The following is a 72,089-nucleotide window of genomic DNA, read 5'->3' as shown; positions in this document are numbered from 1 at the left end:
AAGACCTGCCCCAGAAGGTTCTGAATGGCGGCTGCAGGTTGTCGTCTCTTGCTAGGCACCAGCCCGCTGAGCTGCAGCAGGTTGTTGGACCACGAGGTGCTCGCTGCCTTGTACACCGGGCAGAACGTCAGCGAGTTCCTCCTGCAAGTCGCAACTGTCTTTATTCCGCATAGTTTAATATCAGACTAGAGCTGTAAATGTAGTAAAGAATAGCTTGACTCACTAAGGAGACTAAACTGCAATTTCGATTATTGCTAACAATGTTCTTAAGCATAGATTGTAATCGATTAAAGATCCGGTCAAATGACACGATTTTAGATCTTCTGTTAACAAGGCACGAAAAGTAAAAGAATCGGCGACAGGCCACATCAGGCCTACACTTCAGTGCCGACATCACTATGTTATGTTAAAGTATATGTATATGTTAATGCAACATCGTACATGCCGACTGCGTAGATCTTCAACAGAACAAGACATAGGAAACCTGTCGCGACGTCTGTTATATGGTGCGCCAAAAATTCATGCGTTCGGATGTGTTCCGTTGTCATACGCATTAATAATTATGAACGTTCACTCCCAGTGCTGAACTTCGTGCAGGTATAGCCCATATGGATTGTGAAATATGCGAGGCACTTCAAATATAGGTACTTTTGATCATAATATATTGAGAGCACAACGAAGCGTTTGATTAAATACGTATTTTCAGTCCAGCTAATGACAATTTTATTCATTTAATTGCAACTGGAATCTCTAAAATAACTGCAAAGCTCCAGACATCAAGCTAATTGAAACTAACTAGCAAGTAGCAACATTGGACCGGGAGCTTATTCGTCTCACTAGAGCATCATGACGTTGCTCAATTCACGCATTGGTATAAAATCCTCCTTAATATCTCACCTGTCAAAAATCAAGTGTGCGTAGGCATTTATTGCCATGACGGAAGCCTCATACCCAAGAATTTCATGTGGCATTTCTTTACGAGACATTGCGCACTGCCTGCCGATGTGTTCAACTCGTCGGCTCTGCTCTGCCATGAAGCGACCAATCGCCTGCAAACACACACGTCTTCACTGAACAAGGCAAAGCCATTGCTCAAATCGATTGACTTTATTCAACACTAAAACATGATAATAATTGTCAGAAAAATATCTAGATGTATACGTGTTGAAAAAAGTTTAATCATTGTATGTCAAAAGTTTGGTCCAACCCTTGCTAAAAAATAGGTTTGTTGAGTCATGTTGAGATACATAGTTTATCTTTTATGCATTGCCGAACTTCAGATGATGTATATAGTTTGGTGAGCGAACTTTTGGATCATGCATTATTTAAGCCAAAGCGCACGCCGGAACTGCAAGAGGTCGATGCTGTCAGCGAAACTAGTCATTTGCAATGGCGGATTAGGATGGTATTTTGCACTGTTCTTGGGAAACAATATAATGACCTACCTACAAGTAATAACAGCTTTACTCGCTGAAACTTTTTCACAATTTCACAAGTTCACCTCACAAATCTAAATTCTGTACGATTTAACATACATAATAACTTTTACAATGACTTATTTCAATATAACAGCCATGACTAATGCCATCATTGAAGAATGAAGATATGAAATCAATATTGTTTACAAGAAATGAGTCATCATTCATAAATTAAGTATTATTAGAATCAGAATATTTAAACCCCTGTCAAAAGTCAACTCTACACGTGGACATCACACATCAGTCTGCAGAAATTAGGCATTCGGAGGTAAGGCTGACAAAACGCTTTTAACAAATAGCAGTTTTTCGAATTTTTCAAGTAAAAAAATAAAAAAATAATAATTTTTAAATTGCTTTGAAATGGAGAAAGTTTTGATAAATTGTATCAGAGCCCTGTGGAAGGCACGCTTCCGCTAATCCGCTAACGGGCCGCTAATTAACGAAACTTTCCGGTGCCACGCTAATGGCTGACTACGTCAACATATGTACGTAGAGGCTGATGTTCATCAAGGGCAGAGAGGCTGATGTTCATCAAGGGCAGAGAGGCTGATGTTCATCAAGGGCAGAGAGGCTGATGTTCATCAAGGGCAAAAATCATCACCTCGAGGAGATGAAGGATAAGCCAGAGTAAGAGCTGTGTGTAATCTTGCTTTAACTTGTGTGCTTTTATTTCTTTATATTTCTTATTCGTTTAATACTTTCTTATTCGTTAAATAAACTGCATATTGAATGTCAGCTTGATGAATTTAATTTGTTCATTTAATTATTTATGCACATCTTGATCATCATCTGAACTTGACTTGAAACACCTCTTTGGAAAGCTCCCTGTCAATGCTACGACATATTAAAAAGTTCAGCTCTCTACCGTACTTCTGTTTTTCAGAGTTTCAGAGCCCCCCAAAAATTAAGCCAAAGCTAAATTGGGTATAATAAAAATTAGCGGTAAATTCTGCTAAATTGTTCAGTGATTTATCGATTTAGCGTTATAAAAGCTAAATTTTCGGTTAGCTGTGCCCACCAATGTCAGAAATATCGTTAGTTTCATATTGAGGCAAGTAGTGTGCTAATATTACTACACGACATGTTTTACAATTATAATAAAATCATAAAAATTCACCGAATCTGGAGGGAACTTTGCAGCTCGTTCACGCAGCCGTGCAGGCGAGATGACTTCATCAGGATTCTCGTGCCATGGAACGTTACTCGAGGATGCTGGCTTAGGCAGCGCTCCTACCTTAGGTACATCAACAAAATTTGCAGGTGTAGCCTTGTCTTCAATCCTTCGGACAAGATCTAAAGTTTTCTTAGAATACTCAAGTGCAGCTTTCATTTTCAGATCATCACCCGATTCACTTTCATTATCGCCGATGTTATCCGCAAAAAGTGAATTCGGGAAATTTGAGACAATTTTCTGTGATTCATGATCCAAGGTCGAAATGCTGAATTTAGAACTAATCTTCTCAGTACTAACAAATTTCGTCCCGTTATCAGTTCGAAATACGGCGAACTTGATGCTATCGCCCTCAAGATGAGGAGATGGTATGCTCTGCACGGGAGGTTCTTGCACCGGGACAGATTTTGGCAGGTGGACATTCGCCAGGACTTGGTCGCGAGTGTCAACAACAGTGGGAGTGGTAGAGGATGATGAGTTCAAGGGACTTGACACTGCGGCAGCAGGCTGAAGCTGCCAGGTAAGTTTCGACTGTGGAAAAATACTTCGAATTGTGTTGAGGTGTCGAGTCTTGAGTGGGGAAGGATAGAGTACGATCATACCCACCACAACAAACACGCCTAGGCCAGCCAATCGCACCCGCATCCGCATTTTGCTTCGCCGCTGCAGTGAAGGAGAGAATATCATTATTGATTAAGGTCAAGCATGCCTATGATTCACGAGAATATCAAACACTAAAAATAACACGTTTTCGAATTTGGCGAGAGTGAATGAAAGATTCGCGTTTCAAAATATTATTCCCAGCCTCTAATAGATGGAATCGTACTGTTTATACAAATTAAGTGAATTGTCATAGAATGGGATAAATTATGAAGAGTTAGTATAATCTCATTTTTTATCATATTTGGTCACGCAAATCAGCTTTCATTTACCCACATTTATATTTCAAAGAAATCTCTTGCGCAAATCTAACAAATGAATTAAATTACAGTTAGTCCGTCACAACTTGATTTACTTGCTTTTCTAGGTTGCTTGATTGTGTCTTGGCTGCGTCCAGTTCCCAGTGCTGTGATCTTTAATTGGTAGTCGGCAACATGGCGTCAAGCAGTGGTCATATGACTCATATCACTAACATCATGAGTAACATGTGTGGCACCGTGTACAGTTGATTACCCGCACAATTTAGCGACCGCCGTTAAACATTTATGAAAGCAAAATGCTTTTAGCTCGTTCCGTTCTTGAGTTACCACGCTAAATATAAACTTCAGTCAATATAAGACATCAATAACAAACGCCATGGCTAGTTCAACACGGACTGAGCGCACTAAGGTTGTTTCTTACTATATATTTATATAATATTGAGGCACGTATTGTTCATTTTCGTTCCCGAAGATACGATGCTATTATAAGATATAATTTTGTCAAAATATATCTGACTTATGTATACAATCACTGAAAATCAGGCAATATGTCTCATGAATAAACGTTCGTTTGCCATTTTATTGTGTTTCAATTTGTTAAAATCATTTGTAATTTGTTATAATTACATGATGAGGTCTGGGCCTATATTCGTTGAAATCAAGCTAAACTGAGAGACCAATACACTATCCAAATTACGAAGACGATTAACACACCGACAAGTGAAACAGTGAAAGTGAAGAACAGTCAAAAATTGTACTAGGTTACGGAAAGTTTTTGAATGCAGCAGTGGCTCATATTCGTTGTACGCTGCAAACAGTAAACATGCATAACAATTATTTAAAATTCTATGAAAAATGACCTGACAATTATCATATACCATAGCTCTCATTTACATTATTTTCATGAGAACACTCACCATGATTGAAAACTCGCAAAAACTTTATGTCAAACAGCCAAAGTGACACGTTTCAGCATATTAAATAAAGTCGAATAGTGCAAAAAATTTCGTTAACAACACAAAATTCCCAAACAATGTTGATTTAATTATATTCCATGCAATGTGTCCGGAATACAACGCTGCGACACCACCCACCAGGAAGGCTGTTCATCAACTGAGGTGTCAGCTTGTCTGGCGTCTGCCAATGTCTGGAGTGGTTAGGTCTCGCTAGAAGGGAAAGATTGCGAGATGGGATCAGCAGGTCACGGTGTACTGGAAAGTGGAAACTCATCCTCTCGCCTGCCGGCAAGTCTTTCCTCACATTATCAATGTAGTTTTTCTGAATTGATTCATATTTATACTTCAAACCTTTTTCGATAATCCTAAATTATCGTCAATACTCCCTTCTCCTCCTATTGTCAACGTTTCAACATTGTAAATGAAGTTAAAATCAACGACTAGAGTATAACGTTTTACTGCTACATCCAAGATTCACGTGCAGTCACAGACCTTCAATATGAAAATGAATTTTGAGCAGCGAATTTTAATTCTGATTTCACAACCAGCGTTTTTCTTCCTTATCGAGTAATTTAATTAAGGACCATCTCAGTTAATTGTATTTGTCTAATCGTAAAGGATAAGCGAATAAAATATACCACGAACACACGAATATGCCGAAAAAAAATTACTAATGATTAATTATGAATAATGAATATTCATATGAACCATGCCAGCTGCCCCTGCTATGTCATGCTCCAGGGTGATGAAAGGACATAAGAAATTTGCGTGACAGTGAAGTTAAAATTGAATGCCAAACAATGGTGTCATTAGGCTTATTTTAAGGGGTCTTTAGCCCCTTAAATCGGTCTAAGCACTCTAAAAATTTTCAGATTCATTTATTATAATTACTATTTTATAAAAGGTGCCAACAAATTCGATATAATGTGGCCTGAATATATGTTTAAATAAATAAACATACAACCAGTTATTTCTAAATGAATTAAATTATAAACCTAGTGAATACAAAGGTGAAGTATTACGTGAGATTGCAGCACAAAAAATCACGTTAATGGACCTTGCATCGATCACCTTAAAAAGCTGGAAGCAATCAATCCCCATTCCCATATTACATAATAGCTTCTTGCACGGTACAGATAAAACATACTGCCCATTCACTGCACCGTACACATTAGTATCAAAACCTCATCTTCCGGAAGCCTTAAACGGGGGAGGTACTGAGTACTGACCGCCAGTTCATCCGCCGCTTGAACTGTCGACGCTTCTGGCCTCGTGTATAGGGGGTTGACCCGGGGTTCAGCCGCTTCAGAAACATGTGTCGGGCACTGCCGTCATGTGCCCGAGACGCGGCCGAGAGGTACAACGATGTGTTGTTTTCTTCGCTGGAGAAGCGGCCAGTAGCGCTGATTCAGCCATGGTGAGAGCATTTGTGCCGCCCTTGTGAAGTATCTTTGGTCAAGTGGCTTGTTTGAACGATAATGGTTCTAAGAAGAACCCAAAAAAGTGGAGTCCAGACGATATTAAATTGATCTTTGAGATATTCCAAAAATTCTCAATTGCTAATAAATTTCAGGTTAAGGTATGATATGCCTCAACGCTTGCTTTGCGAACGCGTGCTCGAATTGCGCTCATACTTATTTCCGATACCAGGCTTCATTTATGAAAACTGTCACAACCGAACTTTGTGAAAAATATTACAACTTGAATTTTTTACGTGCAAATTATTCTCGCAATTTGGAAATTATTATTATTTTTCAGTTAATTTTTATACAAGAAAATTCGGCATAAGCTATGGTAGCATAAAATTAAATGAATCGCCTGACAACCGATGATGCGACGACTCGCCGCAGGCTCATTCATTCTGAATTATCATTCACTAAGTGAGTAAACTTACTAACTTGCAGGAAGCTAAAACCGAAAACAACTTTTATCTCCATTAACAGCAAAAAATTGACATTAAACACAAATAACGAGACGGTAAATTAAGGAATGTATGAAATTAAGCAATAACAGGCACTAAATGACAAAAATAGTCAGGCTAGGTATGCATCCAGCATCTTCAATCTTCCGCATTGCAAGCACTTGCTGGTTTGCCACTCATCTTGCTAGCTTATGTAACAAAACCAAAATGACGCTTCCGTAGTTCCGTGTTATCGCCATTAACTTGTTCATGAGTTTTCACTCCTACTTTTTTCACAGTGCGTGTCTTCTTGGGCAAAATACAATGTCATGACTACAGTAACTGGAAACTCAATTAAGCACACACCATTGAAATTCGAACGTGATGTTTCTTATGAGTTTTCAATGGAAATATTTCTCGTTTCCAACTTTCCCAAGACAAACTCGGCCTTCACCTGTTCAATGCTCGCGTCGGAGACTCGTCTGGTCATTCTTCTTCCTTGCATTCTTTACCAGAGTTGCTAGGGAACTTTTGTCATACAGAGTGGGGCCATTGAACTTAAAATTTCCTGATAAAACCCCGAGAATCAAATTGCTGCGAATCTCAACAAGCACTATCAGTGAGGTTAACAACATTTAAGAGCCCATTGAGTGTCAACACTTTGCAGTGTCAACAGAGTCCATGCAGTATCAACCGCTAAATTGGTCTTGCATACGCTCCTCCCACTAATCGTCATACGGCTGGCACAACAGTGGGCGAAATATTGTTGTCAAATTACCATGCAGTCTCAAATGTTTTCAGATGTTATACCGACATGTAGCGTAAAGCTTACAACAGATTTTAGCTCATTGTGATTTCAAGGTAAGCAAAACCCTCGGATATTCTTTTCATTGTGCAGTAATGCAGTTACACCTATAACAGTTTACAAATTGCAAGTAAACCCTTTATAGCTGAATGAAAACGTACTCCAAATTCATTGAGTCTTTAGCTGGGCAAGTGATGACGAAAACGAACTTACTTTAGAAGAGCTCACTACTGAGATACAGTATATTATTTAATTGCAACCAATTAATTTTTTTGTACACAGATACTCGATCTATTTACTGATATAGATCAACGACCACAAAAATAATTTCTATTTGCAGAACGTTGCACTGATACGTTATTTTATTTTTGTTTTATAGTCAACCACAAAGAATGATAAAATCCAGCGAATGTCATAGATTCTAATTAATCTAATGTCCAAACTTTCCGTCAGCACCATTTTTTCCTGTTAGCTCTGCATCGTCTCGTACTCTTTTAATTCTGCCTTCCCAGTTCATGGGCGAATTTTCCTGATACTGGAACTTTGAACGTCGAGTGAAGGAAATTTTATTAGACTGGAATTATGAGTACAAACATAGTCGTAATGCATTTAACGAAGAGTCGACGACTTTTCTTAGTCAAAAGTATTGACACTAGTCTGATAGACTCAATATTTTCGAAATACATCATTATTTGACCCCAATGATCTAATGACCGATAATGGTCATTACAGTAGAATTAGTAGATCATTGTTAAATTTAACAGCTATCTGAATTGTTAAATAATACCATATTATCGGGGTTGCATTCTCTAGTCGTATGTTTGTAGATGAGTAATAGAGTAATATTATTGCCACTTTAATTCATAAGACGACTGAAATAAAGTATAAAAACATTATAGTGTAATTGGACGAGGCTTGTAACACAAAAATTCTACCGTCTTCATTAGAAAATTTTTATTTTTACATAAGCTCATTATATTCTAGTAAATTTACTAATTCATATTGAGTGAATTTATGGTTAAAATGTAGGATAATCAATAGATTAATTATTAAATTATGCGCTTAGCGTATTCTCTCAAATCAAGTGCAGGTAAGCTAAATTCAGATCTTGGGTGCCGACACCTGCTGCCGCCAGCCTAATTACTATAGTGCAGTTCAGAAACCTGTTCGCCGGCTACACGATACGGAGATGTGGAAGTGAGCTGCAGAGGACTAGCAAACTTTTGAAAAGTACGAGCTTATCCATCTTACGTACGTTTACAGACGCTTGACTGGTTAGAGAAAGAGTGCATATGTTGTGGTGTTTTGTTAGAGGTGTGAGATTGCGCTATGTAAGTTCAATGTTTGCTGAACTATGCTCATTCATTTAACCCTTGATTGCGTATCACAAATGATACAAACCAATTTTTTTATATACAAACCTACTTTTGCCTGTAAATGCTAAGATAATCAGGCTACTTACCTGCAGCACTCCTTGTATCAAATACGATACATACAAAGTCAAACGAGAAAGTTAAGTGTTGCCTCGGTGTTGCGCGGCTCGGTAAAAGTGAGCGACAAGACGTTTAAATGTGTGCACTTCATGGTTATAACACGCGGTTGGATTTACGTCACAATAAGTATATAGACTTAATCATAAACTGCTTGCTATTGGCAGCTATTAATGCAAGCTGCGCTGGTGGCTGCTATATTCTATTTAGGAGGAAAATTTATCTACTTCGGCTGGGTTTATGTGCCTATCTAAGCCTGTTCCTGAAGCCTTCATTTTAGTGCGAGCTACTAGAGAAGCAGGCGAACGAAATGAAGATGAAGGTAGTGCTGAAAGTTGAAAGTAATTGTGGCTGCTGTTCTTCACACATCTTGTCTAATGGCGAATATGATTGTGCTCATCAACCGAGTTATAGCAATTCACAGCAGCAACCAAACCATCTCAACTTTCATGAAGACTTCATCTTCGGAATTCAAGAATGTGTCTGCTGTAATCAGCCTTGGCCGAAAAGCGAATGGTGCAAGCAGCGAATTAAACGGTGAGTAACTGCCTGTCAATAGCAGTTCAGTCTCATTCTTTAAACAACGGAAGCTTGCTTCATTGACCTCATAGTTTAAACTGAATTTACGTACATATTGTGTGCAGTTTTGCTGATATATTTTATGATAAATATAATGAGCTCTCTGCCTCTCGCTGGATATGAACTTGAAAGGAAATAGTTCACGTTCAGCAGCTTTCTCTTCCTGTTACCTTTGCTAACTGCCATAATACAACTGAAATCTCTAATAGCTTGCTAGCGCTAATTGGTTTCTAATTATTTCTTCAAAATTTTTACTTTATCCAGCGTTTCTGATCTACCTAGATGCATGATGAGTGTTATTATATTATTAATTGCACTCAACCTCCCGCCCTAACTCGCAAGCGCCGTCCTGCGGTCTGATCACTCAGATGTGTTTTTTATTTACATAGCTGCAGATCTCGTAAATATCTGCACTGAGTTTGAAATAATTGGCAATTACAAAGTTCAAGGATTCCTATTGGGTGACACTGCAGCTATGAACTATATTAGAAACATAAATATTTATATACATGCATAATAATACAGCTGCGCCACAAGCTTTTATTTTAGCACACCCACGATTATACTTTCTGTGTATCAATTTTCTTCCTTCCACGCGATCAGAAAATATTTTTTGGCGTACCTCTTTAAAAGAGCTATTGCGGCTAATATATTTGGGAAAATCGCTTTGAAAGCGGCCGTCCAATAATTGAAATTGTTTGTGTCAATAAACTTTTTTATTAATCTGTTTGACTTGAAAATATTTATATTTAGAGTCTTCTTGCAATTCATTGATTTTGATCATAAGGTGGCTTATGATCAAATTATCCGTACAAGGATATTATCCGTATTCCGTAGTCCGTACAATATAATTCCAGGCTTGAAGGGCAAGTCCTATGAAGAAAGATTAAAGATTATGAAGCTTCCAAGCCTCAGTTATCGACGTCTGCGTGGGGACCTCATTAAAGTATACAAGTATATATACTCATGGTTTATACAAGGTCCCTGAAGGATTACTAGAATTTGAAACAATAACCGACACTAGGGGCCACGGCTATGAAAGAAAAAACTGCGCTGCAACTTATCCAAGCTTTAACATTTGTTCTCGCTCCGAATCACCGACATGTGGAACAGCCTCCCCGATGACATCGTTGGCGCTCCAAGTATGAACGAGTTCAAGAACGGACTAGATAAAACTATGGAAAAATATATGTTCAGACTTAAAATGTCTAGCATCATATCGAACCCGGTGGAAGTCTAGTAGCTACTTCAAACTATCGTCAGTCATGAAAAGATCTGGTCAAATGACACGATTTTAGATCTTCTGTGAACAAGGCACGAAAAGGAAAAGAATCGGCGACAGGCCACATCAGGCCTACACTTCAGCGCCAACATCACTATGTTATGTTATGTATTAATCTCACGAATTTGCAATTCGTCGGTCCGAAATTTGGAAATTCTTACTCTAAAAATATTTAAATGTGTTGGTCATGGTCATTATGATCACCAGTTTTGACTTTTTCACTAATATTGATTGTTAACATTTGCAAGCATTTTCCCCAAAAAAATTATTTGGACTGAGTGAAAAAAGGCAGTACACCGTCATAATGATTAGGTCTTCATGAATTTTAAGTTATAATTTTCCGTTTAAAATTAACTCCAAAACTGCGATTTTATAAAGATTAAGAGTTGTGCAAAGAATTTGCTTGAAGGCAACATAAAATTTAATGAAGGTTCAGGGTTATCGAAAACACAGCAATCTGTTTAGTTAATTTAGTAATTGTTCGTTTTCTTTCTTGTTTATTGCGTTAGTCCATGTGGTTACTAGAGATAGGACCGTCTGAAATTGATGGCAGGAATTTCAATGCTTATTGTATCTTGTTGCATTTATTTAGCTTCTTTTGTGCTTAAATACTATCTAGAAACGTATAATTTATCCAGTCAGTTACAATAAAATTTTATTCCCAAAGAACTTCAGCCAATCATCACGAGAGGATCGATCTAATAACTAAATGCGAAAGACGTCATTTTTTATCAGTGACAATTAATTAACGTCAGCCGGAATCGGTAACGAATGAAACTCATCATTTAGATTCAGGGGAACATTACGATGATTCTACCACTAACTAAGGTATGATATTGTTGAAATGAAAAGTTGCACATAATATTCTCTCTGTCGTCTCCGGTAGCATTTAGATTCATTGTTCCTCTTTTCTCGAAAATATGCCTTATATTTTAACTGTTCTTGTGATTGAAGTTATCCATAGCAGCGCCTGTAACACGCAACTGACATGGGCAGTGGCCCCAGTCTTGAGCCCATCTTATTTCTATGTGCTGAAGTGAGTGCTGAGACTAACAGTTTATTTGCTATTTATTTTTGAGGAGTTTGCCTGGAGTGGATGATGTGGCAAAGCATTCTGGCGTGATAGGCGCTTAACAGGATGCTGAAGCGGAACTACTCAGCTGTGTCATGCCTTGCATTGCACTGCTGCAAATAACTCCGGCAACCGAACACAACAGCTCAGATAACAACAACAAATTGAAGATTTTGTCTTTCTTGATCAAGCCATAAATTGAATTGGTACGTGATGATTCGATAATCTTCAACATTTATACTTTTTTAGAGTCACCTCCCCTTACGTGCGACGCACGGGTCAACTTGATCACTAATCAGGGTTGAGATATTACTTACTGGTACGGAGGTATTCTTCCATTTTTATTGTTTATTTTTCGTATAATAATTACGCTAAATAACACACGCTAACAGAATACAAATAATTTTTGGGAAGCAAGTATCCAATAAATGATGAAGCGAATACAATTTGAAATTTTTCGTATCTCTGTACTACTTAAGAATGAAGATAAAACTCGAGAGAAGTATAGAAATTTGTATGAACTTCCATTCTCCAAAGTGTATAAAATCTGACTCTTAATCATGAGAGTGCAATGATGAAAATAATTGAACAAAACGCAGCAATATAAACCCGCCTAGACTATACGCATATACATAACAGTTGAACTCTACTGATTGGTATAAATTGCCTCTATAATTCAGACAAAACCTTTCCCCCAACCTCTTCTAAAATATTTTCTTCACATTGATTGGGAGAAAGCGTAATATTTATGTATCTTACGCACATTTTGCACGTAACTCAGCTGAACATATGCAATTACGCCTCAAAAAATAATAATAAGGTGTAGGTACACATTTTACCTATAAGTCAATGTCAGAATCTTGGTCGTTATAGTGTGCGATAAGATCGATTGATAATAAATACCTAAGTGTTAGTACATATACCGCCAGAGATGTAATTATGATGAGCTGTTAATATAAGGAATAAGTGTTAGCACATGTATAGGCAGAGTATTACTTAAGATCAGCTGTTAATTTAATGAATAAGGTTGGAACATGCCGTCAGAGATATGTATATGATCACATGTAAATGTGCTTTATGGACATCTGGCCTGCGCATTCTGCACGTACATGCAGCTTTCAAAATTCGCAATATAAATAGATAATTACATAGATTTTTCAAAACGGTTCGAATTTTTCTCCGCTTAGAAATCGTGTATAGTTTGTATACACAGTTTGTGTCCAGAAAAATATGAAAATTTTCTATCTAGTACACTTGAAACTCTCGCACTCGAACTAAAATGTACATGCATAATCCTCTAAATTATATTCATGATAGTGTGTATGCACATGATAGTGTGTATGCACATGATAGTGTGTATGCACATGATAGTGTGTATGCACATGATAGTGTGTAAGTATAGAGGCTGTGGAGGAATCTTTGTCATATAAAATAGTAGGTGTGCCTTGCATCGCGATTTCAACGGTCCCTGTTGCCGATTTTTTAGCTTGTATAATTTCTCTTGCTGGTTCAAATATCGTTATTTTCGTATCTACTGCATACTTGTTTTTATAGCGAAATGTCGGATGTTTGTTGAGATACAAAATCTATGTTTTCTTCGAGATACTGCGGCTATGTCATTATTACTTGAACTCCAGATATTAATAATGAGAGCAATATGAAGGGAGATAATGAACTTCAAATTTCTATATTTTTCATGTGTTTTCTCTCCGTACAACTAGAGTAAAGGTTTTACTCGTCTCCGCATAAAAATTGAATAGCATAAGGACTTTCATAATGCAATGTACGATTATTCTGTGACAAATTCAATTATTTGCATGATTCATTTTTCGAATGTTTTTACATCGTTTTCTCCCATTACTAGTGGTAGTCAGCAAATTTTTTGTGGAATAATATTTATCAAAATTCCCATGTTCATAACAAAAGTAAAGTTTGAATTATTGTAATTCTAACTGTTGTAACATGCGTATTGATCGTGTTGCCATTAACTCAGTGGCGTTCACAATTGAGGCATCGTTGGTGTTGTAGTAAAGGAGCTGTTCTAAAAAGAGACTGCGAAGGGCGCCGTCGAGAGGCTGGAAAAACCTCCTCTCACGTCAGACGTGCTTAACACTCACCATTGCTCCTCAGATCCTCGAGCTCAGTGGTGACTCCTGATGGGAGTGGCGTGTGAGTGGCTGAATGTGATCGAGTGGTCTCGTCAATAAAAAGTGGTATGCGTGAGTGGGGCCACCGGAAAAAGTGTGGTAGGTGGCCTAAACTCCAGTGACGATGTGGAACTATCCTTTGCAAAGAACCTATGTATTTCAGAACATCAAGACTTCATCGAATACCGAAACATTAAGTGGTACCTTGTGTCTCTGAGCGGTTGTGGGATTTTTAGCGAATAAGCAATGCAGGACGAGGTGATGCTAAGCTTACGGCTCAGTCACAAGAAATTCTGAGCCGTGCAGGGAATTCCCACTTTGCGCTCATTTGAAGTAAGAAGTGAAGCCTCTCAGCGGCGTTCAACTTGCCATATCATGGACTTTAACATTGCAAACCTATGCTTAAAATGAAATCTCGACCCTTTTCAAAGTCACAATGAAAATTTCGAACGCTTTTTCACATTTTTTCCGTATTTTCTCAGGAGGATACAAAAAGAAATCTTCTATTAATCGACGTTGATATTAATTGTAACTTTTTTAAGTACTTATAGTATTATTCATCGTAATAACTATCGAGCATGGAGTCCTAAAAATTTCGTAATGTCCTCGATCTCGAATTCCGAATCAGACACTGTAGAGAACAAAAACAGGTCTGTGTATATTTTTATACTTATATAGAAAATATATATACATTTTCATAAACAAAAATGTAAATACATATTAATAATGTATAGTTATATTCTTAATTACACGCATAGCCAAATATCACTCGATTACCACGACAGCCCGCGCATATACGACATCCTATATGAGCTTATACTGAAGATAACAGCAATTAAACAGCCAGTTGGATGGTATAGTATTTTTTTATCTGAAGCTCGTTATTATTTTTCTTGTGAATTTTTGTTCTACAGAAAGAAAGGAATTTTTTGTGTATTTTTTAATGTGTGTGTTGTGTTTATCCTTTATAATTTAGCTCGAGTAATATGCACACTAGTCTCAATAAATAGTTGGTAAGCTGTTAGATTGCATCACCTTGCCCCAGTCGCCTGAAAAGAGCGCTTGAATTATTACCGATGTTGAATAATAATTTTTTAGTGAGTATCTGTCTTTTCGAACCTCGGGGCATTTACTCAGCATTTGATTGGCACCTAGAAAAATTTATTAGTCATGAATCATTCATGAGGAACTTGCGACTGACCGCGTTCCATTTTCCTATTAAGCTCAATGATATTGTGTAGGATATATGCGCAATTTTTGCGGTATATACATATCAATAGCTCGGCTCAAACAATAATTTTCCCAATATCCGTTTTCCCAATAAATTAATGTTGTGGCATGATGCACGAAAATTTAATGCGAAATATTTTTGGAAGTTAATATAAAAGCGCTACTTTCTTTAAAATAATAAAAAGTATCTATCTTTAAAGCTTATATCCTTAACGCATTGCAGCTTCCATCAAATTGCGCATTGGGAAGAGTGCATTTTACATTCACTTTGGCACCAGTTTTTATGACAATTTACTCCAGAAAATATGTTAATCTCGAGCTTTTAAAATAAGTCTCAAAAATTTCATGTGTTTGCCATGATATAAGAATATGCCTTCAATGCTTTTGTGGTTATTTTGGTAAGAGATCGATTTCAACGCGAAGACAACCACAAATGCTCTATTTGTTGCTGCACTGATGACTCTTAATCAACTGTATCTCCAGCGTTCATTTATGTACCTTCCTAAAAGTGTAAATATAATGCAAAGTTTGTTCACTGACGAACATTATTGTGTCCGATTCACAATAGTATCTATTATAATGAAAGTAGTGCCCATATAATGAAATAGTATCTATATAATGAAAGTTCCTTCTGAGATTGTTTAGACGGGACACGGGATTTGTAAATAACTATTGGATCATCAATTCCGATGATCTATGCCGGCTTTCAGCTACTTGTATTATATAAAATTTTAAATTATTAATGAAACAAATCTTTCATACAGAAATAATCGAATGAAAAATTCATAACTTCGCAAATATCACGAGGGAGATAATGTCAGTGCTTCTTTCATAAACTTGCCTAAAAAGTTGTCATCGGTAATATTCTACAAGCAGAGGTAGCCGTGCACCTAGATAGGCACCTAGCTGCCTCGGCAGTATGGCGTACACAATAGTAGAGCGGGCCACCTGCGCATTGCAATGTTACAGAAGGACGACGACAACGTGCCGTATAATATATATAATCTTACTGGTTCGAAAAGTTGCTGTACAGCAACAAAAAACCTCGAATTTAACGAATACCGATAGATAGCTGGATGGGGTTCCCCAGTAGCTATCTGACCAGTTCATGCTAGCATCTTCCTCGCTCGCTGGTAATGGGAAAACAATCTCGCTCATATATGTAAAGCGAAGCGTTTACTGCTCTATAGAAAATGGTGGAGGATGGCAATGAGAGACTGCAACATATTAATTGGGGTTGGCCGTTGGTTGAACATTGACTGGACTTGCCGCGAGCTCTGTCGTAATGTAAGACCTAGCTCTTTGATTTGTCCCTATTTATTGTTCAAACACAAATCTGGCCCATTTTTTTCGATGGTATAACACTTATGAAAAGTATGCTCATTGATGAGCTGAAATCAATCACTTAATTTAGCTCGCTGATAAGTTATGAAAAAGGATCGTTAGCTGGTTTTGTATGTTACTATGTTACGCAGTGGAATTAAATTATTATTTTTATATAATTCTGATGATGCTGAAACGTGGAACGAGCTTGCAGCTGGCATTCATACTGCATGCCAGCTCTCTTAGGTTGCCATATGTTTGATTAAAGCAAGTAACTATCTTGCGGGAGCTGCATCTCTTCCATGGTACTTGGCCATTGATTATGCACAGATGAATTTTTTAACTTCAATTCGGTTTTTTTACTAGCCATGATGAAACCTTTATTTTTATAGCAAGACATTAATCCCAATATATCAAGCACCCTATACCTACGTATTGCATGCATTTGTTTTTGATCTCTAATACAAGCGTATAAGTAGTTTACATCAGTAACTGAATGGCTCTCATCAAATAAGCCAAGTATATTTCATAACTTTCTCCGTATTCATATTACAGCTTGCACCGTAGTTGGGATCGTACGATCCGCTGTAATTTATCCAGAACCAAAGTCCCCAGCCTGCGGGTACGACATTCTGACGAACTCTACTGAAAAAAAATCAAGTTTTAATTTTGGGGAAAATTTTCCCAATGTTGGGGCTTTCCGAGCAGTCATGCCAGGTTTAGGAAGACGAGGTAGGATCGCTGGCGCGTTGCTAATAAAAAGCCTGTTTAAGCCAGTTAAAAATAGCCCGAAACATTTATTTGTTTTTTTTTTGTTTTTTTTTTGCTGGTTAATACTCGCAGATTTTATATTTTTTGTGCGGACGTTTGGCGTCTCAAGTAAAAATATTAATAATTTTTTTTATTCGATTTTTGGAGTAGTGAGTGCTAATTAATAACCGAAGATATTTTTTCAATCTATATTATCATGCATCATCCATTCCATGACAGTAAACTCATCTTCTAATATTCTATCAAATATTTAATTATAAGACTGAGTTTTTACAGAAAGATTTGCAATTTTTGGAGAAATGGTTTGTGGTTGACATTTTTCTTTCGTCGTGTGTATCCATAACATAATTAATGTTTAGATGTGTTTTTTCTGAAATATCATAAAGTTTGTAATCACTTATGATCAAAGTGAATAATCAAGACTCATATGACAGTTTTGATGAGAAACCATCGACAATTTTTTGCATTAAATGCGATAATAATACTAACGTAGAGAAACTCTACCTTATTGGTGTCAATTTATCTCAGCAAAAACGCACGAATAATCCCTGACCCGTAGGTATCACATGTAAAATGATGATCTCAAATTACACGAAGCGGAATGACCGGCCGCCGGCCGACATAATTTGAGTGCTCCAATAGCGTGTCATCGAGCAGTGCTCGAGTCAGGCATGGGCGATGGTATCTCATGTGCACCAATTACTGACTATTTCCTATCATGCATTAAAAAAATTGTTCATTGTTTTCCTTCCATGATCATTAGGAGAGGAATGGCATGCCTGAGGCATATTTACAGAGACTAGTTGTCGATCGTGGCGCAACTTTAACTTTATATCTGAGCCGACATACTAAGTTGGTACCCGTTTGTTCAATGCCGTCTACGGCACCACCCTACTCTCCGGTCCATGAACTTGATAGTCGATTGCGTCTTCCGTGTGTTAAACCATAGCTATAATTCAAACAAATACCTTGGATAGTTTGCAACATTCACAGGATGTTAGAAGCTTAGAACATACTTTATCTGAACATTAGATAAAGTATGAATTTCCGAGGCATTGAACTACTTTATATGCGTTAAAATATGTCCATATACGTTGTTAATCAACTCCTCTATTCAATTTTGAGATCTTTTTTTTTATTCAGATTATGCCATGCAAGGAAAAAAGGCTCAGCCTTCATATTTTCATGAATGAATAAATGTCCGTAATGCTAATTAACATTGCGACAGATTGCATGGGTTCCAAGAGTCCTAAGCCCATCTCAAATGTGTTTCGTTTGCTGCAGACCGACAGGAACACCAAGCTATGCCATTACGCAGCATCGCGTGCTGGTAAGAAAAATAGTAATATTCAAGTCGACGAAGCATCTCAAAAAACTATCAAAGCCATGGTAATCTCGAGGACTGCAGAAGACCAAAACAGACTCGACGATTGTGGCGATAAATGGGATGAACGTTGCATTAAGTGGCTGGAGAAATACCATTGGAACAATGTAGATCAGAATCTTCCTTTGGCCAATGGGGAGAATTATATTGGGAAACAAGCCTCTTGTAGCGAGCCGCTGGTATTTTACCAAGAGAATTTCCGGAGTTCGCGACATATGGAAACCAGCAATGACGTATATGTAGGGGACTCTAAAATTACGAATGCTTCAAGATGCATCGACGCATCGTCTGATAATGCACTCAGGAATTCGCTGGACGTGTCTTGCAACGGACAACCATGCAAAAAAAGGAAGGAAGAAGGTCAAAAAACAGATTATGCGAGTGTTGCCCGCAAACAGGAAGTCAATCGAGACTCGGGCGTGTGGTGTAATGTTCCATATAAGATGGCTGAATCGCGCACACATCAATTGGACCAGTTTCCTGACTTGGGTAGTGACAGCGGGCATTGTAACTCTCAAAAATGCAATGTACTTCTGACAAATTCTTCTGACCCACGAAAACAAGCTACTTCCTCAGTTCAAGAAGAAATCGTGATCACAAGTGAAATTGCGAACAGAAATGACAGTGTTTTCATAAAACAAGCTGTCACAGACCGGTTTATAGAAGTGTCCCCAACCTTACACTTTAATTTCTTTCAATTTCCTTCAAAGTGCTCCACACAAGCGAGAAGAAGCCAAACTCACGAAGATTTAAACCATCACTTGACGCTGGAATGTCTGCATGGAACACGAGTCAGGTAAGTCGAACTCAGTCAACTAATTCAACACTACTAATAATTTTATACATATAACAAAGCATTTACCTGAAAGTTATTCTTAATGAAATAATGCATTTTATTTACATAAATCATTAATCGTTCTCATTTCTTATCGATTTCCCCCACTGTATATATTAATCTCATATTCATTTACTCGACGATGTATACTTCCTGAAATAAACGTGTGTGTCAACAGCTTTGGCAAATGCGTTAAAGCGATACCAGCAAAAACCAAGAACTGAAAGTTGCCAAAGATTTGTACTTTAATGGCAGAAAGAACAAGCAAGTGGAATGGCAGGAACTTTTTTGTAAGTGTTCCCATCGGTCGGATAATGAGACCCGAGCATGCATGATTAGCTCTCCAGTCATCCAAGCAATTCACTACAGCACATTTCTAGCGTATGACAGGATATACGTGTATCTGGCTGGTGCGTGTTTAAAGGGAGGCTTTGGAAATACGCTGCTTGATGTGCTTGCCTTGCATGTAACTTGAAAATCTATTCAAGTTTCTTATATTCTTTCGTTTAATCCATCGATATTATGCTAACGTATAAAAATGACTCGGAAGACTGCGTCTGTTTTTCTTACAGGCCACGTGTAACACCCTGCAGCGAATTTACTAACCGGTTAGCAGCTACTCAGAGGCATGTGACTATGAGGTTGCGTCAGACTTTCCGCCTTCAGCTGTCGCCGCAGTTCCTTTTCATGGACTGTGACTCAAACACGCATCGGGTCGGAATTGGGGCGCGAGAAGATTTTTATGACGGTCAGTAACGTGACTAAGACTGAAAGTATATCACAATCAAAACGCTTCGATATATATCTTAAAAAAATCCTTACGCCTCCGCTCTTAAGGACCACACTCTTGACATCCTCGTCTCTCTCAACCTTCCACACGATCCTAAAATATCTCGTCAAACTATCAATATTAGCCACAGTTGCTCCATCACACAAACCATTGATCATTGCACTCTTCCCACACCTTACTTGTTTCTCATACCCTGCATCAGTGCACTACTACCTCCCCTCATTCAGAACCATCTCCATCATAACATGTTCTCTCTCGTACGCTTCACATTCCTCCATCAGGTACTCCATAGCCTTCTTCTCATCCACTTCACAAATAAAGCGCTGCTCCTACTTCCTTTTATACCTGTACGTCCATCCACGCGCAGCTTCCCTGCTTTCGCACAAAACATTCAATCCCGCCTGCTACAACCATCACACAAATGCCGAGGTCTTGGCTTCTGATTGTACAATTTCAGTGTATCCTGTCTTTTATTTTCATGCTTCCACACCTTCATCCCATGTCCTTTTCCTCTCTTGTTTATTTGTTCTTTCCATTATTTCTTACCTCACACCATTTTAGCTATACTCAATATTGTCGCCACCCATGCGTCGTAACGTAATTAATTGGACCTGCGGGCCCTTAACATATGAATACCTCGTGCAGACAACCCTTAATTTCGCACAAATGCACGACATCTATACGTGCCTATTCGTTCATCTTTATGTTCCACTTAGATATCTTTAGTGCCCAACGTTCATCAACCATTCGTTTCAGAAAAAGAAACTTGAAGCTAAAGCTCGATATTCCAAACTGAGAAGTTCATATTTCGCGCAAGAATTCATGCTATATTCACTGAAAGTCAAAAAACATTCGTCATACACAATGCCTTACGCTGCAGAAATTATAGGAACAGTTATTGACTGCAGTCATAGACCAGTCATTGTGATTGCAGGAAAAAAAAACGGGGCAATAAATTAAGGAAAAAGAAGACGAACTCAAGCAAAAACAACTTTTTTATTCGTACCTTTTCTGCAGCGAGTGGCATTAATTATAATGAATGACGAAACCGCGTTGGCTTGCAGTCACTTTTAGCTTGAATTCTGCTGTAAATATGAACTTCCCAATTTAGACGATCGAGTTTTAGCTCTAAGTTTCTCTTGAAGCCTCGTTCTTGAAAGCGTTCAGCAGCCTCGTGGTGAGCATTCAACAGCACGCAGGTGCTGGTTGACCGCATTGTCAATAAGAATTTTCCATCATCAATGTGATGACCGGTGAATGCCATGAGTTTATATCATTTTTCATAGTGATGTCGGCGCTGAAGAATAGGCCTGATGTGGCCTGTCGCCGATTCTAGCTCGCCATAGTTGTTCCTGTTTAATATCAATCCGGACCATAACGGTTGAGAATTAAACTTCGTGAAATATCTTTTCATTTACTGTGGCGATGATATATAGTTTAAGGATAATATTATTGCCTGAATGCTTCGTTCTATTTCCCCTTAAATGAACACATATGTCGCGTAAAACGGACCGATATTGCTTATGACAGTATATAGTAGCGTTTTGTGGAACATTTTGCGAGAAGCAATTGGGATGAAATGATTAATTTTTCAGCGTCAGATTTTGCTTTCAATCTATGGTTGATTTTACAATGGGAGAAAACAATTTAGCGCAAAATTAATTATATTATGATCCTCAATACCAAACATTTATTTCACAAACTCATTGTTAGTGGCTATTTCAGTAGACCAACCGGCAAGAAAATGGACGTTGAGGTAGCTAGTGAGATTTACTAAAAACGTGCTTATGGAGCATAAATATTTGAAATAAAAGGAAGTGTGCACTATCTTCGGCAGAAAGTTGGGTGATTATCGACGCCTAATATATCAGTTATTATTTAACTTTGTATGTTTATTCGATACCTGAGCCTACAATGTGGAGAACACGCCTTGAGGGATACAAATATATTTAGAATCGTTATAATTTGTCGTGGGATTGAACTTTCTGTCTTCTCGTGCCGCAGTCAATTATATCACGTGAGCGAACATTAATTTCGGTTTTTAACGTGAATTCTATTACTATAAAAAGATATCTTCAATATCTGTGTTTATCGTGCATTTTCACTCGCTCGCATGCATGCTTATAATGTTAAATTTGAAATTATTTAAAAATAACGTTCTTTGTGAGAGCAATTCAAAATGAAATTCTATAATGTATGTGAATTTGCATCAATGGATCCAGTGAACTGTTAATCAATATAAATTCTATAAGTTTGATGGGGATTAAATCTTGAACACGAATTGATGGATTTAGTATAATTAATTCTTATAATTTCTTTTCTAGAAATTTGCTGCTTTCAGCCCAATTTTTGGTTGCGCTTGCAATATAAAAGCAAAAGCAGCTCGTGTGTTGCACGCACCATTCATGCTGATCAAATGCTGGCGTGTTGCACGCACCATTCATGCTGTTCAAATGCTGCTGATTTTGAATCGTCGGGCGTATAAATACAAGAGTGTAGGAAGACGAAAGGAGCTAATCAAGTGAAGATGAATGAGCAGTAGAAACATCTAAAAATCGAAGCAGTAATGGGACCAAATTTATAAATGAGCATTAAATTAAGCATCGACCGTTTTGCAGACACTGCAAAGTTAATAGAATCAGCTAAATTAATTTATAATTTAGCCAAACTTTTTTCATAAAATGTTTCTTTCAATTAGAACAACTTTTTATAGTAAATTAAAAAATAGATGGTGGATAAAATTCCCCTTTGTCCACCAGAATTGCTTCTTTCCTGGCATTCTGATCTTGAAAGTCAATTAATAGAGAGGCTTGTCCTTCGTTCACTCGTGCCTTACATTTCATGAGTTAACAAAAATCATGAACCAAAAATATTTACTTGGAGAGCCCTTCCCTACGCTTGAAGATAACTCATGTCAGTGATAACACGTGTATTAGTATTCATTTAATTTTTTTTAGATATTTCTAAGTTCAAAAATGCGATCAACTTTTTTAAGCAAGTTCTTGATGTTAGTCAGATAATTTTCGATAGTTAAGAACTCCCTGCAAGAACTCCCTTGGATTTGTGCAGTAAAATTATTCCAGATAGAAGGCCTAAGGCCTAGCATATCCTCAATAATATTTTAGCTTATCACATAATTCTCAATAACTTTTATAGACCGATGTAGACAATATGTCTGGCAAGTCTATATCAATTATTATGTCAACTGACGGACAAAAATTCCGATCCTTCAGGGCCTGTGATTCTTCAATCAAGTAATTGCAGTTCAAATTATTATTGTTGTACTTGTTATTCATAGCATTATTCCTATTATTATTATTATTTTCTTAATTTATATTATTATTATCATTATTACATCATTATTACATTATTATTATTATTCACTTCAGAAATAACACATGGATGGTAAAAAGTTCATTAGTGGATCCATAAAAAACATCGACGACTGTTTATCGGTCATGAAAATTGCTTCTGATGTTGAACATGCAGCTAATATTTCGACTATATTCATGTATTTTTTGCTTCCATTATTATTTTTTCTTTGCGTTGGGTTTTTTCCAAGAGTTAATTGAACGACGGCTGAATAAAATTTTAGTTTGGGCTCGTGATGCAGAAGAAAATGATTACTTTCATGGCTAACTTAGGATATTTTTCAGTGTTTAAAATTATCCCTAATATTCTACAGAGATAACCTAGAATCGTTAGGAAAGTAGAAAAAGTGCAGTTAATAATACCATAAAATTAGATTTGTTGTTTATATCCTGTTTCTGGACGATATATGACACATATAACTAAAGCATGTACACTATAATGAGTATGGCGTGTTTCACGCGCGTAAAGAAACTGTCAATTATTATTATTTAGATTATCGAACGAAAAGCGTGAAGTATCCAAGCCTTGCTCATGGTAGTGATTTTCGAGTTTAAATAGTTTTTTATTTTGTATGCTTTCCATTGCAAGGGTCGACAATGATATAACTATTCTCATCACGATTTTGCGCGAGAACCCGTTGTGAACTTTAATTTTCTTCACACATTTTTTGACTGAGCAAATTCAGGACGAAAATTATAAGAGGCTATTCTGGTTATTTTGAATAAGAGAAACGGTCATATTTTATTTTGGATCTCATGAATATTGTCAACTAAAAATCGCCAATTATTTTAGATTCTCAAGCAGGTGGGCTTCAAATTTTATCAAAAAAGTTGCCATAATCAGAAAAGTTTTTCAATATTTTGGTCATCGCTAGTGAATTTATGAGATGAATTTTCAAAATGACCGTGCAAGAGAGGAACAATTGACAGAATTTTAATTTACGAGAAAATATTTTTATAATAACATGTGATCAATTGCTTATGAAAAGACGGATCGTAATTCGTATATTTCTTTTAAAGCCGTTTGAGAGCCCGCATGCTTCTCAAGATATTTGAATATACCGAACGATTTTAAAAATGGCATTGTGCTCAAACATTAAACTCATTACAACTAGAAAAATATAAACGAAAAATTCAGTAGTGAGGGATTATCTTGCGATGTTGTTGTTATTTTCGCGTCGAAGCATTAAGCTATCTACCTAGTGTATATACATATGTTATCCGATATCGTTATATCACAAGAAGAATTTTAAAATTCCCTAATTCTTCCAGGCATATTCTTATAGTTGTTTCGGTAGAATATTCTACTTGCGCGAATCCTTGGTGCGGAATGCGCTTAGTTTTTATGCCGCCCATACTTGAAAAATTATCTGCCGAAACAAGACGTACTTCCCCGCTCATCTCGAAGCCACCGCTCTAGTTCCCGATCAGTTTTTTGCTGCTGCGTTGAAGGTGAAATGGAAATGTTTGGCCAATTAAAGGGAGGTAATTGCTGTGGGTTCGCCTATGTGTAGTATAAAATAGTATGAAAATAGCATTAGATTATAGTTGGAGAAGTTTTCTCGTGCAATAACGGCCAAATGATAACTTATCTTATGTGTTGCCGAAGTTTTCGCGTGCAATAATGGCCAAATGATACTTATCTTTTGTATTGCCGAAGTTTGATGAATGTTTACTAAATCTAACTGAGTACTTTACAACACCACCGTCTTTATTGAATAATTTGAATGATTGGAGAAACAAGATTAGATGTGAACAAAATGTGCACTTGAATTTTTGTATAAATGTTTCTAATTAAAGATGTATATCACCCTTCAGGTATTGAATTATTTATTATGACAAAATTTAAACACATCGTAATGATCAGTGACTGGATGCAATAAGTGAGTGAGCAATAAGTCTAAATCGCCTAGGTTTTTAAACAAGAAAACAGGTTTACCAACAGTTCAATTAAACGAATACATTTCTACAAATGTAATAAGTACGAAGATCAGTTAAATTACTCGTAGTGCGTCTTATTTCCTGCCATTGAAGTTATGCATCTTAAATCTTCTGAAGACTGTGAAGCTCAGGTCCTGAATTAATGCATGCATGCATCGATTGTCCGTAGAGCTTGTTACCGAGGCATTACTGTTCAATATGGCTACAAAATCATACAAATTCTTGAAGAAGACGAGTAAATAGATCAACTGTGTCAGCACCTGTGAGTCAGCATCCGTATGTCTTTTTAATTTTTTACGAGTTTCCCTTCTTTTCACTTATTTGCATTTTATTAGAACTTGGCATAGCCTAGCTAGTTTAAAATGCTTATACGAGCAATTGCAGCACAAGTTATTTTTGACCGTCGAATATAGTCAAGTGAAAACGCAGTTGGGTTTTATATATATTAGGCAATATGATGGTGAGTAAAACATCTTTAGGACATTTGACATGAGTATAAACTTTGATGTATAAACGTTTTGTTACGTACTTGATTTAGGTGTTTAACTGAAGCTCGTTCAGTCGGTGGCTGTTGTCTCACTTCTACTATACCCTCAACTCCTTTCCTATGAATTCAGCCTGTCATTTCTCCTGTTGATTTTCTACGACATTTTTATTAATTAATCACTCATTTATCAAATGCTGAAATCTTTTTCGTACGGGTTGCATAATAGGGCGTACTAGTCAGAGGTGGCGCGCGCAGTAGCGCGCTACATATGTAGCGGCCGCTAGCAGGCCGCTACATTTTCAGTAGCGGTAGCGGCGCTACATTTTTAAGTAGCGATACGAGGTTTTGCCGCTACAGCGCTACTGCTACATTTATAGATAAAGCCTTTAGATTTTACTTAATAGTATTATATATTATTTAAAAACCAGCATGATTCATACATAATATAAATTACAGAATAAAACTGTACGAAAGATTTCGGTGAAATGTTGTCAACCTCAGCCTGTTACTAGTGTCAACATGTTAGTTGTTACTTGTTAAGTTGTTACCAGTTACCACTTACAGGTATTTTTTCATGTTTCAGTTTGCTTACAGTTACTTTTACACAGTTATTTTTATGTTCCACCTTCCCTACATGGATGTCTACTTTAATCTACAAATCTCAAAAATAATCCACATATATATATACAAATAAAGGAGTGATTTTTTATAGTATATGTCTATAATTTTTGAGATTGGTAGATTAAAGTAGACATCCATGTAGGGAAGTTAAAACATAAAAATAGCAGTAACTTTTATTTACTGTATCTAACCCGTACTGGTTCGGTTAGGTTAATTGCAATAAAGTTGCATTGATAAGTTTTGAAAATATTTTATTATCATTAAATGTTTATGAGTAAATCCAATAGCAAAACATAAGTAGCGCTGCCCAGCTCTGGTCCTAGTATTAGTTCAATAGCTCATCTTCGTATTGAATGAAGTAAATATGACGACGACTCACATCCACACTATCACACTTAGTATAAAACACTCATGTTTCTTAAATTTAGAACGACCTCTAATATCTCATGATTTTTATAAGCAATATTCTGAGATACCGTTGCAGCAATAAACAGCACGGCACCATCGACACTCGTTGGCTGGGTTTTCCCAGGTTGCGTTGAAATATCCATCGGTTCATGGTCGGAATCTCCAGCGTCCACTTTCAGATAGTCGGCACCGTTCACTTCCGCCATTGTTGACTCTGTTATTCCGATGTTGTTGTCGAATGTTAATCCCGCTCTACGCCAGCCAGGTTCTACGAAACGTTCTTGCATGCACCATTTTTTCGTTGTTTCGTTTTAAGGTTTTATTTTTATTATTTAATTATTTGTGTCCATTTTTGTAGCATCAGTAAAGATGCTTGGATCTTTTTCGGATACTATTTCCAGGATTATCGCAGTGTTGGCAACGGGGTCAACGCAGCCTTGAGCTCTAGCTGGTTTGTATGTTTGCTGTTGCATGCACCAAATTGTTTCCTCGTCGCCACTTGAACGTAACACATCCGTATAATATCTAGCCGGGACGTTATCGTAAAATAATATACAATATGTATATGCCGCTTCTGGCTGCAGACATACTAGTACATCAAATCTGAGCCTGTGCCAGTAACTGTACGTCTGAATTCTCGTTCGTTTCTTTAATGTCAAACATTTCTCCTTTTATTCAGTTTATGGTTTAGTCATTTCATTTACGTTATTATGGGCCCGAAGTTAAAAAATGTTGTTAGTTAATTTCGAATTTCACTCTCCTCCTCTTTTTAGTTTCTTCAGTAAATTCGCAAAAGGAATATCTCCTAATGCTAGTATGAAATACATGCTCGACATTTGAGGCCATTCGGGTGTACAGAACCTGACGCCCTAAATCGATTACACGTGTAGGATAATCACCTAAATCACACGCACCCGCCTGTAATGTACGCTGACTTGGTCAGCATTCAATTCTGGATACATATGATTGGTTCGGGAATGTATAACAATGTTTCTGTGCCTTTATACTCGAATTGCCTGAAAGACTAAATCTACACCCGAAACTAGTTTCATCAATACTAGTTTCTTACTAAAACGCTAAAGTAACTCGAACCCAATCACAAACTTGGCTAATGAGTAATGCTCACTAATAATGACAGTTATAATGATTTAAGACCTGATAACAAACAGTGCACATAGCTCATTTATTTGTTAAATGTTCATACATTTGGATCATATTCAAAGTTTTCTAGACTTTGAATGCATGTGTTGCACCCTTATATTTATGTCAACTTTCTAGCTTGGTGCTTGGTTTTGTCCCCTACAAACGACGGAGCTCAAACTGTGCAGTGCAGAAGCATTCCAAATCCCATCAATCAACCAAACAGTGAACAATCTCTCGTAGCCTTCGGGATTTACCTCGTGGGAGAAAGCTCATTGAAGCCGTAACTAAGCTCGGCAACTGAGACCAGCTCTAAACCATCTTTGTTGCGAGGCTTGCGTTGTAGCTGTGATTGCGACCCGCCCTTCCTGCGCCATGTGTCCCCCGCCATGACGGCCGCCGCGCGCACTCGATGGCCTTGCCGCGTCACTGCCGCTGATGCGACCAGGGCCGAGGTCTCCGAGCGCTGCGTGCGTGGGTGAGAGTCGACCCTTTCGCTCGCTAACAAGATTTGGTCACATGTGTACAACTTTTTATTGTGCAAATAATCTTTGATTATTTATTATTCAGGGGTTACCGACGCATTTTACGCGGGCAGCCAGAACAATAATTTTTTTTGTAGTTTGTTTGAACGTCCCGCGACCTGCTGACAGTTTCTTTACAGAGAAGTTGACTAATGTTCAATACACAAATTTGCCCGTAATATTTACAGCACGATTTAGTCCAGCCTTTTGAGCAAATATTTACAGGATAATAAATTGTACCGCATGTGTAACCTGTGTTCAAGCACGTTGACAGGCTTGGTGCAGGCCCTATCACATGTATAATTGTCTGCTCATTTGCAAATCGTTTCCTTCGCATGATCGAGTTTCTAAAATTAGTAGAAAGAATAATCGACAACAGGGCAATGAACATTTCCAAAATTTATAAGTTGCCATCAATTAATGCCAACAATACCCCAATTATTTTAGTGGAGGGCAGAAATGGTTCTACTTGCTCTATAGGTTTATTTCTACTTTAACACTTGAACTAAGCTTCAGCTCTTTTCATCCTAGGCCTGTAGCATTGAAATCACATATACGTATAAGTTTGTCCCTTGTAGAGTTTGCCCAGTGAATTCCTCGCATGTAGAGGCACTTGCACTGCCGTATGCCCAGGCAGCTTTCGGGTACTCGAGCTCATGTGCGGTGTTCGATATGAGATAACGATACGTACGTTAAGAGTACTTGACGGCGATTATCTAACAGTCTAACTCCTACATGACTTACACTGATACCGAGAAATATAATACCAGGATACGCAGCTGTATAAACTCTACTGAGACTATCTATGAACGATGATCTCTTGATCGTACATATACAATATAAGACTGACTATAGTTATTACTATATGCATTGAATGTAAGCTGGGCCAGACACTGATCGATCTGATTTTATAATTACCCCTATATAGTTGCTGATCGTTCACAGCCAACATTGAAATGTTATGTTGTTAATTGTTTAATCAACATAAGCATAACATCATTAGCGCGAGAGTGAACCCACGTAACGCACTTTAGATCTATTTCAAATAATTTGTTAACTGAAAATTCGATGTTGTCTAAAGTGATATTTTAAATCAAGTGTCAAGTTATATGTGATTGATGTTCATTTGCCTGATTAATACGTGGTTGAAAGTCGGTCGTGATGTTGTGTGGAGAATGAATACACGTGTGCATTTATCCTCACGTGAATTTCATCATCCAAAAAATTCAGGTATGATTGATACGATTTAAAACTAGCGTCTCTTTTGTGTGCAGTTATGCGAATGCCTTGCCACTGAAGTTTTTAGGATCTTTTTGAAAAATCTTAGATAATTTTTTTATATAAATTTCGAAAGAACTTCGAATGCGGTTTACCCCGAGCTTGTTTCAATAGTTTCTTGGTTATTACGCGATACCGATAATCGATGTGTAACAAAGAGAAGGTTGACACGCGCACATTATCAGCTGACTGTCGTGCAGCCACCTCATGCAGAGCGTGTGACATCGCAGTAATTAAACTAAACTCATCTTTCTCACATTGTGGATATACGGTGCTGTGAGATATTTTTCTTATCAGACAATACACCCCTGACACGGGCGATCAATTTTTTCATTCCTTTTAATTTCAAACGACTAAGTTATCAAATTATAAATTACTTTCTTCTTCTAGCTCTTCGAGTGCACACTGCTGTTAATGTCCCAAGTGGTTTTAAGCCTTGCATTTCACCCAATTACTAGCCATGCTCATGCCTCGCATCTCATCACGCCAGTTCTACAGCCACCATCACTCTGATCTCTCACCCAAATAACATAACACCGTCACCCACCCTCCCTCACCACTCTGTGGTCATCGCCAAGCTGCTCCTACCGCTTCAAGGACTTCGGTTTTCCCCAGAGAAAGGAAGGCGGTCCAATTATGCCCGTACCAGCCGCCCTCTCGCCGCGGGCACTTGTTACGAGCGTCCCTTCACTCGACTCCAACGAAGGAATTTTTACCTAACAGAGTTTAAATGCTGAGAAGTCTTCCACGATTGGATAATGTGGCACCTATTCGACATTCAATGCTCCATGATTCCGTGTGCGCCATGACTAGAGTAACTTTTTCGTAGAGCTATCGATTTCATTAAAAAGTTTAATTGACCAAGGTGCTATGCGACCCTTATAAGGTAAATTTTTATAGGTGGGCTAAGATTTGATGGTTTAAGAAAGCCCATTCTGAAAACAGTTGCTCCTCCAAAGAATAATCATAAATCACTCAAAAAAATTTCCCTGTCTCAACACTTTCTTTTTGAACTGTATTCGCAATAAGCTTTAGCGACCAGGCTTGGTTATAAAAATTTAATAATTCATTCTTTGATTATTGCTAGCAAAGTTCAAACCTACGGGGATAATGTTTCATCGAGCTTCTAATTTGCGTGTTCATGGCTGCTATTATATCGGTGTATGCGGCGTCGATAAGGCCTCGGTATTTCCTTGGTTAGAAGAGAAGCGGGAGCTCGATAAAGCTGGGAGGCTTGGACTCAACGCAGTCGTGGTTGTGCTCTTCGTTCCAGCACACGACTGCTGTACGTCTTCCGCGTTCAAGTAATTAGGAATTAAATTAGTACTTCGTGCTTTTTGTCGATATCCACACAGTTATACATAATTGATGAGTTAATATTTGGTATGGACAGATGACCGTTTATGAATAATCCGATTCGTTCGCGGTGCAAGCCAAAATTTCACAATCAAATTCGTTGCCACACTTCGTGCTTGTGGTGCTTGGCAACGATGTTGCTGGGTTGGAAATACGATCATGGCTAATTCAAGTTCCATTGCTATTTCAAGTTCTTGTGTGCCGTGTTGTACTTAATATGCCTGAGATGATCCCCTTTGAATATCAAAGAGATTTTTTTACTGCTATAGGTTACTGCATTATCAACCTGGAAACCCATGTTCAAATCAAATTACATTATTGTAAACTGTAAATTTAATGTTATTGTCTAGAATTTTAAAAACAATATACCTTCATCGATCACTAATTTATTTGCAGAGTTAGCATAATTTTGATGCACACATCTTTTATTGTACTTTTACTAACATGTCTCCACACGCGCACGAAGAAATGAAAAATTTTCAGTTTTGTGTGAACAAAAAGTGCAACATCATGAAGAAAATCTTGGTTTCTCTTCGCTCGCCTCGTCTTTTAGGACGCTTTAGTGTCGCCGAGAAGGATTTTCCTATCCTGGCAATGATCGCGTGAGTTTTTTTGCCTTATTTATAATAAATTACTTATTTTACGAAGGTTTAGTGAAGAATTGTGTGAAGAAATCCTCAGATTAATTGTGCTGTTACCAGGTAGCATTATATTTGGACTGGCGAAAATGTTAGTAGATTCTGCATCCAAAATTGTAGCTTAAAGATTTGTTGGAAGTGAACAATTGCGAAAAAATATCTAAATTTAACTCCTCATAATAGAGTTAATTTTAGCGTTCTAGAGCTCTGGTAACTTACATCAGTGTTTTGGTTAAATTAAGTTCTATTAACACAACAACTGACTCTTCATAATAACGACTCCCTGTTATTTCCTGCACATGAATCAATTCGTGTCATTTTTGGTTGTGTGAGTGACTTGTAAATTGGTCTGAACAGAACCGAACATGAAGAAATTCGTAGTCGTGTGCGTGAGAGTATAATAAACAGTCGTAGCTAACGAAGACTTGTCTATATAGCTTTGATAGTTTGTCAAAACAGAACCCATTCATGCAAAATAGGTTATTCTTAAAGTCATATACAGTAAGTGCGTCCTGAGTATGTTTTGTCATGGCGTACAGACTGTATACTTTGTCGTGTTAGGACAGTATTGCCTTAATGGGCTTGCTTATTATTGCCTTAATTGTAAGTTCATGACGCAGAACCCCCAATCTGTAGGCAGCTCATCATCACCAAGCATAAGCTGTAGTCATTTCCTGACCGGTATTTCCGTGATCTTTCTTAATTCCTGTTTCGAGCGCCGAGTTCTCAAGCAACGCCGTGGAAAATCCGGACCATTCTCGATAGTTTTTTTTTTTTTTGATGACCGCAGGTCGCATGCAAGGTGAAAGTACGGATCTATTAAAAATAGAGTTACTCGGATAAATGATAAATGATAAAATGACGCTTAATTATAAATGATCGATCGTTATTGAAGAACCGTGTCGCTCAAATGATGTCTCAAATGCTTATCAATAGCTTTGTTGCACCTTCGCACCTCTAGAAAAGTGCATTGATAAGCTCATTACAAGATTGACATCTCATTTTTATATCAAAAATTAACCGGGATTTCCTCTTTCAATTAGGCGAAATTATTTATTAACAAGCTCAAAATATGAATATTGTTCATAACATTTCCACACATTTTCTGGTCAAATAAGAATAGCTTCTTTGTAAAGAATTTCATACTGGCAGCGCATGCACAGAGTTAGGACATTTGATTATTAATAAATCATAATTATTCTGCTTGATTTATAGCGTCAAATTCAGAAGAGAGTGCAATTGGATTTGCTAGATTTTAACTGCATGCGAGGGAGCGCTCAAAGCAGTCAATCCTAATTTTCAGTGAAATTTATCACTCTGTGAATTTCACTCTGTAAGTTTTGTATCGAATGTTCGTATAGCTTGATCCTGGTCAAAACATATTAATTTATATAATTTATGAGCGAGATTAATTTGCAGTCTGCCCTCAATAGGAAATTCGTACCTGCCTTCCCAAATATATGATAATTGCACTATACATTCGCCGCAGCATTTCTTATCGCATGTTCCCAGCAGCAAGTAATGAGTACGTGACCGTTCCTGGGAGTCCCAGCTGATACAGGCAACAAGTACTAATTATGCACGTCGATACCGGCGATCAAAGGCGGTAATAATGCAGTACGAGGTCTCATATATTCCACTGCATACAGACATTGTTCAAATATCTCGTATAATTTGGTTGAATATTCAAAATAGCCATTCGTTGGTGTGGGAAGTGTCGAATCCGTAATACCTATAGATTACTCTTCAGCGAGTTAAAATCTAGAGACTCTACAATCTTCAATGTAAACAATTTTATAAATCTAATAACGCTCATTCAGTTCTTAAATGTTCTAGATGAGAAGTTTTGCTCGCCGCTTAATTATGATGGAAACTCCTACTGCTTACCTGTTGTTACTTACAAAATTATTATGAATTTATTTTCAAAGTAATATATTTAGACTGATTCAAAATGATCACTAACGACAGGTGCAGTATTCTTTCCCATTATTCAGGTTTTTATAAATTTTGAATCTTCTATTCCCTCTGAAAAACTAATTCTGAACCACTGCTCTATAAAATCCTTCATAGATTATACATCTTTTTTATAGATTCAAATTTTTACTGAAGAAAGAATGTTTTAGGTTGACTAACTCACCTTACCTTACTTTATTAGTCACCACCAAAGAAAGAGTCAACTTCTCTATAAATGAGGAAATTCTTTAGTGGCGGCACATTTATTTCGAATTTATTTTGATTATTATTTATTAATCGAATTTATTTTGCCAATCCTGCCACAAAAAGGAGGATGTTTTTTTAACTATACAGTCCATTTTTTGAGTTCGGGGCAGCGAGCCTTCGCTACAATTAGATTTATTTGAACTGGTAAAACCGCTTCTGGGCTGTCAAAAGATTTAACTTGGAGAAGCGATTCGTAATATTATTTTTAACAATAAGTGACAGAGGGTTCAAGGCATCTGCAATTACCACACAATAGATCGCGGAAATATTTCTAGGTGCATGGATCTGAGTCAAACTATGTGATCTATAGCATGGGCAATTGGGCATGGTAAAAAACGGTTATGATAATGATCGTGGGGCATTACTTTTTATGTGGCGCGAAATACGCGCACGTTGGTTTTTTTCAGAATTTATCGGTCTATTTCTCTCAAGCATACGTTTCCAATTTAAATATTGATTAATGGTAAAGGTCCAAAATCAGTAAGCTATAATATATACATCATTTGTTTCTAAAGTGATTTAAATTTTCTTCATAAATATTTGCCTAAAAGCTGGGACTGGATTTAAATCATCTCGATAATGTATTTAAATGTAATGCCTCATTCATTGAGTCCGTCAAATGATTTAACAAAAGTCCACATAATTCGAAGCATTCAAATTATTTTAAATCTATGCGAAGACTTGAAAATCTATGTTACATAGTAGCTTAGAGATTAGAAGGCGCTAACACGAGTGTCTCTTGAAGCCTCTTTCCGAAAAGCATTTAGCTTCATTGGGATCAACTCGAGCGAAGTATAAGCAATTTTAGGCTCTGGAGTGATACCGCTTTTATTATCTCGGTTCAGAATATTTCGACCGATTCTAGTTGAACTCGTCTTGGGAAATCCTGGAGAGAGCAAATTTTCCTGGTCTAGATCGCGCAGCACCGACGAGGCTACAGGCCGAGCCTGTATGTAGCCGGCGCGCGTACCGCTGACGACAACCGCTGTAGACTTCGACATTGAACGCTAACTCGTGCGCTGAGTGTGAACATTTAGTTTGTTTGGGAAGACTCGCCCAACAAACACGCTATGAAAAAGTCTGCAGACTTAATTTCAGTCGCAATTGAAATTTCAAATTTCCTTGAACAGTGTTCGATACTGTTTTATTTATACAACATTACAACATTCGTATCTCAGCATTTATGCTTGACTCGTTAATGTAAGGTTTCATGAACCAGAAAGAAATCAGTGAAAACGTAAACTTGATCACAAAAGCATCTTCCCAAACTTGTGTATATTGTACTTCCATTGGCATAGGTTTTCAATTAATTCCTAAATATTTAAATCTAGTTTTTAACTGAGGACAAACAAGAAAAATTCGTCGAGTTTTTTAAGATTTTCGCTTGTTATGTAAGCAACAAACCCTCAAAACCGTACTTTCGTATTCTATCGAATGCAGAGTTCATAAGGCCCGAGCAGCTCGAAAGAAAACATGCAAGCAGGTAGAATGCTCGGCTCAAGCGTCGTCGCGCTTAGAAAATCTAACTCCAAGACGGCAAGACTCCAAGGACAAAAACTCTTACTGATTGAATGTGTTTATTCAGTAAGCCTGGAACCTTGAACGTACAGAGGACTCCATTTCTGGTCATTTTCAAGTGGGAAGTCATGACCTGAACGTGAATACTGATACTTGAAATTGAAGTCATTTCCGTTATTAGAAAAAATATTATGGCTAGAAATCGTAAATATATTAAGACGTGAAGGCTTTGTTAGGTTTAAACTTCATTATTAGGGTTTCATTTATATAACAATATTTCGTTTCCAAATTAAAGATTTTAATGTAAAGTTTAACGTCATTCACAACAATAATAATGTGTTTCGACCACACCAATTCCCCTTATGATTAACCATCACCTAAGTTTTTTAGTTGCACCATGTCAGAGTCGCCAAATTTTGTCTACATTAAATCTTAATGTTTTACTTGAGTAGAAATCAATGTTGTACTGATGATTTGTTTTCGTCTATGTTCTGAGATGGGGACTCGTCGTCTCTTACCTCCTTCATTAATAAATCTGGAGAATACTCAATCCCTACTAATCAATTTTTAGGTTCAATCGAGGGACTTGTGAATACTTCCCGACGAGTACACTTTTCTTGTTTGAAACACATTTTATTGTGAAATTTTAGACGGAAATTTTCAGTGAATTTTTCCTCAAGGCCGTATCGAATTTGTGTCGCGTCTAAATTTTTCAAATTCGAACAATTGCTAGCTTAAATTATTCTAAATTATTCAATTTAGCATGTAGGGTGCCATCAAATTACCAACGGATTTTCCAGAAATTCGCGGTAACTGAATCTAAGAACTTTTTATAAAATGCGATAAACATTAGGATTTGGCCTACCTCAAGATTTTTCAACAGATGCCACATATGCATGATTTTTTGTGCGAGTATGCGTATTAACAATATTGCGACCGGTTATAATCCAAGGCGAAAGCTCATTAGTCCAAGACGAACATAACTATGATAGTAAACATTATGAGATATAAGTTTCTGAGATAAATCACACCTCAAGCAGATCATTTAAACTCCGAAATGACTATTACATGCGTTCATGTGCCACGCTCGGAATTTCCCGTCTAGCGATCAGTGGCAGTGTGAGAAGCCATGCTGTACATATATTGTGCGCAGCGGCAGCTCTATCTTGCGCTCAGTGGTTACTTGTTTTTGGAGCTGAGTGGTCGACGATTTCCTGGCTCTTAGCTTCAGACTATGTATGCGTGTGTGGTTGGCGTGGCATCCCCTATTATGGTGTTAAGTGTTCCGTGATCATTTTTCTCCTGGTTTTCGCTGAAATATCAAGTGTTAAGTTATACAGGCAGCAACATTTTTTATTCCCGGAGTAATATCGATAAATTACCGCCCAGTGCATTGGTAGTTTTGTTAGAGGATTTCATTGTGTAAAATTAGAATTATGTGGCAAACAGGCGGCGTGACCAGGCCTGAAGGCCATTCGAAGAGATCAAACGACGAGGGGGGCTCTCTCAGTCCAGGAGGAGACAATTATAAATCTGTCTACGATTCACATTCCGACTCTGGTTTTCTGTCGGGATCGAATCTGGTATCGAGTAGTAGTGTTGAAGACTACAACTTGAGCACAAACAATCAGCCGAGCCAGACTCTTCTATCACGGACTCTGTCTGGAAGTTCTAACGATGCTTCTCACGGAGGTCACCATCTTGACTCCCAACTATCTTCCTCTGCTATTACATCCTCCGGCTGCCTTGATTCTGGTATCGATATTTCCGATCAGATGAATTCGTTGCAATTGCGCTCGAGCACACAAAACTACGAAGATTCAGTCGAGAACAACACAAGTGACGATCCTTCAAATTCGAGGATTTCAGAAGATAGCCACAGCAGAAGAGATGCTGGCTGCAATCTGGAAATTTCTCGCAGTCACGTCACCCTTTTACGAGAAGTTTTCAGTCCGGATAAAGATGGAGACACGTAAGTTGAATCTGAAAGATGAATTTTAAACTTGTTTGTGTCATTGAGTGAGCAAACAACTTATAAGTTATTATATTCAAATCGAGCTGAAGGCTTTAATGGCTCATTGCTAATCACCTGCAATCACCTCCCGCAAAATTTTTGTTCGTTGAATGAGGAAAGTGTGACGACTATCTTACGTGGTTTGGCTTGGAATGGTGCTACCGTACATTGTCAGTCGTTGTACCCCAACATAAGTGGAAAATTTTCCAAAATTTCGTTGTTCTTCAAGTGAACCGTCTTCCTATTTTCTTAGTATTCTCATCCGGCTCACCGTTTTTTCTTCAGCTATGTTATAATTCTACTGCAGTACTGTTAACATTCCTATGTTTCGTAACTGTTCCGTGCATGACCTGTTGACGCTACTACATCTTGGACTCAGCTCTCTTTCTCTCTACGGTCGCGTCAAGTGAAAGGTTTATGGGTTTTCCGTAACTTGTAAATAGCAGGTTTTCCCCAGAGCGCTTCCATTTGAGATTTAACATCGTCTTTTTTAGGTTACAGATTTTTCCGACGACTTACTTCTTACATAATAAAATATTAATATACTAGTATAAATGCCTATAAATGATTTGGTTGAAGTGTGTTTGAGTGTTTAATTACGTGTTAAGTCGAATTCCAAGATTCAAAATGTCGCCTGGCTTCCATGCGTCGAGGTAGCGAGTTACGTCAACAGTCAGCATAATTAATTCCAAGAATGATGAGTGGTATTTTGTTGTAACTTTATACTAGTAGAAACATGGGACGTCATTGGAAGCTCATGCTTAAGGATTTACGAAGTATTGGCCCGGGATATCTTTCTAAAGCGTGTAATTTTGTTAGTAATATATCCTGTTGGAGTGACTCAAACGGGTTCTCCGTTCAGTAGTTTTCCTACTAACCTGACTAAGCACAAGCCGTCATTTTATTTTCAGTGCTTTGCGACGATTAACGTGTCAGTTGCTCTCTACTTCGATGACGAAACGGCGTTAGAAGAGTGTGTTGGGTAAACCTTAATTTGATTGAACTTATGCTAGTGCAAAGTTGAACTGTGAACTTTTTGTCTTGATAAAGGTATAATTAATTCATGATCAAGGCTATTCAGATAAAACAATCTATTCGTTAGCCAACCAGTATTGGTGCAGACGGAATCGATTCAACTGGTAACTTGAATGATATTCAGTATCACTCCCATGCACATGTCAGTCACAAATAAAATAATGAAACTTATGTGATTCTGTTTTCGGAGATTTACTTGCAATGCTTGCTTGAGGCTCAGTCAGCTAAACGTTCTCATCCTTGTGCCTAATTGTTAAAGGAGATCAGGATATGATGTGACGTATCATGACGTCTTCAGCCGACGGTGTTCCCCTCGCTTGATGTAGCCATCCTGTGCTCTTATCTTGGATTCTTTGAAAACACGCACTCAAACTCTCAAAATAGTAATAAGCTAAATCCAAAGCAACGAAGAACTTGTGTATATGAAATAGCTATATTTCAACGACATCTTCGAAAAAATTTGCCTTTTGTTAAAAAAGTATTCTATTACATTTTATTTCGATGATTCATTACATTACATTTTATATCGGCCGATTTCACGGCCGAAAAAGGTTTTCTGTTGATACCTATAGGAATTATTTCCATCGCAAGAGATTGTAAAGGAGAAAACTATCGGCTCCTGTAGGCTCTCGATGGTTTGCTTATTCCTGTTCTCGTTTAGTTCTATTTTTGCAGCTTCTCGTTTAGTTACATTTTTGCAGCGAAAGTGCTCCTACAAGTTTTCCTCGTTTTACAGCTTTCGTCGTATGAGCCAGTCAAACCAGATATTTTGGCTGCTCGGATTGAATGCCTGGCAGCTTAACTTCAGACACTTAACTTAACTTAACTCAGAAACTTAACTCAACTTCAGTCTGCTTCAGCCTGGCAGACAAAACACTAGCTTAATGGGCTGGTATTATAACAGTAAGCAGTATTAAATTTTATTTTATTTTCTATACAACTCAAAATATGTGGTCTTACGGACTCCAGGTCTATAGTGTTTTTTTTTTGTTACAGGCAGCTTCATGTTGCGGTAATGAGGGGCTTCATTGAGGTGGTCTATCACATTACTCGGCTCCTGCCTCATCAAGCTTTCCTCGACCTCGCTAACAACTCTGGCAGGGTGAGTACCCTTCTGGCAGTTCTATAATCCTTTCACAATTTTTAGTACAGCCAAATTCCTTCTGTCTTGGGTTAAACTAACCTTTGAATTTATTCGTGTTCTTTGTTTTAATGATATTAAAATACGTATAAAATCTAGGACCATTACACATGTATAATGTATATATGGGTCGTGTATCATCTCACCGGGCTTTGATATTGGTGGGCTCCTTGAGGCACTTAGTGAAAATTCGCCAAAATTCTTAGACGATCATATTTGTCGTGATAATGTTGAGGTGAAGTTCAGTTTCAATTGTGCATGAAACATTATATTCGTGACAATTTTTTTTACAGCGATGATCATTTCCCACAACGTATTGTGGCAGCTAAAGTCAAGTCTCACATCAAATTTTCTCTGTGGTGCAGACGGCTCTGCATTTGGCTGTGAGCGCTGGAGTGCCGGCCATTGCTCGCCACTTGATAGTGTGTGGAGCCTCGCCAGTTGCAAGAGACCTGCGGGGGAACACCCCCCTACACGTGGCCTGTGGTCGGAAGGACGCCGCCATGGTTACTCACCTAACCAGGCCCGTCACTGTCACTGAGGTGATGAACGCCCATCTCTCCTATGCCCCCACCCACACGCCAGGCCTCGTCGCTGCCGACCTCACTAACTATCAGGGTGAGTTCTAGCTCATTCAACTCAATTTAACTTTCATTCCTGACTTGTTTTGTTTCCTTTGCGCACTTGATGGCAAAAGAAAACTTTTGCCATCACTTCATTTGAAATTTTATTCGGATCTATTTTCACTCAAGGCTGCAATTGCACTGATATACCTGGTAATCGGATTAAACTTTTTGAAGTGCTGTAAATGAAACTTGAGGTCATTTTTGGTTGTTCTTTCTCATTCCTAATTATTAATGGCAAGCGCTTGAATTTTTTCTAATTACGGTTATGTTAGTGGCATAGTCGATGACGTTGAATTCTCGTTCGTTGAAAAATGGAGTTACAGTCTTGAGTCTGAACTGGAACCGGTGTAGGTTGGATTTGCAAAAATGATTATTTCTTCATTCGGCATGCATTCGGTTACGCAATTAAGGTCATCTTGGTGATGATAGTTCATATCATGAGTAACCGGCCGTGCCCATGCTGTGTAAGTGTCCTAACAAATTCCCACTGTTATCGTGAATGGGGTTTCCTGCTCTTTATCTCTGCTATCTCTACGAGATCCCCACTGTTGCGGAATGCCCTCAAGGTTATTGCATATCGCTTTCACTTAATAACTTTTTGAAATTCTGCGCGGGTCATACGTTTTTTTCTCTCGACAAATTAATCGTTGTTTCCTTCTCTAAATATGTCTTGACCACCAAAGTGTTAATATTTTTGGAGCAATCCTTGTGGTTATTTTGTAGGTACACTAGGAGAATAAGGCCAATTTCCTTGACTGCATGTGCATCACATGTCATATGATTCTAGCACTGTCAGCATACCTCGAGACAATATTGTTTAAGAGTCTGAACTGCACTCTCTCAAAGTTTCGAATTTCATTTAAGCTTTTCACCAAAAATTACCAATGAAACTATGTGTTGAGGCGATGTTCGAATTACTAAGCAATGTTTGATTTCTCATACTTCATGACATTTTTTTCGCCTGAACAAAATACGAACTTGCCTTGGTTTGTATTTTGCTCTGTGTATAGTCGCGTCTATTTGCTTGTTTACTCAGGTTCGTGCGTATATGTACTTGCTTGTATTTTTGCCCGGGAAGTCCACTGATGCTCAAATCCCCGAGGGAGGGAAGGGCAGAGGCATCACGTGCCCGGCGTGCCTCACAAAATAGAACACGAGCATGCCAATATAGCTCGGCGCCTCTGAGAGGGCGCCCCTCTTTGGCTCTGAATCGACTCCTTTTAAGGCAATCGCACTCGCCGCGACTACTCCCCCTTCCCACTGAAACTCGCTGTGCATTCACCTTATTCCGCTCCTTGTTTCGCGGGGTAAGGGTTCAATAATTATATGTTAATGTGTCTAAAATTGTGGTCGAATTATACAATATTTTAATAAGGTACTTATCCACCTAGTATACTTTTCTTTTGTGTAACCTTGGGATCCCCCTCCTCCGACTCTCACTGCGATTATTAAGAGAAACGCGCTCTGGCATTCTAAATTAGTCTTCACGGGAAGTTCTCGCTGTTCTCGCACGGGTCGGCAATTCCTAAATTACTCTAGATTCAAGTGAAACAACGATGCCTCACCGGACTACAGTGCTTAAATTGACCAATTACTCCGTGAAATCATTCAAATAATCGTTTTCTCGCTCATTAACTTATCAAGTTGCAAAAACTGGTCCTTTCCTGTTTGTTCGGCCAACTGTTTAACGCAAGTTTTTTCATAATGAAATCGCAGATTTCGCTCGGTTTTTTATTTGAAAATGAATAATTGTATTCATGATATTTCCTGCATGAAATTCTGATGTTTCTCCAGGTATCCAACATTATTACGTTTCACTTAAGCTAGGCCTGGCTGGGTTTGCTTACGTTAGGCAAGATGCGGTTAGGTCTGGTTTAATAGTATAGATTAGGTTGGGTTGGATTAAAAAAGGTCATGTTATGCACTAAGTTGATGATGAAAAAAGTTGAACAAAAAATAGTTTAGCGGCTACCTTGTTTCTAAGTGAAATTCTTGAACCTGATTGCTGATCAATTGTGTGTGATGGTGACACCTTCTAATGCATTAGTCGAGTTGAACTCCATCTCTGGCGTACTGACACAGGAAGGCAGCATGGCAGGAGGCATCTTGCAGTGATAGCGACATCCTAGCTGTAAGCTTCTTGCTCTTCTCGCTCGTTCGACACTATGATGTTCTTCGCTTCATGCTCATTCCTGTACTCAGCTGCTGGCACACGTTTCTTACATCATAGGTTCGGTTATTCGCGAGACCTTATACATCATTGAACTAAATACAGCGGCCTTAAAATATAAGTTGGGGACATTAAAATCATCTTACGTTTTTCATTGCACGCGACTCATTGACTGTCGTTACCGTTAGGATTGAGCGTTATCTTGTGGTGCTAACGACCTCAGACAAAAACGGCCTAGTTAGCTACCCGGTCGATGGTTGTCATCATGCGTTTAGGTAACTCATCCCTCAAAATTGTTTTGCGTTCTCTCTGTGAGGAGTTCGGTTAAACCACCCTTGTCAAAATAGCCTCCATTATGAATTCTAGTTCATCAGCCTAAGAGCATCTTTTTGGTATATTTATTTCTGCCCGACCAGCATTGCTACTGGCACTGAAGCACTGCAAGGCTGGCACTCAGTAATTGCAGTGCTGGCACAGTTGCTTCGTGGGACACGCGCGCTGCGTGAATGCGACCTCCATCTAGCTGGTTTTCCCGCCCTGAAGCTGAAGCCTTCGCTGCACTTCTGGGGTCTCGCATTCTTCTGAATGAGCTGCTGGCAGCTCTTCGGACGCTTTGTGACTTGTATGCTTACTAAAGCTCCGTACTTCTTGGCCAAAATTTCCTACATGTTTGTTCCTTGTTCAATTTTTGAACTGGGTACGGTATTCACCTTCCCCAAATTCTAGCAAACCTAATCACACTGAACAGACAATTTGATCGTCGTGCCAGATTAAACACAATCATGTCTTCAAATGCAGTAATAGCGCACCCCAGCTCATCCTCTGAATTTTGATGAATTGACGCACTTGGGCGACTTTTGTCTCGATTTTAAATCTTGTAGCTGAACTTGATCTTTTATTTGATCCATCCCTTTTTATGTGTTTCACACTTCTGTTTACTTTTATATGAAGCTCCTGGTACCATTTCTACTATCATTCTGTAATCACTTCTCTTTTTCAAATGGATTGATTGCCTTGCATTGATGGATATTTTTAATCACTCATTGTGCAAGTTAAATAGCCTACCGTAGTTACTGTGGTTGAAAGGCAATGCTGAACAATGGCTATAGAAGCAACTTCAGGTTTGTTCTATTGATGATTTTATAACTCACTCAATTGTAAGGAAAAGCCAGGTGTCCAGAATTACCTTGGTGGCATTGTTGTCAACCCCTCTCTCTCATTTGGCTATTTCAGCACGTCAGACAAATTCTTGGTTCTTGGCAAGATAACCTGCTTCTCTCTTACGCCCATCCTTCTGCTCAGCTGTGTGCGCTGCGCTTCTTTGAGCAAACATCCCAGTTGTAAATAGTAAATAGTTTTGTCATTATGATCTAAAAAAAAAAACAAGTTATTTTTCCGTTCACTTTTTTGCTATGTTTGTTGAGGAAATATTTTTTATTCGGTACCGTTTGGGGTATACGATGTTCGGAATATATTTTAGTATTGCATATACTATATTGAATGTTCAATATTGCTTTTACTTGTGTTTATGCTCGCTTTTGCGAGGTTTGTCATAATTTGGAACTAGTGAGTGTCACTTTGATGGCGTATAGTGGGGAAAATATGAGTCGATGAGTGATAATTCGGGAACGTTCGTTAGTAATATGAACATGAAGATATGAATGTGAACGACTGGTGGCAAGAGCCACACCAGGAGAGGGAGGGAGGAAGGTCCTCCCCATTGCATGAGCAGCGCCGCGATGCGGGCTAGTCGGGGAAACCCCACGAAGCTGCGCTGCGGGTCCTCGGGGTTGCGTTTCTCATGCACATTAGTCGCCCTGACACCGCAGTATTTGCGCTGCAACTCCGGCTCATTGGGCTACCTGATGAAGCACACACTTGCGCTTGCACCTGATACTTTGGGGATCATGTTGTTCGCGGTTCTAAAGTTAGAAATGACTGTTACAATCAGTAATACTTATTATCGTAATGCGGTCCATCGTTATGAATACAGTGACCTTCGTGTTTATTTTTTACATAATCAGATTTAAGTGGATACTTCTTATTTTTCGTCTTGATGGAAGTCATATGGCCGTGCTACGTGGCGCATTTGGTAATGCAGTCGTGAAAAATGTCCCCATTTCCTCACTTGCGCGCGAAACCAATGAATCGTTTGATTGTACTCCCACGTGTTGGTTACGCCGCATTTGACGATTAAAGGGCCAGTGTTTTCACAGCAATATTATGAAGAGACTATGAATAGTGGTCATTTTCGATACACTTTGGATGTAATGTGCCTGGCTGCAATTTTTCTGGTATCCCGCGCATAGCTCAAGAATCATAAGCGCACGATTATCAAGTATGCGGAGGCTTCCGTCACTCTTTCATCTTGCTTGGCTACTCGTGCGTCTTCCCCGCAAAGCCTTATTTGGAGCTTGGCCAGGCCAAACGCTCCCTCTCAGGAACCTCCCTTTATATAGACTTATACCCTCAGATCACTTTTGTCCCTCCTGCGTTATTTATAGTTTTACATAAACCAATGACCATTTTATTAAGTTTTATTAAATTAATTCCTTTTGTAGTTAGAGGTTACACGCAGAATTATCGTTGCTGACATTTGCTGAATTATCGTTGCTGACGTTGCTGGCATTTTTACCGTATCGTGATTAATTGCAGTGTTGAGTCGTACTGCTCCATAAAAAGCAATAACTGATTCACAGAGCGATCGTTGACCCATATTCATATCCGTTTTCAGGTGAGACGTGTGTGCACGTGGCTGCTATGGCCGGTGATAAGGAGATATTGCAGCACTTGACGTGGTACGGCGCCGACGTCAATGCCAAGGTGCGGCCTGTGCGATTTTATATTAATTTACCAGTAATTGATTACCTTGCTGGTGCTCTAAGAAGTGCCGCATTACCTGTTTCAACAGGTTGTTCATCTGTTTCCAGTTAAATTAGAGGAATGTTTTATTACTGTTATTCAATATAGGTATAACTGGACTTTGTTTACACTGTTTTCATTCATTCCATTTGCTGTAATTTTTTGTGTGTAAATCACTGTTTCTGTCATTACTCGAGAAAAAAAACCTTCGACTGTCTATGGATAAAAAATTATCCGTTAATTTGGTATCCTATTTCTTGCATGATTCAGCAAAAAGTAATTTGGCGGAACGGACAGCTTCTCACCGATCACTTTCATGACCTATCCGCTGTTTTTTTACGATTAAGGTGACAGACATCTCAATCCTAAAATATATAATCCTATCTTGACCTTAACAATTGCCAGTTTCTGCGTGCCGTTGTACTAAATGTAGTTGCATATTTATTGCTTTCAATTCGATATAATTTATCATCCTTGATTCATTGATTTACAGAAATTCCTCTCATCAATACAAGTAATCAATGTTTAGACAAATTTTGCAACTACAAGATTGTTGAAGTTCATAGTTGACGTAAATTAAAAAATATTGTGTGTAAATCACTGTTTCTGTCATTACTCGAGAAAAAAAACCTTCGACTGTCTATGGATAAAAAATTATCCGTTAATTTGGTATCCTATTTCTTGCATGATTCAGCAAAAAGTAATTTGGCGGAACGGACAGCTTCTCACCGATCACTTTCATGACCTATCCGCTGTTTTTTTTACGATTGAGGTGACAGACATCTCAATCCTAAAATATATAATCCTATCTTGACATTAATAATTGCCAGTTTCTGCGTGCCGTTATACTAAATGCAGTTTCATATTATATTTACAAATCTTGCAACTACAAGATTGTTGAAGTTCATAGTTGACGTAAATTAAAAAATATGGCTTCAACCCGAATATTACTCAAATATTTTTCAAACTAAAATATTTACAAACAGTACGAACTGCTGAGATCCATTTATTTGAAAAATTCGAAAATTTGTATAAATATAATATTTTGTCGTAAAGTATTACAGGTTATTTATTGATTGGAGGGAGTTTACTTCAAAGCCGGTCGATCATAAGGGTTAAATGTCAGCTTCTCACAATGACTGTTTCTGTAATCAGTGTTTCGTAAATGCATTTTTTAATGAATAGATTGGTTGGTTTTCTTACAGGAATGCCGGAGTGGTCGCACTGCCCTCCATCTCGCAGTTGAGGCTCGCGACCCTGAACTCGTTGCTCATATTGTGACCGCGTGTCGTGCCTCCGTTACCATCGAGACGTACGCAAGACTATCTCCTTACCAGGTCTGTTTCACTGCATTACTAGCATTGCCTTTATTTCAACTCGTAGCAGCAGCTAGCTAAGTAATTTTGTCCAAAAATTCGAGCAATATATTCATTAGTTTATAATCACAAAAATTATGGTAGTAGCTTTAAGATATACTACCTTGAGCTCGTTTATGATACCTGGTTATGCGTAGCTCGCGCTCGCCAACGGTGCTACGGGAATAGCGACGCAACTTCTGGACTTGGGCGCTCCTGCGCAGCTCTTGCCTGCCGCTTACACCCTCGACGACGACGACGACGAAGATTACGATGACCAGTACAGCTATACCCAGGTGAGCTTTATTTAATTTATTCAATAGTTGGCTTTGTCCTAAATTACAATGCCTACTTGTGGCAAGTACGTTTCCATCAGGTAAAATTATCAAGTATTACTGTGCTTATTGCGCTGCATTCAAGTTCTTGCCTTGTATTTTCAATCACTGATTTGATAAACGCCTTTTGTATTCATAATTTGCAAGATATTAACAGCCTAAAATCGTATATATAGTGACTAGCTTAATCAATGGCCATATTTGGTCTCATCGCTGGCAATTGTATCTTTAGTAGCGTTACTTTCCACTCGGTCGTGTAAAATCAGAAATGAATGCTCCTAATCTGATTACACCTACTTAGAAGTGGTATAACCAAGCCAAGAGTTTTATAGAAAAACCTGCCTCTCAAGGACTCTTCATAGAGTTGCTTGGAAAACCCCAGACAGGTACAGCGACGTGCCTTGAAAGTTGGTTCCCTTCTTTTTTTACAATAATACCTGCTCTGTTGTGTTCTAAAGTGTTTTTATTCCCTTAGTACAATTTTTTTTACAAGTTTTGTTAGTTCCGACAAATTTTTTTAGCCTTGTGATATTAAATTGCTTTGAACTTACGGGCAAAGATTATTAAAAATAATAATAATGGTCAATTACGTTAATACCGAAATCAAACTATTTACCGTGTTCTGTTTGCCAACTAAAATTCAGGTTTGATCTACATTTTGGTCCTTTAACTGATAACGTACTCGTACGCCACTCGCATAAAATAGAACTTTTCACTTAATCGAATATTCAGTGTTTCATCGGATATATAAAAAAACTGAACGTAATACTTTGAAATTATTCCTTAATTGGGCCGTTGTCGAACGCACTAATGCATTGAATTCTACGTATGTTCAACTTTTTTCTTAAGATTTATCATTTACTTGATTATTTTGAACATTAGAACAAGTCTCCAGCATATTGAACCTGTGAAAATATTGCATTTTTATCATTTTAAGATGTTGTTTGTATTGGTATGTGGTCGTAGTTGCTTTGTTAAATAAGCTGCAGTTGAGAAATGGCTTTCCTTCACACGGATCAGCTTTTTTGACTGTAGTGATCTACTCGTTGCACAATATTGTTGATTTAAAAATAAAGTTTTGATGTTAGAATTTTTTCAGTAAGCTTCCCTTAATAAACTAGGAATTTTTTTCAAATTCAGCTATGGCTTGGTTGCGACTCTCAAGAGAGATGTTAGGGCTATCGTATGGTCAGCACAATATACGTTTTCTTGCGGATTAGTTAAAAGTTAGCACGTTTCCCTCAAAAACAAACTCCATCAGCATATTGATCTGTACGTATATCTTTGAAATGCTGTCATTATGACTAGCTTGTAAATGTCATATTAGGCTCGCTCCCTGGCGTTCCCGCAAACGTGCTGTTATCAAGTCATATTTATGCCTCTTGATGCCTGTTGCGACAGCAACTTCATACACTTGCGTGCGGAAATCCCGAGAGCAGATAACAAAGCGCGTGACTTGTTCCCACAAAAGCAGCTTGCAGTTGGTGCTCTTAACCCGAGTTGGTGCCTCCTTAGGAATTGCGTGACTTGCGATTTTGATTGCAGCTCACTGTGATGACTACAACCTTGAGAAGTTTAATGATTTTCTTGAGTTCTTATGCGACCCTCTTTTTCGTTAAACTAAATAAAAAATATATTTCAACCCTGAAATTTTGTAGCCGGACGAAGATGTCGTCTCGAATGGTGCTAACAGTATTTTTTATTCTGAAACTGAGATTTGTTAAGCGTTAACAAATCCACATCTGTCTTCTAGCTCGATGCATGTTGGTTTGTTTATTAAGTTCAGTCTTTATCCGCTTGTCTTGATGAACTTTAGAAGGGTTCAACGGTGGTATTCTTGATCCGTAACTTGAAATACGAGCAACGAATGAATTGATGAACTAGGCCTAACGTTTTTATGTTCGATTTATTTTCACTTAATTCCATCAAAATTATCGTTTGGTTGGAACACAATAATGACCGGAAACGGAAGTCCCCGTGACCTGCGTTCTACATTTCTTGTTCTCGAGTTTCTGGGAAGCTGTGTGAAGAGAGGCACAGATCAATGCAAGTGCAGAGACACCTGTGCTCGGAACACAGCTGCTTCATTGCCATGCATTCCTTGACAATTTAATATTCGAGGAAGTCAAATAGGTGTATTATTCTAAATAAAAATCAGCCTTGGCATATGCAATGCACATTTTAAAATTGTTACAAATTCTACGTAGGTAAGGTATCAAACGCTGTCGTTAAGTGACCGTCTCACTTTTATCGTGCAGTTGATGCCGTATCGCACGGGATCTTCGAATGTCACCTAACTTTTGTGGTCACGCTGTCTGGAACATATTACTCGAATCCATTATTCAAATAGCATCTCTAACATACTGTCTAGCGTGGGATGCTGCTTCATTATTCGCTGCCACGCAGTCCCAGTTGCCCAGTCACGTGGTGTCTGGTAAGACTAACGCCGATCAATCGCAGACAAGCTTCGTCCGTGACCGCTCGATAGCCGTGTTGTGGTCATCGTGAACTAGGTGCCTCTTTGTCTGGCCTCCGCATATTCACTTGAAGTGCCAAATGCCATTTTTGTGTTTTTTTTCGTGCACCAGTCCGATAATAAATATTATTGCTTATTATTTAGCTACTTCGTAGCGAATATTTTTAGTACTATATTTATTTCGCTTTTCCCACAGCTTTGGTAAGAGCTCGTTATCAAATTATAGTATTATTTTTTATTATTCATGATATATCAATACGCATGACGAATGTATGCAACAACTTTTGAAACCTGAACAGTCAGAACGTGTACGTTCACCTCATAAAGCTACCCTTTCATTGGTGGTAACTGTAAGGCTCCTCACTGTCTGGTAAGCCCAAACCCACGGGTTCCAGTTAGAAGGTCATCCGTATCTTCACGGACTATTTAGTTTGATTTATGACCTATTTTTTAAGAAAAGCTATTTTTATCCTGGCGGTTTCAGTTTCATAAACCTGCGTTAGATTATTATAAATTGGGCTGTTGTTAGATCTATCAGCTTTAGTCTTGGCACCATTGCAACTGCAGCTGTTGCTATGTTGCTGCTTCAGCTGTTCGATAGCCGAGCTTGGCATTCCCGCCCGCTCCGGGCGTAAATTCTTACTCGGTTAGGTTGGCTAGCCTGGATAAGATGCCGTTAGCCCAAGAGACGGATGATATTTATGGTAATGTAATTCTAGAATTCAAGCTGACTTCAGACAATAGTACAGGTAACCGAGAAGTAAAACGGCAGGATAAATATTTTATCTCATTCTTCATGTTGAGGTACAATTTGCAGTCAACATTATGCTGCCCGCGCTCTTTCACTAAACTTGTGCGCCGTGTGGGATCAAAAGCCAGTCTAACAGCACTGATGCTCAGTTTTAATTATTTTCGTTATGATTCAAATTATGTTGCAGTTATTCCTGGAATTATTTTTGCCTACTACAATCATAACGATTATTGTCTCATTTATGCTTGGGCGCTGTGCTCATAATATTGAAAAAAATCATCATGTACTGTGCATTGAAAGAATCCGCTAAGTATATAATTATTTTACTAGTGAAACGGTAAACAATACAGGATTAAATCAAATTTTTAATACTTTTTTCCTAATACAGGTTCGGCAATGTCATGAGAGTTTGTATTAATATTCAATTAATTACTCTCGTTGGCACTAGTCACTTTCTTCGCTGTTTTCTATAATATTAAATTGAGAGAATAAAATTAATGTGATAAATTTTATTTCAGGAAACCGAATCTGGCAGTACAATGAACGGATGGCGAGATGTGGACGACATTCGGTTGGCAGGCGTGTCAGTCCATCATTCTTCTCTCTCAGCAAATCAGGCTTTGGGCCCTCCGGTATCTACGGCTCCGCAAACCATCAATGCTGATCTCTACTTCTAAACGACGCTCACACCACGTCGTCTTTTTTTTCTAGCAAGTTTAGATGAAACGCTTTAACCTTCCTTTTGGCGACAATTTTATCCTGGTCGCCATTATAAGCGATTCAAAAGTGATAATTTGTAAAATGTATTTCAAAGTTCTTGAGAACATCGTGTTTCCAATAATCGCTTATTCGCTGGTATCCGAAAGTGATAAAATATTGCACGTTTCTTGGTTGCCTATCATTGATCTAACAAGAATGGACATTTTTATTTCTTGGGGACGTTGGAAGAGAGCAGATTACATTCAATTAATTACATTAAGCAGATTTAATAGCAGTCATTCATTCAATTTATCATCGAACTAATATAATCCTCTAATACTTCTGTAAACACATTTGATTTCATTCAAAGTTCATGCTGTGGGCATTACCCACTGGTGAGACCGATCGATGTACAATATTCCTTGTTCTTTGAAGTTTACTGTTATTATGGTTCTGTAAGTGCGCTGAGATAATTCAAATAATGAATACAATTTCTTATGTTGCTGTCAGCCTGTCGGAGACTTCTTACAGGTGGATTACAAAAATTTCTATGTATCCCATCCATAATTTTTAGCACTGCAATGGAAATGAATCTGATGTCAATGGAGGCGCGTTTTATCTATCACGCTATACGTGACCTGCGTTTCTTCTGTTTCAGCTCGTGCCTATTGCTTTGGCGGCTGATGTTCATGCAATTTCCACAACGTTGTTGAGTTAAGCAAGCTATTGTTACCAGCTTTATCATGAATAATTAGTGAGCTTCATTGTTGCCTAATGTAGGATACATTATAACATTTCTAGTAGGTCTGTAGACTTAAGTCAAATGAACGATAAGTGGTATCCGAAGCCTTACTGAAGTCGTAAGTCTTGCTGGAATTTTATTTAAGCTAATTAATTATTAGTTTCCAGCGCCGAATGCTTAGCACTCGTTAGCGTTTTTATAAACTTCCAGCGACAATCTTTAATCGAGGTCAAGACTGTCCCTCAAAACCTGGCGGAATCGTCCATTTTTTAATTCTTCAAAGTTGAACTGCATTATATGGATGCGTTCTACTTGATAAATATACCTTGTCATTTTCACAATAATTCTACAATCGAAATGTATTCTTAGGCGCTTGAAGCTGCACCATAGATTGAGCAGCCTTCATATTAATTTGGAGGAAAGAAACCAGCTTGTGCGGTTACTGGCCTTTTCCCTTATTATGTAACGTGCTCCGCCAAGCTTATGTACACATCTGAGTTTGTTCAAGTCGGCATCTAAAGTTACCTCTTTTTAGCAGTATGGAATTCAGGTTAGTTTTGCCTAGTAACATATAGTTCTACTAAGCTCACTCACATCTTGGTATCGATGGCCATATATTTAGGTGTTAGCGAGGTTTCTACGAAGCTTTTTTCCGGAACAAAGGTGACTCAAATTATACAATAAAAATCTGAATTCAACGTTCAGTTCTTGTCCTGGCTCACAAATAATTGATTCAGCAAGAATGCGCCCAATTTTCCTGAGATCATATGAGCGTGTTAACGATATTTCCATGTCACTCTTCTTTAGCAGCCTGTTTTTCGAAGTGGTCTGAAAAAGATACTCCGTCATTCATTGCTTTGTAACTGCTAGGTGAGCGGGTTAACTGTATTCTACTCTTTTCACATGTAAATAATCCTGTATCACATGTTCATCTGTTAATTTTTCGTGTCATACAAATAAAGTTTTATTTATTTATCTACTGTTTCCTGACCTTTTAACAACAATTCTAGTGCTAAAGACCAATCGTCGTTAACAAATTTGCGCTGCTACAGACCCTTCGAAAAATAGGCGACGCTCTCGACTCTCTACTCAAGAGTGCAAAATTCGAGAAGCTAGACTCGGAACTACCGCAAAGAACAATACTTACATCAAATAGGTAAGATATACGACAGGAATGAACGAAATAATGTACTGATAATTTAATAATGACAAGGAGAAAAATCATATTCCTTCACAAACAAAAGAAATAGTCTATTATTTTGTGTAGTGTAATTAGTCGGGAAGATATAAAAAAAACGTTTTATTACTGCTTTTTGAAGGGATCAATAGCAACATTTTTTGCTTCTTTCCGTAAGATTATTACAATGTGCCATCTGTAGAAATTGGTTTAATCAAGTGATTCCTGGGAAACAACACCAGGTGATGGGAAGAACAATGTAATAGCGGTAGGTAAAGCATTTAAAATTTCTATTGATGACATTTGAGTAAAGAAACACACAGGAGAAGAAGGTTGTGGCCGATATTATAGTTTAAACCAAAAAGGATATTCTACAATCCTGAAATGATTAAAGAAACAATCAAAAAATAATGGAGCACAGACGGAGTAAAAGAAACGATTTATTTTCAACAGATTTGAAGCTGTGAGAGGCAAATTAAGGAGGCTCAGGAGAGAACGAGAGCGTCAGCTTAAAAAGGAGACTTGTTATAAAAATACCGAGTGAGCTCAAACTTCGTCACCTCGTTTAATCATATAGCAAACTAGCTAAGGGATAAAGCAATTAACAACATAAAGGAAAATATACATTGAAGAATGCGGAAAACCCGTGTAATAAACATTCCACTATGCTGCGCCAATTTCATGGGCACTATTTCACATAAGAACTATCACAAATCCTTTAAAACAGCACAGAAAATTTATTCATCCTTGGTGTGTACGACGGAATGAAGGTTGGGTAGCCAGAGTCCCATCAAAGTTGATGTTTCTCTCGCCGTAATTTGGCTGGGCAAGTACACTATCCTCCACTCGGCTAAAAGTGAAACATTGAGCACAACTCAGAGCTGATAGCTCGAATTGAGCGATCATATTGGACACAGGGAACTAACAGTAGGCTTAATATATTTCACTAAAACTTTGTTTATCGATGAAAGGTACACATTTCCAGTGACAACACCCAACATTAACGTGACGCTCAACATTACATTCTGTGCCAAGAAAAACCCCTCAGCATTCAACTAAAAACTAATAAAATTGAAATAACCGAAGAAAAGAAAGTCATCAATGAAAAGCCTATGCCTAATCATGTCCCAGAACGGCAATGAAATGGAAGATGTTCCTTGGTGGTAGAAAAATTTCGTCAACAGAATAAAGCAACAATAGGTAACACTCGTAAATATTTGATGAAAGAAAGTCATCAACTTAAATCAATTAGAAAACTCTCCATAGACTACCTGACTCTTAAACTAAGACATTGATTGCAGTGACGCTACATAAGCTGATCACCTTAGTAATCGGCTGCAGGCAGCAAAGCAGAGACGGCATTAGTTGCGACGCCTGTTGCGCTTGTTCTGAGCCTCCTGCTCAGACGAAAATGTAATGTTATTTTAAATTTCAACATGTATCATAAGATGAAAGCGCTTAGATTACCTAACTGATTCACCGGTATTGTCAAGCATTGCTTCTAAAGATTAGTGTAATTAGCCATGATGCTCTAGGATTCAAAAATTGCCATTATGTTCAGTTATTGCTAAAATAATGATTGAAGTACGAGACATTTAAAGCTTTTTATATTCCAAAGCAAAAAAAAATCTCATTCAAGATCAAGGACTAAGCAGAACAATGAAAATATTTGACACAAACTGTTATATGTAATAGTTAGACGTTAGAGGCTCATGATCCGTATAGTTCGATCAAAACACTGTAGAAAAACGGCAATACCTTATCAGTGAGGATGACCAGGATTCGCTTGAAAATGGCCATAAAATCAATGAAAAGTTCCATTCCGTGCATGATGAAGTCATCGTTTCCAAGCCTCTTCTTTTCGATGATGAGTTGAGTGTCGTATACAACAAAGCCACACATCACTGCCAGACCGATGTACAAGTTGGCCTGCATATGATCATTTATCATTAGTTTTTATGATACTCGCTTGATTGTAAATTTAGAAGTAAAACAGAAATACTGCTAATAAATTGACTGACTTTTTGCTAAAAAATTGACTAAATTCAAATTTGACTACTGAGTAAATTCAAATTAATGGCAATTAACACTTAAAATCTAGTCAGCAGGGCATTGAATTACCCTTGATATTTGCTTATCTCTCATGCAAGGTAAGAGGATCATTTGTTACCTATAAAATTGCCGATTGAAAAGTTAAAAACTGAAGGATATAATTATCAGCGAAATTATTTTTATCATTCTTTATATCTTTGTCAGTCAACTTTCTTCATTTTGTCTTTTATTTTATACATAAAAAAACTCGCACAGAAACAATACCGAGCTTTTTATCCACGAGATCGAATAAGAGAAATGGTTCACTTTTGAATGAGGTTCCTTTACATGCTGGCTGAGCATCTTGTGCAAATCTGGGTCTAAACAGTAAACGTTCTCACACACAGTTTGACCTTATCTTGCAGCGCTGTTGGGCAACCCAAAATCGTCACAATTGTGACACTCATTCGGACTGCTTGGGTGGCAGAAAAAAAGGTAACTAAATTACCTTTTAACCATGATCACATCCCGAGGACAACCAGAAGAATGAGTTGGAGCTCTAATGAAACGTATAAAGGTGGCCACTAAGTGTATCTCCTTTAGTGTTCATGGAATTTGGGGATGAACATACCTGGAATAAGAGCCTGGACGAGAAGAAGAGGTTGACGAGGGAGAGAAAGAAGAGCGTCGAGAGGATGGAAATGAGCGTGCCCCCGAGGTAGAGGTATTTGCCACGTGGTGAGTACAGGGCGGCCAAGCTGAAGCAGGCGAAAACAATTGCTGTGCCCAGCAGAGCCTCCATTATCTAAAATTGAGACAATTAACGGTAAATATTTCATCACGATTTTTAGCGGAAATTTCTGTGCATAAATTAGAAACTGAATGAATTGCTCTTTGCCAATGAGAGCATAATCATAACAAACCAATTAATTTATTGACATGCTTGCAGCAAATTCCCCAACTCAAGTTACACTACAGCATTGCTAACTTTAGAGTTCTAGACTCCCCTGTTCATGCCGAATCGAACAATCTCAGCAAGAGAGTAAACAGCTTGTAGGTATTACAACAAAATTATAAGAAACCTACTATCACTAGGAAAATAATTCTTTCCTTGCTCTCAAACAGATAAGCCAGAGAGAGTTTTCCACAGCTAAAGAATTTTTTTAATAAACATTTGGTGGCATGCTAATTATTGCTAAATACAGAATTTTGAACATTAAAAATTAACTTTAGGCATGAATTTCAATCCAAATTAAAGAAATGTACAATTGTGGGCTCAACAATGATGGCCATTTGCAGTAGAGGGCCCAAGTTTGTGCCTGAGAGGAAGCCAAAGCCAGCAAGGTAGGCAAGACGGAGAGGCGTGTTCTTAGGAGACTGAGGGGTGCCCAAAAGCATCAGCATCAACACAAGTGAGCCAATGCCAGTCAGGAGGCCAGCTCCTGCAAAAAAACATAAATATTCATCATTCTGGTAATGTAATGCATCAGTTCAATGCATGCTTCAAGCTTTAATTAAATCGGCTTAAATTGACTCCTTTGCATTAAAAATTTATTCTGCAAAAATATGCTGCACCGTGAATTAGAACATTTAGTACTCTCAAACTTGTTATTAAATGTGATTTTTAATTGAAACATTTTTCTAGCAACAAGAAATAGTTACCACTTATTCTTCAGGGTAAATTTTAATCAATTTCCAGATTTTTCAATAAATACTAGGCCAAATGATCAAATAAATCTTCAGGTTACAAGTTTATCATTTCTTTATGAGATGATATGTCAAAATATTTTTATATTCTTATTTACAATTAGAAATTAATTTACACCATTGTTCAAGTCATATTTGATTGAGTTGAGTGAAATTAAATACTTTTCAGAATAAATGTGTATTTCACTAACATAATTATAGTAAGACAAAAAGAAGAACTGCAATCAGTGCAATGACCAAAACAGTATGGTTCCTGAACAGCCATACCAATAATGGAGCTGTAGAGATGTGCAAAGCCACCAGCAGCAGCACAGATGGATGTAATGGTGACTGTTGCGTAAACATTTTTCAGGTGTTTACGGACTGGTTCTTCACTAAGGAATGAGTAAAAGTTTGAAATTATTCACTATCACCAAATTTCACTTTTACAAACAAATTACAAGATAATAATTCCCAACAGAATTTGAAGAACAAAAATTTTGTATAGCCAGTAATGAGCTTTGTGAGCATTAAACTATTGGAGAGAATCAATTTTATATTATTCTTCGCAAAGCTCAATTGAATTATTGAATTGAAAAATTGTTGAACTGTCTACAATAATATACCTACATATAACATGGAAGAAATAATTGATTCACAGTCCTGATTACCTTCTACTATCAATCCCAAAAGATATACATATGATAAGTTCCTTACCTTCCTGCTCATAACTAACAAAAGTATATGGTAATACTGGCCAGAGCAATAATTTGAAGCGTTCAATAACCACATGATGATGATTAAGCTGTTTTGATCATGGTAGGGAGATGTGGTTCAGTTTTGTTTCTAAAAAAATCTGTTTCTTCAGAAGGCCAGCAACTCTAATGTCACAATCATGTTCCTGAAGGCTGTACTAGCCCTAACTGGAAGAAACTGAATTAGACAGATTAGAATGCCTGTTCAAAATCTGTCAAATACTCTTCAAGTAAAAAAATGCAGCTAATTCTGCAGAATGCCTTCAATATTAATTTAATTATTTGTTTAACTTGGTCAGGCGAGGTAAGGAATTTACATCTGTATCTACATAGCTTGAAGTGGGAAGCAAGGAGTAACAGTCAACTGGACCTCACCACCAAATAGGACATGGCCACATCTCCATGATTTTAAAAAACAATGAAGTGTCAACCAAGCTGTCAATTACATGGCAGCTGTATGGAGTTAGCAATATTTAAGTACAGCAATCCCTTGATTAGCACGGTTTTGAATACCGCAGTTTTGATTAACGCGGAAAAAAAATTTGCGACCTACCCTTAATCTACGCGGTGTACTACAGAGTCGGTTTATACCGTCATTATATATATATATTACCATCATAATTATGGACAAAAAGGGAACGCTTAAACATAAAAATATCACTTTGGAGACTAAGCTTGAAATAATTAAGCATTTTGATAATGGTGAAACAAAAACGAAGATCGGTGAAGACCTAGATGAAAAAATATGATGAATTTTAGTAGAAAAAAAAAATTATTATGTAACTTTGCTATTTTTGAGGATTCATTATAATTATTTCCATATATTCTTAAGATTGATTAGCGCGGTTTTGCTTAACACGGTAAAACTCGGGGATTTATTAACCGCGTTAATCAAGGGATTGCTGTATTACATAGGTAGTAAAGACAGTATGTACAAAATTTACAAGAACGTGTCAAAACTTTCTTAGTGAAGGAATAAAGTGAATGTATGGAGAATTTATCAATTTCACAGCGCAACATAAATATTTATCATAAATCCATCACTGTAGGCTAAATCCCAATTCTGTTGACAATGGGAAAATTATTAGTCTGTTAGGCACAGGCAAGTGAAATTTCCAGTTGGGCTACTAGCAAGGTTATTGGCATTGATGTAAAATCAAACAAACTTTTCAGGATCATTTAGTCCCTCCACTCCCAAAAATATTCTGTAAATCCTGTACTATAATCATAATGTCATATGTATATTTGGATTTGGGGCATGGTGACTCTGAAAAAAAAAACATTCTGGAGTCAGGCCTTTACAACGGTCATCAGCCACACATCACATGTTAGTTTTGTTAGTAGGAGAGGAAAGGGAGACCATGTCAGGTTGAAGCAATATTAAAGCAGAGGCTAGAGAGGTGTGAAAGTTTGTGTTAAGGTTGAGATAAAAAACAAGGACATGGGGCCTCTCTATATTAGACATAGGGCCTCTAAGGCCCTGAATGATTGTTTATGTTCTATTAAATTACTATTCATAGTGATTCTTATTTATTATTGCTTTTTCCCTCACACTCTTCCAGCCTCCATTCTCAGCAACCTCCTCCTCTCCCTCATTCTCCATGTACTGTACCAAAATTGCTTCTAATCAAAATATTGCTTTTGAATCTCAGTTGTTGACAGACCCCTGTCAACAGTCACCCCTGTTGACAGACCCACTAATATTTCAATCCATTTGTCTCTTGTTTGCACATAAATCACACCATCACTCTCACCCCTCTCATCCAGCATCACTCATTATTTTCAGTCTCTCCCTCTCATATGCATCTCACTCCAGCAGGTGCTCCACGTTTTCTCTATCCCCTCTGTCACCAATAAAGCAAATATGCTCTCTTCTTTCATTCCACCTGTATGTCCGTGCATTCACACTCAATTCATTTGCTCTCACACAGATCATTAGTTTCCCGCCTCTACTGCCATCATATATGCACTCATACTTTGGCATCTCTTTCATCTTGTACAATCTCAGGCTGTCCTTTCTTTCTATTCTTTGCTTCCATCTCTACATGCTCTTAAGGGGAGCATGTCAGTCAAAAAACAAACCTTTATTTATGGATGGATCATTATGAAACTTGGTACACATATGTAAAATATTAATCAACAACTTTTTGCTCATGTAAATTTTAAATGAAAGAAAACAAGAAATTCCTAGAAAACAGCATAAGAAAGGGGTGCTGTAAAAATCTATCTCTTAGGGTTTTCAAGCTACAACATTGAGAGACGTATCATTTGATGCCTAACAACCATATCTAAAGATCATCCAGTCATTTTTTTTCATTTTTTTCTGATTTTGTTTCAATTTTGACCCTTCCCCCTACCTTTTGTCAGTATCTAATCAATTCCCCCCCCCCAAAAAAAAAGACCAGACAATCTCTCAGAGATTTTTCTTGCAAATCAAATGGTATATCTCTCAATGCTGTAGCTTGAAAATCATAGGAGGAGATAGGCTTTTAAGATGAAAATTCCTACTTTTCAGGAGAGCCAAAGAAGTGAAATTTGTGATCATTGAAGGTATAGGTTTTACTTGCACTTTGATGGCTGTTGTGAATGTACTAATGAACACACAAACATGACTTAAGTTTTGAAATCCATCTTGTCTCATCCATCTTCAAACAATGAGGCTTGAAACTAAGAAAGTCCTTATTTTTTATTTCAGACCGACATTCTCCCTTTAAACCACAAAATTTCACTCTTATATTTTCAATTCTTTGACATCCCATTTGCTCCCTGTTACACCCTGTACCCCTGTTACACCCTGTACGGTCATCAACAATTCCTCTCTTGGTCTATTCTGCCCAGGGCTAAGCCCATGTAAGCACTCACACCTGCATAGTATAGCATGACACATTCCCATTTGCTCACTCAAGTTCCACAGGTACATCTTATGTGCTACTTACATCATCCATTCTTTCCAGTCATACTTTATATCTCAATGCTGCTTTCATTCTCTCTCTAAACATACTCTATCCCATAACTTCTGTTAAAAGCCTCCACTGCAGTCCACCTGGGGGTCCCAGGTGCCAGTCTTGCTTATTCTGTACAACCAGCAATTTATCCAATTCACCATCATTTCATGCAATAATGTCCATTCCATACATAATCCCAGGAACCACTACATTTTTCCATACTTCTCTTACAATATCATATTTACTTGCCCTCACTCTTGCTGCACTGCCCAGTATTCCTAACCACTGATTTGCTTTGCTAAGGCTCATTGCTTTAGTTCTCTCACATCCTTTTTGGTCAACACTCATTCCCAAGTATCTGTACTCATATTTCCTCCCAATCACACTTCCCCCAGCTGCCACACTCTCTCCACATCCTCAGCTGCTCTGTTCACAACTAGCACCTGACTCTTCTCTGGACTAAAGCACATATTAAAATCCTTGCCATACTCTGTTATACAGTCATGCACACTATGAAATTCAATCCCATTTTCACTCACTATTACTGCATCATCAGTATAAAGTACTAAAAGTAGTATTTCTAGTCTTTTCTAGCTAGTCAGAAACTGCCACGCTTCCGACAATGATCGTGGTTCAGAATTTGATACAGGGTCGGCAACCCCTTACTTGATTGCTTTCACTAGCCATTTATCTGTATCTGACAAACTTTTGCTATGAAAAAGTTCTGAAATGAAGCAAATTACATCAACTTTCCCAGAAAAATTTCACAATTTTACCAACACCAGCAAAGTTTTTTAAACCACGCAAAATGATGGGATAAATTGCAAATTTTCCACGGCATATGGGCACATCGTGCTGCCATGTAAACATGTGACAAGATGGTGTCACACACCCTGTTTTGGTAATGTAAAGTTTGATTTTAAAATAGATTTGATCCACATTCTACACTGAAATTTAAATGATGGAGAGTGGTTTCAAAATTTAAATGCCTATTGATATGCGTTCAGATAGGAATGTTCACATTTTTGCCTTATTTTGTCGATATTGTCTAAATAACTTCACTTCATATTCTGAATGATTTTGTCTCCCAATGCAAGTTTTCAAACTTCTCATGTCTTTTAGAAAGTTTTGGTTGTTTAGAGGCTGAAATCATTCAATTTTTGTAAATAAAGGAGCATATAGCCATGTCACATGTGATACATGAACAAAAAAGATAGATAATTAATTATATACCAAATATGGATAAATACAATGCAAAAGTTAATTATAAGTTACAAATATGATAAAAATAATTCAAAATGTTTCCACAAATTAGAGGACTAGCCCCTAAATGAGTAAGCAAGAGGTATTTGTGATTTTAATACTCAATGTTTGCCGAGGTTATATTGACCAGTCAGTGGCAGAACAATGCAACACTTCTGCGGCCACACAACACTTGGGTTGGTTTGAACTTTGAACGCCTGGGCACATATTTCTACAGCTGCTGCTGCTGGTACAAATAAGCAGCATGGGAACCAAGGTAAAATTGTTGTCCTAACATCCTAAATTTAATTTGGCTAGTATTTTACAAACCCTGTTTATACATGGTAAAGGAAATGTCTCTACTATTTTAGAAACTGTTCTTGAAAACACTTGTGAAAACTGAACTTCCATAATCAATGGAGTCTTCAAAATGAGAAAATTGTTAAATTTAAAATATTTAGTTATTCAAGTGAGATCATTAATCACAGGAGTTGTAATAAAAAATTAGTTGATTTGGATATAAAAGAAAATTATCAATTTAAAAGAACTGCAATACTTGATTTTCAGAAATACAATGAAAATTTAATGATCCATATTAGAATTCAATTGACATGGTGCTTTCAAAAATAACTTGAAAAAGTTGGAACCTTATATAATTTATAATTTTTATTTATAAATAGAATTTATAATTTTACAAATTGCATAAATGCAGTGCACAAATTCAAGATCACCTATGAGTATGAATTCTAGTCCCATGACTGGCAAAGATTTCAAAATTTATTGTACTATTAAACAAACGTGATATTTTAAGCATGATATCATGCAAGCTGCATGCCTGCAGCTTTCACTCAACAATTAAAATTAGAGTTATAAAAAGAATTAGTTAGTTGAAGATTTGTCTCATAAGATGGCTGGAAGGAACTTAACTTCATTAAGCAATTATAACTACGCTGCCAAGCTGAGTTTTCCATGATGTGCAATTCAGAGTAGCAAGACTACATATCACAACGAAAGCCTGCATGCAACTAATATAGCTTCATTCCCAGTGCATAATCTAGTGGAATGATCATGGATTCATGGTTGTTGGTATCAGACTATCATTAGTATATTCAGTGCAAGAGAATGATTCAATTTCTGATGCAGGTTTGAGATATTTTCGGGAGCCTAAAATTTAAACAAATTATTTCGTTACATTGATTTGGTTGATTTAAAAAAATTGAATGATTTTCACTTATATCTATAAGAGGGATTAAACAATTATGAATAGATTTATTACCCTTTAAATAAAAATCTTTGCATTGAAATTTTTGGATGATGTGTCTACCGCAATAGCGGTATCAAGCCAAAGCCGTCAACCAATGTTGGATAGTGCTAATATATTGCATTGTTCTACCCATTATGGTCAATAGAACTTAAATAAACTTCATTTATCAAAAGATTGATAAGCTTATATCACGCTTATGCAGGGTTGGCAATGATTAAATTAAAATGATTAAATCATGTGATTAAATCACTTGTTTATTTATAAAAAAATCATGATTTTTTTTATTTTTTCGATTTTTTTGATTTTTTTGATTTTTTCATAAATTTAAATATATTGAGTGGCAGTCTTCAATTTATATTGAGGTATTGTTATTCATGGTTTAGTATAAATGTACTATGAATGACAAATTGGTGTATAAACTTGTTGCCTTTAGTGTGTATTAGGTTCCAATAAATTGAATGTTTTTGGTACAGAGGCATCAAGTGTGCAATACATTGTATGTAGCTAGCAGCTCAGCTAATTCTTATAAGGCTATAAGTAGTCTTTAACTATTTGACTTTACCAAAAACATTCAATTTATTTGAACCTAATACACACTAAAGGCAACAAGTTTATATACCAATTTGTCATTCATAGTACATTTATGCTAAACCATGAATAACAATACCTCAATATAAATTAAAGATTGCCACTCAATATATTTAAATATATGAAAAAATCAAATAAATCAAAAAAATTGAAAAAATCAAAAAAATCATGATTTTTTTATAAAAAAATCAAGTGATTTAATCACATGATTTAATCATTTTGATTTAATCATTGCCAACCCTGCCTACAATAAATTTTGGAATATTTCCCAGTAATAGCCCATAGGACTTGAATTCATAATCATAGGTGATCTGTAATTTGTGTGCTGTGTTTTAGCAATTTGTAAAATAATAAATTCTAAATAGGTACCAACTTTTTCAATTTAATTCTGAAAGTGTCACATCAATTGAATTCTAATACAAATCAATTTCTGCATCATATTTCTGAAAATCAAGTATTGCATTTATTTTAAATTATAAATATTCTTTTACATCAAACAACGAATTTCTTCTTACAGCTCCTATGTTGATTGATGATCTCACTCATAAAATGAAATATTTGAAATTTAACAATTTCGTCACAAGGCTGTTCAAACCAACACAAGAGTTGGATTGGCGCAGAAGTGTCGCATTGTTCTACCACTGACAGATCAAACCTCAGACCTCAGCAAATGTTAAGCATTAAAATCATAAATACCTCTTGCTTACCCATTTATGGGCTGGTCCTTCATGTTGTGAAACCATTTTAAATAATTTTTTCTGATATTCATAAATGATCATTAACTTGTGCATCATATCTATCTACATATAAAATTAATTATCTATCTATTTTGTTCATGTATCAAATTATGAATTATCAACTCACACACAAATTTTTGGGGTTGAAATTCTGCATGGGTTACCACTATTAAATTTTAATATGCCATATGTCACATGAGTGACATGACCAAATGCTCTTTGTATATAAAAATAATATAATTACTGCTTCTATACAGCCAACATTTTCTAAAAGACATTAGACATTCAAAAACTTGCGATGGGAGATGAAATCATTCAGAATATGAAGTGAAGTTATTTAGACAATATCAACAAATTAAAATAGGGCAAGAACATGAAAAAATTCATATCTGGGATGCATATCAATAGGTGTTTAAATTTTGAAACAACTTTCTATCATTTAAGTGGAATGTGAATCAAATCTATTTATTGTGAAATTAAATTTGACATTACCAAAATAAGGTCTTGGCGATGGCGTCTTGTCATATGTTTACATGGCAGGCAGCAAGACAGAACAATGTGCCCTTATGCCACTGTGCAGAAAGTGGGTGAATATAGCAAGATCTTTGGTTAAACATCAGCAACAAAATTCATGCCTTCAGAAGTTCTTGCCAACACATTTGGATTTAAATCACTGCATTCTATATATTTGCCAATCTTCAGCTAACTATTTAGAAATAGTTAAAAATCTGAAAGACCGCGTGTGGTAAATGCAGGGAATAACGAGCACAATAATAATTCTTGAACTAAGCAATGGTTGCTAGGACGTAGGGTTCATGATAGCTTTGTTGATATAAGCACAGCACCATCTCTTAACACATTGACTATGATTGCTTCATCTTGTACTATTATTTCATTTTTAGTGCTGTTTTTAAACAGGGTTGCCAGACGGTCATTTTTTCCGGTCAAATTCCATGATTTAGTTTTTCTCAAATGCATTGGCCAGCTAAAATTTATGATATGGGTACTTCCTACTAAGATTTTAAATACTGCAAAAAGAAAATAAATGCAATTTTTATAGCAGAACCGACAAGTAAACTAGTATTTATTGATTTATTGACCTTTTTTGTTCTCGTATTCGGCCGATTTTAGGCAACCTGAATTATGTACCACTATGTCCTGGAGAAATACATTTCGTGGTACACATATGTACCACTTCGGAGTCAACATGTTGAGTAGAGGTCCAGGCGGCAGAATTGTGCCAAGCCTCACTGAGTCTCCCTCTACTTAGCCATTCTCTCAATAGATGGCACCATGCGTCTGGCTGCCAGATAGCTGCCAAGTTATGCGTGTTGCAGTGTGTGGAGAGTAAGGGATATACTATCAAAGTAGTTAGCAGCATTTTCTTATTAAAATTACCTGGCAACAAATCTTGAAAAAGGCAGGCAACACTTTGGGCGATAAATCCATATATATATTGGTGATGCTGCTTGCACCCTCTTCATCCTGGCCCATATGTGATGAAAGAAGTGCAGCTTATCCCATCATTTTGTCTGGTGTTTAAAAACTTTGTTGGCATTGGTGAAATTGTTAAAATTTTTTGCAAAAGTGGTCAATTTTTTTAGAGCATATTCATTGCAAAAATTTGGCAGATACAGATAAACGACTAGTGAAATTAATCAAGGGAGGTGTTGTCAACACGGTATCAGATTTTGAGCCATGAGCAATTTTGGAACCAGGTCTCATAGAGTGGCAATAGTCGTCAGAATCTTGATGACTTTCCCTGAAGTTATCAACCAATTTTTTTTACTTTACAACGACTTTCCAGCTAAAATATTAGGTCATTCATTTTTTCAATGACTGCCAACTAGAGAGACTTACCCACGATAAACTTATGACTACTAGTTGACTACCATTTACTACCAAGTGCCAACTAGCGAGACACAACACAATAAACTTGGGATCCAACACCGCATTACAAGCGGATGAAAAATGTTCAGTGCCGGAACAACGCAACCATCATAGGTATGTATTGAAGCTTGCACAAATAATAGGACAGATTACGACAGTGTTTTTTTTTACTTAAAAGTTAGAACAAAACTTTCTCGAGGAAATTTTCTGCACATTATATTTTTATTTTAACCTTGACATGTAAGAGCATGTAGGTGTGCCATATACCGTATTGCAGTGCTTTTATGCATGATACTCATGCATTTTAAACGATTACGTACATCTAAAAATTTGTATGCAAAATATTACGATGTTTGTGTGCATAAAATTCAAGCACTTCAACTTACCATGCACCTGAAACTTACCTGAAAGCCTGTAAGCTATACGTATATCACAATGCCTGTATTCATGTTACACGTGCGCTTCAACAGTACGTACATCTGAAAGCTTGCATGCAATATATTACAATGCCTTTATTCAAGATACGCGTGCACTTCAACACTACGTACATCTGAAAGTATGGAAGCAATGAAATGCGAGCTCGATGAAACTTCAAAAGACCTAACGGTGATGTTTAGCTTGTAAATTTTTTCCCATTTCACCTTCATTCCTGAGTTATACAAAAAAATCGAGCCAAAATTTGCAGTGACCAAGAAATTTCTTTAAAACTACTGAACAGATTCGAACAAAACTTTTAATATACCAATCATATCATGCATAAAAGCACCGCAATATATTCCTAACCTTCCAATGGTAATGTTTAGCTTGTGACAATTTTTAGGGTTTTACCTTCCTTTTCAAGTTTTTTCCATTTATCTTCATTCGTGAGGTACAGCGCAATTTGGGCCAAAATTTACAGTGAACAAGAAATTTCTTCTAAACTACCAGTACTGAATAGATTTTAATGAGACTTTGAATACACAATCCTAACCTATCAGAAGGAAAAAATAAAAAAAATTGTCACAAGCTTAACATAACCGTTGGAAGGTTAGGAACGCATATTCAAAGTTTCCTCCAAATTAGTTCAGTAGTTCAGAATTAATTTCTTGTTCAGTGCACATTTCGGCCCCAATTGCTTTATAACTCAGGAATGAGGGTGAAGTGGAAAATTTTTCTACAAGCTTAACATTACCATTAGGTCCTGATGAATAAGTTGCATATTGGTTTGGATATTAAAAGTTTCATTCAAATCTGTACAGTAGTTTAAAAAATATAACTCGTTACTCACTGCAATGAGTGACAGAGCGCACTTTCTTGTCAACAAAAACGTAAAGTCGTGGTCAGACGGATATGATGAGCACAATAGGGAATTTTTTCCATAAATGAGAAAATGCGCTAAAAATGTTTTGCTCACTGCAAATTTCAGCACTTATTGCCATATTACTCACGAATGAACCAAATTAAAAAAATTTTCCCATGCTAAACATCACTGTTAGGTCCTAATGAATACGTGTACAAGTTTCATTGAGCTACGGTCATTACTTTGGGAGATATTAATAGCTCACTGAATTTAGATATTTACAGTGAGACCGGTAGCATTTACGGTCTCAAATTTGTCCAAGACGTTTGTAACACGCGCATATTCCATCGATGATATTCAACTCACTGAAAAAATGTATACAAGTATCATTATGTTCAAGTCAGATCACACGCTTTAATATGAATCAATGGGAAATTTGTTTATAAAATTTTCTTTTGCCAAGAAATGGCTTATGAATGACATGCGAGATTTATTTTCTTCGCGAGTTACAGGCTTGGATGGGCAGCTCAATGGCAAATGGTTCTTACTCAAATAAATGAACTGTGTAAGCCAAAGGTTCCATTATCATGGATGTTGAGGTTGATTTCACATCACTAAGACACTTCTATATAAAAATGGTTAAAACCTAATGGCCCTATAATTAGTGAACGAGATTATTATGCACAAAAAATGTACTACATAGATGCAAGAAAAAGGTTTGAGTGCAATTTTTCATTGGAATCACTCTGAAGCTTGGATATAATTTTTGGTCGTCTTAGATGACAGGTGACGAGTATTATGATCAGCCATACAACTTGAGAACGCAGCGGAAGTTGGGAAGAAATGCTATGATCTAAATACATGCTGAAGGCTTTAGTGAGTTCTTGCTCGTGATTTAATTATGATATGCTACCTAGTTGAGAGAATGCTCATCCAGGTGTCTTGGGAAGAAACCCCTATTGTAAAATTAAATACCATGAATAAAGTGGGCATATTCTATTTTTCATTTACTACATCTGAATCTTGATACTTTAATTGTAAGCAGATCTGTTAAGTATTGAAGGAGTTATGACGGAGTGGGTTGCTGAAAAATGCGTTTATTAGCTTTATTTGAGAACGAATTATTGTAAAAATCTGTAATAATTCCTGTGGCAGTGTATCAATAATATCTACTCACATATTAAAATTCAAGCAAATTTATTCAGTATTGAAGAACTTAGAAGTGGTTCAGTTGAGCAAGTCCACAGGCAAGTTTGCAAGCGGGTCTGCAAAAGTGTCGATTCACTGAAGAAATAGGCCCATGTCCTGTTGCCGATTTTTGTACTTTTCGTGACTTGATTCACAAGGTTGATTTTTACGTTTAGATCATTTCATTTGTTGAAATTCACTCTGTGATGAATGATTCAGGAATGTGTTACGCTTAAATTTGCAGTACGCATGTGAACAACAGAGGTGCATATCCATAGTTTTAAATTTGTTCCCTTTGTAACTGATATTCCTTGGATATTCCTGAGAGAATATGAAATTTACGAATCACATTTGTGAGTGGCTTGTATTTGTCGAATGCAAGTAGCCATATATCAAATAGAGTTGAGGTTTGATAATTCTGGTGATGGAGTATTTAAAACTGAGTAAGCAGTTCTGGATAAAAGTAAGGTGTGACCTCCGTATTTTACGGAAGGCTTGCATTCGTTTATGCACAATATTTACGGATCTGAGGTGAAGCGGTGAGTTCATTAGTAAAGAAACCTAAGAAAAGTAAGAAGGCACCGCTGGTTTGAAAAAAATTAAACTATTATTGCATTATCTGATTGGTGTTTGTTGCATGTAAAGAATATAGGTACATAGACTTAAGATCATCTCATTATTAACAACTAGTGTTTTCATTGTTAAGTTATCGAACTACTGAAGAAACCTATTGACTGCATAAATCCTATCGACTATCGACTGGCATGCGGTTGTTCAACGACCAGATGACCTTGAGATAAATTTACTACGACTCTTGTGCCACACTATGAGACCATAGTTTTGGAAGCAAGGCATTTTCTGATGAGCTCAGTGTATCAATTGACACTGTGGTCAGTGTGATGGAAGGTGTAACATGGTAGGTTTTTTGATCCAGTTTCTTATGTTAACATGGGAATATATTTCCTATAAAGAAGTCCACAGTCCACACCACAGAATAATAAGACTATCTAAGTAGGGTACTCACAATAATCACATCACTGTCCATCAGTATGGAATTCTGTATAGGTAATATATTATCATGTTAACAAAAGAAAATGTATTGAAAAATTTACCACCTTACACCTTCCACCAAAGTGACAATTGATACTCTTACACTGAGCTCGTCAGAAACTGCGGACACCCGGACAGCTGCACTTCCTTTAACACGTTAAGTGTGGCAACGACCCACAGCGCTGGCAGCTAGCCTAAAAATGGCCAAGTCCGCTGGTAAAAATGCCTATAATTCAAAATATACTAGTTAATTTGTAGGTTCAGGTGCAAAAATTAAATTTTCCTTTTTTCGTGCATTTTACATTTTAATGAGGCAGTACTGCCATCATAAATTTTTGTCGACAAATGCAGTTGAAAAAGAAACTAAATCGCAGAATTTATCCGGAAAAAAGACCCTGCCACCCACCCGTGGGTCGTCCCACACTCAACGTGTTAACTCGCTTGCGTGTGGTTCGAAAACCGATAAAAAGTTGGCGACTCTTCCCTCCAATACATACACTAGTCGTGTATCCGTATCAACAAATTTTGTAGAAGAATATGTTCCAAAATAAAAATAAAAATTACGTAAACTTTTGCAGAAAATTATCACGATTTCACCAATACCAACGAAGTTCTTGAATCCACACGGAATGATGGGATAAACAGTTAATCTTTCACGGCGTATGGCAACATTGTGTTGACTGTTGACATTAGACAAGACTGTGTCAGACACCTTGTTTTGGTCTTGTAAAGTTCAATTTCATAATAAATAGATTTGATCCACATTTCACAGTGACATTTAAATGATGGAAAATTGTTTCAAAATTTAAACACCAATTGATACGCTTCTAAATACGAATTTATTCATGTTTTCACCCTATAATGTCGAATTTGTCTTAATAACTTCACTTCACTTCAAATCCTGAATGATTTTGTCTCCCATGGCGAGTTTTCAAACGTCTTGTGTCTTTTAGAAAACGTTGGCTATTTATAAGCAGTAATTATTTTATTTTAATGAACCATAGAAAGTTTAGTCATCGAAATGACAAAATCATTAAATTTAAAATATCAAGTTATATGAGTGAGATCATCAATTATCAAAGAAGCTGTAAGAAAAAAATCATTTTTGATGTAAAAGAATGTTTTTAATTTAAAAGAAATGCAATACTTGATTTTCAGAAATACGATGCAAAAATTAATGATCCCTATTAGAATTCAACAGACGCAACTCATTCAGAATTAAATTGAAAAAGTAGGTACCTATTTGAAATTTATGATTTTACAAATTGCTTAATTGAACGCAGTGCAAAATTCAAGATCACCTATGAGTATGAATTAAGTCTCATGACTGGAGATCTCAAAATTTATTGTACTACCACGTATGTTTGATACATAAGCTTCTTGTCCTTTTGATGATCAGAGTTTATTTAGGTTCTATTGACTGTAATAGGTAGAACGATGCGACATATTTGCGGCCATCCAACGATCGGTTGATGGCTTTGACTCTTGATACCACTGTACAAATATTGCGGTGGACACATCTTCCAGAAGTTTCAATGCAAAGATTCTTATTTAAAGGATAATAAATTGATTCGTAGTTGTTTACTCAAATTACTGCCACCTATAGATATAAATGAACATTATTCAATTTATTTTAAACATTTTTCATGAATTCTCATAAAAATATTTATTTTGAAATCAACCATGTCAAAGTAACGAAATAATTTGTTATAGTTTTAGGCTTCCGAAAATATTTTAAATCTCTATCAGAAATATCATGATTAATAATTCTCTTGCATTGAGTATATTAACGTTGTGAACCGTGCCGCCGCTGCCGCGATTGTCATTCGTTTTCGCAGTTGCATGCCGGGCGCTTGCTTTTGTTGTTCTATTTAGTCTCGCTCCCATGAATTGCGTGTTTTGTGTCATCGTGTGTGCATCATGGAAATGTAGTCACGGTAGCTGTAATTACTTTATTAAATTTACTTCTTTGCAGTCTGCAGTCATATTAAGAGACAAATCTTTAACGAACTAATACTTTGTATAATTTTAATTGTTGAGTGAAAGCTGCGCCTGCAGCCTTGCTGGCACGCAACATTTCCAAGTGAATTACCTTATAGAAACTTAGCATACCCATACGTGTTTTAAGCCTATAAGAAGTTCATTTTTTTGCCTCAAATAATGTTGTATCGGAGAACTGGTGTAGGTGTATCGGGAATAATATATGAACCGTCAATATTAGAATTCCATCCTGCAATGTACATGTCCATTCATGTCCCCCATAATAAATGGCCATAACCATGGTGGCAAACAAATTTTTTGCCCGACTCATTTTCAGACGCGTTCATAACTTCGTAATTTACGTTCACTTTTTGTTATTTTACTACACTGGGCCCGATATGGCATGTACTAAGTATTTTCTATGTTTGTTATGTTT

At 37.2% G+C, this 72,089-nt stretch overlaps 3 protein-coding genes across 4 annotated transcripts in view; 1 reads left to right on the top strand and 2 right to left on the bottom strand.

The window, feature by feature from the left end:
* LOC108679561 overlaps positions 1 to 5,780 on the bottom strand; it is a 7,512-nt gene extending 1,732 nt beyond the window's left edge. Inside the window, exons 1-4 of the mRNA XM_018168212.2 lie at positions 5,755 to 5,780; positions 2,596 to 3,312; positions 898 to 1,049; positions 1 to 141 (exon numbers count right to left, since the gene is read on the bottom strand). The exon at positions 1 to 141 is cut by the window's left edge and continues 31 nt beyond it. Coding sequence (XP_018023701.1) covers positions 1 to 141; positions 898 to 1,049; positions 2,596 to 3,300 — 998 coding nt within the window. The 5' untranslated portion in view covers positions 3,301 to 3,312; positions 5,755 to 5,780. The remainder of the gene's footprint in view (positions 142 to 897; positions 1,050 to 2,595; positions 3,313 to 5,754) is intronic.
* A 12,519-nt stretch (positions 5,781 to 18,299) lies between these two features.
* On the top strand, positions 18,300 to 52,539 carry LOC108679557 (NF-kappa-B inhibitor cactus). 2 transcript variants are annotated; one of them, XM_018168200.2, is made up of 7 exons: positions 18,300 to 19,304; positions 39,681 to 39,786; positions 40,191 to 40,443; positions 45,356 to 45,444; positions 46,689 to 46,820; positions 46,997 to 47,134; positions 50,919 to 52,539. In XM_018168200.2, the coding sequence occupies exons 1-7, from the start codon at positions 18,322 to 18,324 to the stop codon at positions 51,075 to 51,077; spliced, it is 1,860 nt and encodes a 619-aa protein (XP_018023689.1). In that variant the 5' UTR covers positions 18,300 to 18,321; the 3' UTR covers positions 51,078 to 52,539. The 2 variants fall into 2 exon arrangements, with proteins under 2 accessions (XP_018023689.1, XP_018023690.1); XM_018168201.2 differs by lacking the exon at positions 18,300 to 19,304 and adding an exon at positions 36,436 to 37,607.
* Positions 52,540 to 53,016: 477 nt separating this feature from the next.
* LOC108679551 (bax inhibitor 1-like) lies at positions 53,017 to 59,529 on the bottom strand. The gene is made up of 7 exons (XM_047883882.1): positions 59,467 to 59,529; positions 59,043 to 59,096; positions 57,024 to 57,144; positions 56,316 to 56,491; positions 55,681 to 55,854; positions 54,777 to 54,947; positions 53,017 to 54,415 (listed from the first exon to the last, which is right to left on the bottom strand). The coding sequence occupies exons 1-7, from the start codon at positions 59,527 to 59,529 to the stop codon at positions 54,380 to 54,382; spliced, it is 795 nt and encodes a 264-aa protein (XP_047739838.1). The 3' UTR covers positions 53,017 to 54,379.
* Between the last annotated feature and the right edge of the window lie 12,560 nt (positions 59,530 to 72,089).

Source organism: Hyalella azteca, unplaced genomic scaffold, assembly GCF_000764305.2.
Source record: "Hyalella azteca isolate HAZT.00-mixed unplaced genomic scaffold, Hazt_2.0.2 contig13926, whole genome shotgun sequence".
In the NCBI taxonomy this organism is placed as follows: domain Eukaryota; kingdom Metazoa; phylum Arthropoda; class Malacostraca; order Amphipoda; family Hyalellidae; genus Hyalella; species Hyalella azteca.
The sequence above is the reverse complement of the archived record's forward strand: the minus strand, read 5'-3'. Positions and strand labels throughout refer to the sequence as shown.

Excerpts from the sequence above, each read along its gene's own strand:
- LOC108679551 (XM_047883882.1), bottom strand. The coding sequence starts at position 59,529 with ATGGAAGCAAAGAATAGAAAGAAAGGACAGCCTGAGATTGTACAAGAT. Across the intron at positions 59,097-59,466 it reads AAGATGAAAGAGATGCCAAA|TACATGGAGAATGAGGGAGA; the intron begins GTATGAGTGCAT and ends ATTTTGGTACAG. Across the intron at positions 54,416-54,776 it reads TGGTCATCCTCACTGATAAG|GAGGCTCAGAACAAGCGCAA; the intron begins GTATTGCCGTTT and ends TCGTCTGAGCAG.
- LOC108679557 (XM_018168200.2), top strand. The coding sequence starts at position 18,322 with ATGTCCGTAATGCTAATTAACATTGCGACAGATTGCATGGGTTCCAAG. Across the intron at positions 45,445-46,688 it reads GCGCCGACGTCAATGCCAAG|GAATGCCGGAGTGGTCGCAC; the intron begins GTGCGGCCTGTG and ends GTTTTCTTACAG. Across the intron at positions 46,821-46,996 it reads CAAGACTATCTCCTTACCAG|CTCGCGCTCGCCAACGGTGC; the intron begins GTCTGTTTCACT and ends GGTTATGCGTAG.